General features: G+C 50.5%; 2 pseudogenes; both read left to right on the top strand.

The window, feature by feature from the left end:
* Positions 1-17,166: 17,166 nt before the first annotated feature.
* LOC115643586 lies at positions 17,167-22,193 on the top strand (annotated as a pseudogene).
* A 19,542-nt stretch (positions 22,194-41,735) lies between these two features.
* LOC115643585 lies at positions 41,736-46,763 on the top strand (annotated as a pseudogene).
* The last annotated feature ends 10,485 nt before the right edge of the window (positions 46,764-57,248 follow it).

The following is a 57,248-nucleotide window of genomic DNA, read 5'->3' as shown; positions in this document are numbered from 1 at the left end:
ACAGATGATTGGTCTCCTGCTGCATTCCAGTCACCTCCTGTTGGGCGGTTGCTTGGACCTGGGTACCCTCCTGCTGGGCTGCGGTGGCTTGTATAAGGGCCTTGACCACGTCGTCCATCTTAAGGATGGGAGGGTTTTGCCTAACCCTGGTCTAAGTCCCCAGCGCGCAGATCCCACCCCTGACACCACGTGTGGCAAATTGCCAGTACTGTTATGCTGGGTCTCGCGCTTTCTCTTCTTTGGGGAAGGTTCAGGGCGCCATTGCTTGCCTCTGAACCGATATTTTAATTACCCCACTAATGTCCTTGAGGAGGGGAGTGGAGAGGGAGGGACCTGGGCCCGCCCTCTTCTCCAGGTCCCAATCCAGGGGCCCTGAGGTTTGTGATGAACCACTTGAACTAGCGGTTCCTTCCCCTGGGCTACTTCCCTCTCCTGCCCTTCAGCTTGTGCAGGGGCTTCTAGCCCTCCTTCTACATAAGCCAGGTGCCTCTTACCTAGGGTTTTTTTGGATTTCTCAGCCCACCGCAGCACTCCTCCAAACTTTCCTTTTGGTCTCTCTTCAAAACTGTTCTCTGTTCCAACTCCTTCAAACTACTCTCTGCTCCAACCAAACCTTCCTGCTCCAACTCCCACACTGTCTGGCTGAAGCAGGGGGGTTTTATCACATGACTGACTGCTGATGCTCTAACTGGCTTCAGGTGCTCTAACTGGCTTCAGCTGCTCTAGTTAATCTATAGCAAACCTTCCTCCCCAGCAGGACTGGGGAAAGCTGGGGAGCTCCAGCCTGGAAAGCCCCAGGCTGCAACCTAGCATAAGGCCAAAAGGTCCTGGGGGTTGCAGAGGGCAGCCCAGGGGTAGGCCAAGGCAGCAGGTCCAAACCCAACCTTGCCAGTGCTGAGTGGCTGATACTGCAGTCTGCCCCAGGGCGTGGGGCCTAGACAATGACTGGCAGTAGCTGTATACTGAGGCAAGAGGGGATAGTGGGTGGGGGTTCCCCGGAGAGGAGTGATCCGAAGACTGAGGGGTTATTGCCAGGGGGAAGCGCCCCAGATAACAGGGCACCGTGTCCGGGCAGCGGGATACAGAACTACAGAGGGTGCTCCAATGGCTGGAGAGCTAATTCCCAAAAGAGACCAGCAGGAGGCACCGCATTGCTACGTGGTGCAACTGCTTACTCTTAAGCTGTGTGCAGGGTTGTAGCTGTATTGCGTCTCAGGGTAACTGAGGTAACATCTTGTATTAGACCGACTTCTGGTGGTGGAGAGACAAGCTTTTGAGATACACAGAGCTGCTCTTTTCTCTCACCAGCAGAAGTTGGTCATGAAGCTTGTTACTCTTCAGCTAAAGTTAGTAGAGCAGGTTTGTTTAAGCTGATCTTTGATCCCTCGTCACCTTGAAGAACCAGTTGCCTTGTGACATGTGCCTTCTCGTGCCCATGCCACTTTCTCTAGAGTTGCTGTTCACAGCAAGGGCAGGTTGAATACTAGGATCCATAAGTCTGTTTCCTAAATAAGACTGATTGGTGGGGCAGCATTGGACTAGGCTAATGTGCGTGTCTGGTCTTCAGTCCTAGGACCATCCTGAGGCCCAAATGAGATTCTGAGGGATCCTTCAAACTGGAAGATTCCGCTGATGTGACTGCTGGGGAGACCACGTTTGAACCAAGTATGACTCTGAGCAAGAAGGTACAAATGAGAAATGGGGGAGGCTGGGTGGAATTGATTTCCAGCCACTGGCTGCCGTATCTTGTTCATGGCTAGCAGTGGGCATTAAATCAGGAGAAAATTCCCCAAGACCCTTTCACTGCCTCTGCCTCTTGCTTGGCCCCAACCTTCTGAGCAGCCTGGGGAAATTAGCCTTTTTTGCTCTCAAATAAGCGATTGAGATGTTGGCCCTTTACCTGGCTCTCCTCACCTCACCCTAATTGATTCCTGGTGTCCTTATGCCAGCCAAGTACACTAGATTCTGCTCCCTCCCACCCAGCTTCTCTTTCTGCCCCATTGTTTAAATCTCTGTAGGGTTTGACATAGGGGTATGGAATAGCTTCTGTATGGGGAGAAATTAATAAAACAGACTTTTCAGCTTGGAAAAGAGGTCACTAAGGTGGGGAGGATATTATAGAAGTCTATAAAATCATGAAATGTGTGGAATTTACTCCTTCTCATAACACAAGAGCTAGGGGGTCACCAAATGAAATTAATAGGCAGCAGATTTAAAACAAACCAAAGGAAGTATTTCTTCACACAACATACAGTCAACCTGTGGAACTCTTTGCCAGAGGATGTTGTGAAGGCCAAGACTATAACTGGGTTCAAGAAGGAACTAGATAAGTTCATGGATGACAGGTCCATAAACGGCCATTAGCCAGGATGGGCAGGGTTGGCGTCCCTGGCCTGTTTGCCAGAAGCTGGGAATGGGCCTCAGGGGATGGATCACCAGATGATTCCCTGCTCTGTTCATTCCCTCTGAAGCACCTGGCACTGGCCACTGTTGGAAGAGAGGATACAGGGCTAGATGGACCTTTGGCTGTTCTTATGTTCTCACTTTGGAATGGATACTTACATGCATCTCTTTTGCCACGGAAATTAGACTGGACAAAACAAGAGAGCAGGCTTCCTTATAAGATTCATGGTATGCTTGGGGAAGGAGTGATAACAGCCAATTTCTTGCAGCTTTCCCGAATATCATCATCTTCCACGTGAGCTGAAACCAGGACTTTGAGAGGCTAAAATAAAATAGTTTTTTAAAGAATAAGTTAAACTTGAACTTTAAAAAATTGGGTGGAGTTTTCAGCAAAGGTTCATAGTGGGCCTTTACATTCCATTAATTTAATCAATCCCTGGGCAGAACGTGAACAGCAGTTAGCATAGTTATAGGCCATGTATTTGCAGTGTCACTAAGTATTATTTCTGTCACCTTATGAACCAGGGGTTAAAAAGAAAACGGGGCTGAGCTAGTGGCCTGAAGCAGTGCTTTGCAGAGCTGCTCTGGTGCCCCATATTGAATTGCCAGGTCTCCTCCCTGAAGGCAGCTGTGCCTGTGAAGAAGCACTTTCATCTTTACCATGCAAACCAGGCCAGCGTGAATCAGAGTTCTGACAACAGCCCATTTATCCTATTGTGACATGAGCAGGTAAAGTGAAGTAAACAAAGTAGGTCATGTACTTCACAGCACAACACAATCTACCAGGGAGAGATGAGCGATGCAGCAAATCTTGTTGTGGTGTTTTGTCGCCTTTGCCTGCGGGAGGTCTATCTGTCCCACAGCTTTGGCGTACCCGCTGCCGAATTGCCGCCAAATCTGCGGGACTGGTGGACCTACCGCAGGGGTGCGCCAAGGGCAGCCTGCCTACCGCCCTTGCAGGGACCAGCAGGGCCACCCCACGGCTTGGCGCCCCAGGCAAGCGCTTGCTGCGCTGATGCCTGGAGCCACTGCTAGCTGAAGGGGGGACTAGCAGAGACTATAAATTGTGTGGTTGTTTGTGATAACTAATAATAACTAAGGTATAAGATGAAATCACTGTAGGCTACAGTTCTGCACATTACAGAATATTAAAGAAATGTGCAGATCCAGTCAACCTTTCATGGGTAAGGGCTGTAGAAGGCTCCTGCCTGGCTCTTCCTGTGTTCTGTGGCTGAGGCAAGTAGGCTGGCTAAGGAGTTAAGACTTCACTTTTTCTCTCTTCTCTAAAGAGAGAATTTCCCTCTCAACCCTAGGGTCAAAACCTGTTTTATACGTAGGTGAGCTGTGTGAATCCTGACTCATATAACCAGTTTTAAAGGCCTATGTTTTGCGTAAGTCAGTGACAGGTTTCATTGCACAGAATAGAACAGAAAACAATTCCTAACTTCATGCTGTCATTTTCCTTATCCAGTGCTAAATTGGAGACTTATCAGTCACTTGAGCTGAATTGTGTTTGCATGCCGTGTTGCCAAACCCAAGCTGTCAAAAATCAGATCCCCCCCCAACCAAACAAATCATGAGTCTGGCCTAAAATCATGAGATTTTTTTTAACCCCATATATTTTGGGCTGTTTTTATTCATTGGTTTCTGTGCTGCTACATCACATTTTCAGGTTTTTTGACTGCAATCAGGAAGGCGAGAAACTTGCTTTCTGATAGTCTCATGTAATCACATGAGGCCTCAAACCCCCCCCCCAATATTGCAAGATTCATGAGAAAATTACAAGATTTGGCAATACTGGGTGGGGGGGGGGAGAGCTGGGTGGAGAACGATAATACCATTTCATGGAGGATTTTAAGATTTTAAAGTCTGACTTTATTCCAATTCAAAAAGAAAACCACACATTTCTAAATTCTCTGTGAAACTGAATCACCATTCTCGTCCCCAGCTCTACTGTACTCCATATGTGCCTCACCAGTGCCAAACAGAGGGGAACAATCACTTCCCTCGATCTGCTGGCAATGATCCTACTAATGCAGCCCAATATGCTGTTAGCCTTCTTGGCAACAAGGGCACACTGTTGACTCATATCCAGCTTCTCATCCACTGTAATCCCCAGGTCCTTTCCTGCAGAACTGCCGCTGTCACTCCTCAGCTTGTAGCAGTGCATGGGATTCTTCTGTGCTAAGTGCAGGATTTTGCACTTGTCCTTGTTGAACCTCCTCAGATTTCTTTTAGCCCAATCCTTTAATTTGTCTAAGTCACTCAGGACTCTTTCCCTACCTTCCAGCGTATCTACCTCTCCCCTCCCTTAGCGTTATCTGCAAACTTGCAGAGGGTGCAATCCATCCCATCATCCAGACTAATAAAGATGTTGAACAAAACCGGCCCCAGGACCAACCCCCAGGGCACTCCGCTTGCTGCCAGCTGCCAACTAGACATGGAGCCGTTGATCACTACCGATTGAGCCCGATCTAGCCAGCTTTCTATCCACCTTATAGTCCATTCATCCAATACATACTTCTTTAACTTGCTGGCAAGAATACTGTGGCATGTCCAGTTTTTCTAAATAGTCCTCAACCTGTTCTTTCACCACTGAGGGCTGCTCACCTCCTCTGCATACTGTGCTGCCCAATGCAGCAATCTGGGACCTGACCTTGTCTGTGAAGATAGAGGCAAAAAAAGCATCGAGTACTTCAGCTTTTTCTACATCATCGGTCACTAGGTGGCCTCCCCCATTCAGTAAGGGGCCCACACTTTCACTGACCTTCTTGTTGCTAACATACCTGTAGAAACCCTTCTTGTTACCCTCCACATCCCTTGCTAGCGGCAACTCCAATTGGGCTTTGCCCTTTCTGATTACACCCCTGCATGCTCGAGCAATATTTTTATACTCCTCTCTAGTCATCTGTCCAGGTTTCCACTTCATGTAAGCTTCCGTTTTGTGTTAAGCTTACTGAAGATTTCTCTGTTAAGCCAAGCTGGTCGCCTGCCATATTTGCTATTCTTTCTGCACATCAGGATGGTTTGTTCCTGCAACCTCAATAAGGCTTCTTTAAAATACAGCCAGCTCTCCTGGACTCCTTTGCCCCTCATATTAGCCTCCCAGGTAATCCTGCCCATCTGTCCCCTGAGGGAGTCAAAATCTGCTTTTCTGAAGGCCAGGGTCCGTATTCTGCTGCTCTCCTTCCTTCCTTTTCTTCAGGATTCTGAACTCAACCATCGTATGGTCACTGCTGCCCAAGTTGCCACCCACTTCTGCTTCCCCTACATGAATGCCATTTCTCCATTTAACCCCATCCGCAGTGATGCCACCTAAATAGTATCCACTTGCCTATGTGATGCAGTAACTATTTAACTGTTATTATGCTGGAAGGTCTTAAGTTTGGGATTTGGGTTTCTCCAGTTATTTCCTTCTCTTAAAGTGATGCAGCCCCTGTTTGTCACAATTCTGTTGGGCAGTGTGCAGAGAACTTAAATCTCACTCCAAAACTTCACTAAAGTTGCAGTTGAGCCTTGTTTGACTGGCAGCTGCTGGGGTTACCCATAAAACTTCCCTGAGCAGGCATCTGGCCCTGCTTTTTAAATGGAAGGGTAGCATTTTACTGCCCATGTGTTTCTCAGGATTTTGGATAAAATCCCTTGTACTTCCTCCTTCCTAGAGGACACTTCTGCCATATAGTTTTTCACTCCATCACCCAAACTGTAAATTAAAAGTAAGCAAAGATGACTCTCCTGTCTTCCTAGACTGCTCATTCCAGGAGTTTCTTCTCTCCAGTTTTCTGTCACAGTTCAGGGTGACTGCATCTGCATCTCAGCAAGGGTGTCTGCCTTCAGGCTTCCAGTTGCCCAGCTGTTCCTCCCTCAGGTGGAGATGCGTGTGTCTCACCCTTCTGACCGGGGTATTTCCAGGTTGTACAGTTTCCTGCCTTCATTGTGTATTCCCTAGCCAAGACAGTCTGCTTGAACAGACCTACTTGCTTCCTTCCTCTTGAGAGGCTGATACCAGAATAGTTGCCACACATATGTGACTACACGGGTCTTTAGAAGCAAGCCTACATTATTCTTCAGATAAAAAACAGAGAAATCCTGTTTAAAAACAATCAAAGAGCCTTGATTAGCATCTGCTAATAGGGGCTCTGGTAAGCTTAAGGTCATGCCTACATCACAAATGTATGTTGACTCAAGTCCTATTGGCACACAGCTGCTGCAATTACTACGTGCTTGTGTGCATGCACGCTTGGCTCCTTGTGTCAGTGGTGTGCATGAGCACTCCTGGTACATGTACTGATGCAGAGTGCAGTACTCGATGTGTAGGTATCCTGTTGTACAACTTGCCACCGTCCAGCGCACTCTCTTTTGGGAATATGCATGATGGGTCCGAAACAAGGCTTCCATTGCCCCCAACCTCACCATCAGATACTTTTCCTATGGGAATCTCCGTAGAGCAGGGAAGAAATCTGTTCTTCCCTTCAAACTAGTCTGCTCAGTAAATCCACCCACCCTGACCTTCTCTTGGCTGCTTTGTTTATCCGAGAATAGTGGTATCTTCGGAAAACCTTTATAGTGTGGGGGAGTAAGGTGGAGCAGGAGCTCCAGCAGATTACCCTGAAGAACACCACACTGGCTTTCTGTGGTCAGGCTCAGACTCGCCATCCATTAGGAGGTGAAGACCAGATGGGAGTTGCTGGATTGACCTTGATGTGCCATGTCCTTGTGTAGATGAAGGAACTACATCTCAGAGATGGCCAGAAGCAGATGTAAGACATGTCCAGGAATAGTCTGAACAACCTTCACTGATAGGTAAGTAAAGTCATGGCCACGTGTAGACCCCACAGGAATTGGGAGGGATTGAACCAGGGTCCTTCAGCACCAGCTGCGCTCCCTCAGTGTCATCCAATCCAGCTCCACCCACTAGAGCACGCCCCCTTCCAGAGTCACAGAACCCAGGAGCCCTGATTCTCGGACCCGGGCCTCACATCACAAGGCCAAACATCCTCCTATTATGGGCGCTGGAGAAGGGACTGTCTGCAGAGTCCCCTCAACATTCACCCGTCAGAGACTTCAGCCACGGGTGACCAGTGAATGAGCAGAGATCTCCGCTGTGGGAACCCGAAGGGCTGCGCATTTGGGTTTTCCAGGAAAGGCATCTGGCAGCCACTGACAGAGTGTTCCTGTGAGGAGAGTTTCCGTCTCTAACAAAGGGTTTCTCTTCCCACAGATCGCCGCCGCTCAGCAGAATGCGGGAGAGCCGAGTTCTGACGGGCTAGGGGGGTCCCAGGCGTCACCATGCGGCTGTGCAGCAGGGGCAGTGTCTGCAGTCACCATGGGCCAAACCCTGTGCTCCAGACAACTCAGGCTAAGGCTCCCTGGATTGCGAAGGGGACTTTCACTTGGGGAATCGGTTGCTGGTGCCTGTGTCCCCAACTGGGATGTTTTCCTGAGGCTACTCAATGGTCCATGAAGTGCCATGCAAGCACAGGGAGAATGGACATTAAAGAGCGAGGCTGGAATCTCCACAGAGCTGCTGCAGTCGAGCATCTGTAGCCAGAAGAGCAACAATGGGAAATGCGCTTTGATGGCTGGCAAGAGCAGCAGCAGCAGCAGCAGCTCTCAGAAAGCTCTACTCAGGCTCTAGGCAACAGAGGCAGGACAAAGAGCCACACAGTGAGAGCCTGGGTTGCAATTCGCAAGACGCGGTTTTTCAGTGAATTATGTTGCCCTCACGGTCTATTTCCTGCAATGTGCACATCCAGCCTCCCTGGCTGACCTCAATTGGAGTTAGGTTCTCTGTGTCCACAGGACAGGGCTGGCCTCACTATGAGGCGAACAGAAGTTCCCGCCTCAGGTGCCAGACTGTGCGGAGGCGCCACTAAGACCCAGACTGTAGAAAATTGTGTCTGGTGCCGTTACATAATGTATTCTCTCTGCTCGAGATGCACACAGAGAGGGGGGAGTGCTGTGCTGGAGGAAGGAGGGCTCAAGAGACATAATAGGCTGGCAGGAGAAAAGGTGAGAGGGAATAACAGAAAGCAGTAGGAGCTGCAGGGAGTGAGAGGAGGAGGAGCCTCTTATGTACCTCTCAAGCAACCCCAGGAGCCTGGACTGATTCACATCAGCTTCTCAGAGAGCTTCCTCTTTCCTGCTGCTTTTCTGAACCCACTTGAAGAGAACACTTGAGGCAATCAACTGACATCGTAGGAGCCAGTTAGACCCTTAAAACGCTGAGATCTTCCCTCACACAGACTCTGCTACCAGCCTGCTTATTTGTCCACTTCAACTGAGTGTTGAGAGCCACTCTAGCTGTCACAGAACAGCAGTCATGAGTGAAAGAAGAAAATGCCCCTCTGGGGCAGCATTCAGAAGAATCAGGGAAGAGCGCTGATGTGAGATGAGGGCTGAACGATGAATGGAGCATTTCCCACACTCAGAGCATGTGAAGGGCGTCTCTCCTGTGTGGGTTATCTGATGTGAGATGAGGGTTGAATGATCAATGAAGTGTTTTCCACAGTCGGAGCATCCATATAGTTTTTCACCTGTGTGGATTCTCCTACGTGTGATAAGATTTGAGCTCTTATTGAAGCTTGTCCTGCACTCGGAGCACATGCAGGGTCTCTCTCCTGTGTGGATTATCTGATGTGAGATGAGGGCTGAATGATCCATGAAGCATTTCCCACACTCCGAGGGTTTGTCACCCGTGTGAATTCTCTGAAGTATGCTAAGGGCTGAGCTATAACTGAAGCGTTTCCCACACTCATGGCATGTGTAGCGTGTCTCTTTCAAGTTGATGCTCTCACGGGTAATAAGGTCTGAGTGGCTACTGAAGTTTTCCTCTGGCTTGTGCTTAGTCTCACAGGCTTTTGCTTTTTCTGGGAGTGCACAACTCCTGGAAACATTCCCTTTGGCACTTCCTGATAACATCCCATGTGTTTCTACTTGTTCAGCATCTTCCTGCTGGGGTGTCTCCTCGTTCTCACTCACCGTCCCATCACCTGATGGGAGACAGAGAGAATCCAGACATAGGTCACTCCCTGCACCAGAGAGAAAAGAAATCTCAGAGAGAGGAATGGAAAAAGGATGAACAAACCAAAATATGTACAGGAGAGATCAAACTTATCAGGAGCTGATCTTCCCCAGGGGAGAGAGAGAGGAAGGGATCAGTTCTGGGTTTGCATCTCACCAGAAATCTCAGGGGAAAGTGAGATTGCGGAGGGACCTGCTGCCAACTGTCAGTCAGGACAGGTGGGAAGTCATGAATGACATCTGCCTAATGATTGCACATCTGCAGGGAACAATCCTGAACTTGGAGATCACATCAGGTTTGGAAATTGAAAATCCTGGGAAGGCAAAGAAAACAAGGAAGGTTCTTTTGGAATTTGTGAGATACTTGTAGCAAGGAATATTGCATGGTTTTAACCCCAGTTCATTTTTTAGATGTAACATCCCAAGGCCGGCTTCCTTCGCTCATAGTGGCAGGAGAGTTATGATTATTATAAATCATATTAATGATTTTAGTGCCTAAGAGCCAAAGAACCGTGGGCCCCTGTTGTTCTAGGCATAGTACAAACCCAGAACAGTGGATGGCCCATGCCCTGAAGAATTTACAGTCTAAATAGACAAGACAGACACAGAAGAGGGAAAAGGTGGAACCCACCAGCAGAGTGAACTATGTGAAGGCAGAGCGACAGATCTGATGAATGCAGGTATAGATCTTGAGCCTATTGTATTTAATGCTATGACTAGGGCCAGTGTTTTCTGGAAATTGCTGCTATTACTGCATTTTCCCCTGAAGTTACTCTTCATTTCTGGAATCACCCTTCCTATCCAGAATAGCTGAACAGAGGGTGGGTGGGGATGCAGGGTCACAAACCCCAGATTTCTGCCTGGAGACACAGGGCAGAGGCTGGGGGCTGGCTTCTTTTGAGACTTGCTGCCAATTTCATCCCTCCGCATACAAGCCTGGGCTCAGAAGAAACACGGTGGAGCTTCCTTTGGGATGCTGGGCTCCCTCATTGTGCTGCAGAGCAGATGGCGCTTGTACTTGCTCTGAGCCGGGCACCTCCCCGACCCCATCCCCATCCCCCCGACCCTGAACCCCAGCTCTGAGCCCAGCCCCTCTGAGCCAGAGACCCCCTGACCTACAGCTCCAAGCCCAGCCCCTCTGAGCCAGACACCCCCTAACCCCAGCTCCGAGCCCAGCCCCCCTGAGCTTTCTGCCCCCTGACCCCCGACCCCTGATCCCCAGCTCTGAGCCCAGCCCCTCTGAGCTGGGCACCCACCGACACCATCCCCATCCCCCGACCCCTGATCCCCATCTCCGAGCCCAGCTCCTCTGAGCCGGGCACCTCCCCGACCCCATCCCCATCCCTCCGACCCCTGAACCCCAGCTCTGAGCCCAGCCCTTCTGAGCCAGAGACCCCCTGACCTACAGCTCCAAGCCCAGCCCCTCTGAGCCAGACACCCCCTAACCCCAGCTCCGAGCCCAGTCCCTCTGAGCCATCCACCCTCAACCCCATCCCCCTGACGCCCTGCTCCGAGCCCAGCACCTCTGAGCCAGCCACCCCCCGAACCCATCCCCATCCTCCCCCAGCCCTGACCCCCAGCTCCGAGCCCAGCCCCTCTGAGCCAGGCACCCCCCCGACCCCGACCTCATCCCCATCCTCCCGACCCCCAGCTCTGAGCCCAGCCCCTCTGAACCAGGCACCCCCCAACCCCACCACCCCCACAGCCCTGAGCCCAGCCCCTTTGAGCCGGGCACCTCCCATCCCAGAGCCCAGCTCCCCACCCAACCTTGGGTAACAGCAGCTACCCCCAAGCAGCGACAGGCCATTGGCACCAACCATCACCCAGCAACAGCCCATTATGTAATTGCAAATGTATACATACCAGTAAAGCATTTAGTGTTTTTAAATAATATATTTGGTGTATTTTCAAATTATTACAAGTTAATTTTTGAATGTATTTCCCTAGTTATTTTTTACATTTCCAAATACATGCTACTATAGTATTGCAACTTTTTTTATGGAAGGGGCCCCCAAAATTGCTTTGCCCCAGGCCCCCTGAATCCTCTGGGTGGCCCGGCCCAGGGTGTGTGTGAGGAGCCGGGGAGGGAGGGAAGCGGGGTCCCCTGGAGCCGAGCCTGGGCTGTGGGGGCAGCGAGAGGGGCTCCCGGAGTGTGTGAGGGAGGTGAGCGGCCGGCTGGGCTTGTCGGTGCTGAGCAGGTAGCCCCGCAGCCGGAGATCCTCACCTTCCTGCCCTCCACGGCTGGGCCGGGGCACTGTGAGGCTGAAAAGTAGCAGGTCAGGGGGGCTCTCCAGGTCCTTGGCTGCCAGCATGTTGTGGGTGAGAGCGGTGAGCACGAACTGATCCATCTTGGCCGCCAGCAGCACCGCAAAGCCCAGGGAGGGGGCCGTGTTCTCCGCGCCACCCCGCAGCCGCACCACCACCTGGAAGTACTCCCGCTCCACGCCACCCAGCAGCTCCACCCGCATGGGGACAGAGTCGCAGCTGGGCCAGGGCTCTGTTGTCGTGTGCAGGTAGCGGATCTCGCGTTTGGGGGGAAGCCCAGTGCTGGGGCAGCAGGGGGTGTGGGGGGGGCCACTGGTGGGCAAGGGGGGAGTTCAGGGCTGGGGGGCCAGCCAACATTTTTTTACTTGGGACAGCAAAATACCTAGAGCTGGCCCTGGGCAGAGACAATTGGCTGACCCCCGTCGAGCAGGCCAGAACCCACCGAAGCACATCAAGGAGAGATAGAAGACTGGAAGATAACTTATGCCCATCATGAATATACCATCTGCTGATCAACCTGAGGAATGTTATCCCAATCCCAAATTCAGCATGATGAAGCAACTTCCATCGACATACATCGAGGCAAAGACCTATAAGAACAGGACCAGGGGACTGTGATCTTTGAGTCTGGTTCTGCAACCACCCTCCAGGAGCATCAGCTGTGCATCTAACAACAGCTCGGCTCCAATCTCATGTCCAGGGCACCTGGCCAGTGACTTGGCATGAGCAACTGAAGGCTGGTAACTATAACTGATCATTGCAGAACCTGTGTGAATGTATGCATGTAATAATCATCTGTTTTATTTGCAATTAACGTGGCGTTATACGATCCCGTTGGTATTATTTTATTAGGATAACATTGTGGTCTACTTAAGTCTTCATTTGTTACTGTGCTAATCAAAATATGTACAAAATGAAGAAACAAAAATTGAGGAGTCAGGCATCCGGGAAGACGATTGGCAGAGCAGGAGAAAGCAGGAAGCCAAATCAAGCAGAGAATGAAACAATGCTCAGGGAGTATCTAAGGAAGACTCATAGACTCTAGGACTGGAAGGGACCTCGAGAGGTCATCGAGTCCAGTCCCCTGCCCTCATGGCAGGACCAAATACTGTCTAGACCATCCCTGATAGACATTTATCTAACCTACTCTTAAATATCTCCAGCGATGGAGATTCCACAACTTCCCTAGGCAATCTATTCCAGTGTTTAACTACCCTGACAGTTAGTAACTTTTTCCTAATGTCCAACCTAAATCTCCCTTGCTGCAGTTTAAGCCCATTGCTTCTTGTTCTATCATTGGAGGCTAAGGTGAACAAGTTTTCTCCTTCCTCCTGATGACACCCTTTTAGATACCTGAAAACTGCTATCATGTCCCCTCTCAGTCTTCTCTTTTCCAAACTAAACAAACCCAATTCCTTCAGCCTTCCTTCATAGGTCATGTTCTCAAGACCTTTAATCATTCTTGTTGCTCTTCTCTGGACCCTCTCCAATTTCTCCACATCTTTCTTGAAATGCAGTGCCCAGAACTGGACACAATACTCCAGTTGAGGCCTAACCAGCGCAGAGTAAAGCGGAAGAATGACTTCTCGTGTCTTGTTTACAACACACCTGTTAATGCATCCCAGAATCATGTTTGCTTTTTTTGCAACAGTATCACACTGTTGACTCACATTAAGCTTGTGGTCCACTATGACCCCTAGATCTCTTTCTGCCATACTCCTTCCTAGACAGTCTCCTCCCATTCTGTATGTGTGAAACTGATTGTTCCTTCCTAAGTGGAGCACTTTGCATTTATCTTTATTGAACTTCATCCTGTTTACCTCAGACCATTTCTCCAACTTGTCCAGATCATTTTGAATTTTGACCCTGTCCTCCAAAGCAGTTGCAATCCCTCCCAGTTTGGTATCGTCCGCAAACTTAATAAGCGTACTTTCTATGCCAACATCTAAATCGTTGATGAAGATATTGAACAGAACCGGCCCCAAAACAGACCCCTGCGGAACCCCACTTGTTATACCTTTCTAGCAGGATTGGGAGCCATTAACAACTACTCTCTGAGTACGGTTATCCAGCCAGTTATGCACCCACCTTATAGTAGCCTCATCTAAATTGTACTTTCCTAGCTTATCTGTAAGAATATCATGCGAGACTGTATCAAATGCCTTACTAAAGTCTAGGTATATCACATCCACCGCTTCTCCCTTATCCACAAGGCTCGTTATCCTATCAAAGAACGCTATCAGATTAGTTTGACACGATTTGTTCTTTACAAATCCATGCTGGCTATTCCCTATCACCTTACCACCTTCCAAGTGTTTGCAGATGATTTCTTTGATTACCTGCTCCATTATCTTCCCTGGCACAGAAGTTAAACTAACTGGTCTGTAGTTTCCTGGGCTGTTTTTATTTCCCTTTTGATAGATGGGCACTATATTTGCCCCCTTCCAGTCTTCTGGAATCTCCCCCGTCTCCCATGATTTCCCAAAGATAATAGCTAAAGGCTCAGATACCTCTTCCATTAACTCCTTGAGTATTCTAGGATGCATTTCATCAGGCCCTGGTGACTTGCAGGCATCTAACTTTTCTAAGTGATGTTTTACTTGCTCTTTCCTTATTTTCTCTTCTAAACCTACCCTCTTCCCGTAAGCATTCACTATACTAGACATTCCTTCAGACTTCTCAGTGAAGACCGAAACAAAGAAGTCATTAAGCATCTCTGCCATTTCCAAGTCTCCCGTTACTGTTACCCTCTCCTCACTGAGCAGTGGGCCTACCCTGTCCTTAGTCTTCCTCTTGCTTCTACTATATTGATAAAAAGTCTTCTTGTTTCCCTTTATTCCCATAGCTAGTTTGAGCTCATTTTGTGCCTTTGCTTTTTCTAATCTTGCCTCTGCATTCCTGTGTTATTTGCCTATATTCATCCTTCGTGATCTGACCTAGTTTCCATTTTTTATATGATGCCTTTTTATTTTGTAGGTCACGCAAGATCTCAAGGGTAAGCCAAGGTGGTCTTTTGCCACATTTTCTATCTTTCCTAACCATCGGAATAACTTGCTTTTATGCCTTTAATAGCGTCCCTTTGAAAAACTGCCAACTTTCCTCAGTTGTTTTTCCCCTCAGTCTTAATTCCCATGGGACCTTGCCTATCAGCTCTCTGAGCTTACCAAAATCCGCCTTCCTGAAAGCCATTGTCTCTATTCTGCTGTACTCCCTTCTGCCTTTCCTTAGAATTGCAAATTCTATGATTTCATGATCACTTTCACCCAAGCTTCCTTCTACTTTCAAATTCTCAACAAGTTCCTCCCTATTGGTTAAAATCAAGTCTAGAACAGCTTCCCCCCTAGTAGCTTTTTCAACTTTCTGAAATAAAAAGTTGTCTGCAATGCAGTCCAGGAACTTATTGGATAGTCTGTGCCCCGCGGTGTTATTTTCCCAACATATATCTGGATAGTTGAAGTCCCCCATCACCACCAAATCTTGGGCTTTGGATGATTTTGTTAGTTGTTTGAAAAAAGCCTCATCCACCTCTTCCGCCTGATTAGGTGGCCTGTAGTAGACTCCCAGCACGACATCACCTGTGTTTTTTACCCCTTTTAGACTAACCCAGAGACTCTCCACCCTTCCGTCTCCTATGTCCATCTCCACCTCAGTCCAAGTGTGTACATTTTTAATATATAAGGCAACACCTCCTCCCTTTTTCCCCTGTCTATCCTTCCTGAGCAAACTATACCCATCCACACCAACATTCCAGTCGTGTGTATTATCCCACCAAGTTTCAGTAATGCCAATAATGTCATAGTTGTATTTATTTATTAGCACTTCCAGTTCTTCCTGCTTATTACCCATACTTCTTGCATTTGTATAAAGGCATCTAAGATACTGGTTTGATCTTGCCTCCCAGCTTTGCCCTGACCCTCCTTCCTCTCTGCCATTATAGCCCTTGCTCCCTCCTGTTTCCAACCCATCTCCCAGGTCTTGTTCCCCACTTACCTGTGGGCTTTGCTCACCTGTCCCCGTCGAACCTAGTTTAAAGCCTAGTTTAAAGGAGTTTAAAAGAATAGTGGGGAGAGGCCCCAGCAGAAGGGAAGTAGCAGCAGAAAAGCTTGGGAGCACAGGGCCGGCTTTAGGAACTGCGGGGCCCAATTTGAACATTTTCGGTGGGGCCCTGACAGGGATGACTTGAAAAAAAAGCCTTTCATTTCTGTCATGTATTATTTACTTTCCATAACTATGCGCATGTGTTGGTCCCAGCTGCTCCCTATATTCAGACAGGACAGGGGGTTTGGCAGGGGTTGGCTGTGGGCAAGGGGTGCAGAGCTGGCTGCAGGTGGGGGGGCTGGACTGGTGTGGGCAGGTCAGGGGGTGCAGCAGAGGCAGCTGGAACCCCAGCCCTTTAAATAGCCCCCAAACCCCCTTCTACCCTGCCCCGGACCTTTTAAATAGCGGCGGGAGCGCTGGGGAATGCATGGGGGAGGCGGGGCTCTGGCGGCTATTTAAAGGACCGGGGTGGCAGAGGCAGCTGGAGCCCCGGGCCCTTTAAATAGCCCCTGGAGCCCCTCATTGCCCCAGGGCTCTGGGGGCTATTTAAAGGGCCCAGAGCTCCAGCCGGGGTCGCGGGGCTTGCCGCGCTCTGGCTGGGGCTCCAGACGGGAGAGCGGGGCTTGCCACACTCCGGCCGGAGCGCGGCAAGCCCCACGGCCTCGGTCTCCCGGCCGGAGAGCGGCAAAGCCCCACTGCCCTGCTCTCCCGGCTGGAGTCCTAGCCAGAGTGCGGCAAGCCCCACCGCCTCGGCTGGAGCTCTAGCTGGGAGAGCGGGGCCTTGCCGTGCTCCCACCGGCACTTCGCTCAAAGGAGCGGAACCATGGAAGGCCCCGGAGCAGACCGCAGCCGGGGACCGGGGTAAGTGAAAAAAATTTTTTAAAGGTGCCTAAGGCACGGGGCCCTCTTAGGCGTGGGGCCCAATTCCCCGGAATCAGCCGAATTGGCCTAAAGCCGGCCCTGTGGGAGCAGTAAAACCCCCTTGGAAAAGCATAACCCCTTTTGAATGGTGGCATTTTCCAGCGTACTAGCCCCTGAGTACTTAGGCAGATTTGTATGTACCTGCTCCAGTGATTAAAGGAACAGCAGAGAGGTCTGGAAAAAAATGAAGCAACCCATAGAGGAGCCAGCGGGCCAATGGAAACGGGGAAGCAGGGAGAGCTCCAGGCCTCACAGGAATCCCAGCACAACTATTAAATGGCTCTGATTTGACTTCTTTAGAGAAGCCGCAGCTCCGTCCCACACGGGCACTAGGCTATAGAAATAGCACCTGGGCTTCAATTCCTTGTGGGTGGAGAATAATGGAGGGCTGTTGTCACCCCACCCCCCAATGCTACAGCCCGGCTCTAGAGTTCCTAGCAATGTGGCAGAGGGGTTGAGCTCCTTGGGGTACAGAACAGGGACTGCAAAAACCTCTTCCGGGTCAGCCCCTGCCCCATGGCTGCTGGGTCCCCAGAGGGCAGGAGGAAGCTGCTCACGCAGGTGAGCCCGGCTGGGGCAGGTGTGATGGAGTAGGGACTGTCTGTGTGGGGGATGGGAGAGCCGGGGTGGACTTTAGGTGAGAGACAGGACCTAGGCCTATAACCTGAGCCAGGTAGGGAGGGAGGGGTGTCAGCGCCTTTTGCCCGGGAAGCTGGACAAAGGAGGGACAAAGGAAGGGACCGGCTGAAGGGGAGTTAGTTTTAGTTTCATTTTTGGGCTGGGTGGTTGGAATTCAGGGAATCCTAAGCTGGGATCCGAACACCCTGAATCCCCAGAAGGACTTGATTGGGGGGTCCTGGTTGTGCCTCCAAGCGCTGCTGTAACCTGCATTCCTGTTGTCCAATAAACCTTCTGTTCTACCAGCTGGCTGAGTCACTGTGAGTCCCAGGAAGAGGGGTGCAGGGCCAGACTCCCCCACCCTGCGTTACAGCAGGCAGCAGGCTGTGCTGTCAGAACTGCGCATGCTCAGGCCAAGCTTTGCAATGGACCTTGGCCCCCATCAAACCCCAAGGGATTCACCCAGGGCCGAGCGCACGCGCTTTGTGCCGGTGATGGATGGGCCAGGTGTCCACGTTGATTCCAAAGCCGCGTCCTCGTAGGACTCGGGAGCCCTGGGCTCAGCTCTGTGTCTGGCCTGCTGGGTGCACTTGGGCAAAGTGCGCCTCCCTGCCTCAGTTTCCCCACCTCTACCATGGCAGCCCGGAGCTGGATGGTGAAGCCAGCTGAGGGCGGGGTGGGAACCTAGCCCATCTCCCACGGCTGGGAAGGGGTAGGCTCAGCCCACGCCGGTCCCAGGGCTCTCCCGGTGCTACCGGCCCCTCCTGGGGCAGCGAGGGGGGGCACCGGGGCAGCGTCAGTACAATGTGCAGCCACCAAGGCCAGCTCCTGACGGGCTGGGGGAGGGGAGGCGGGATCCCCCCGTGGGAGGGGCCCGGAGAGCAGCGAGACCAGGCCAGCCTGACACCCGCCCCTGGCTGCTGGGGCTCCGCCCCCTGGTCCCCTGGCACCGCCCCACGAGGAGGGCGCGAGGCTGGGGGCGGAGTAACGGGCGGGAGGAGGCGGGTGAGAGCGGGCGCGGCGGCTCGGGGTTTGCAGTGGGGGAGGGGCCGGAGCTTTCCGCTCGCGCTCCGATTGGTCAGGGCTCTGTCTCCGCTGCCCATTGGCTGTGTCGGGAGCGGCTGGTGTTCCAGGGGCGTCACGTGGCCGCGAGGCGCTCGGGAGGTGGGTGCTGAGCAGCTCGTGGTGCGGCCTGGAGCGCGAGCGGGTAAACTAGGGGGGGACCCTGAGCTGCCCCCACCTGCCTCCAACCATCCCTCCGGCCCCCAATGCCTCCCACCCCCCTTTTACCTCCCCAAATACCACTGCCCCCCAAGTGCCACCACCCGCCCATTGCCTCCAACCCCCGCCCCCAAATATTCCTCCAGCCCCCAATGCCTCCCACCCCCTTTTACCTCCCCAAATACCCCTGACCCCCAATTGCCCCTACCTGCCTTTTACCCCTTCCCCCCATTGCCTCCAACCCCTGCCCCCAAATATCCCTCTAGCCCCCAATGCCTCCCACCCCCCTTTTACCTCCCCAAATACCCCCGACCCCCAAGTTCGCCCCCACGCCTCCAACCCCCGCCCCCAAACATCCCTCTGGCCCCCAATGCCTCCCACCCCCCTTTTACCTCCCCAAATACCCCCGACCCCCAAGTGCCCCCACCTGCCATTTACCCCCACCCCCCCAATGCCTCCAACCCCTGCCCCCAAATATCCCTCCAGCCCCCAATGCCTGCCACTGCCCTTTTACCTCCCCAAATACCCCTGGGCCCCCATTGCCTCCCAACCCCTTCTACCCCTGCCCTCAAATACCCCCGGGCCCCCATTGCCTCCCAACCCCTTCTACCCCTGCCCCCAAATACCCCCCAGGCCCCCATTGCCTCCTAACCCCTTCTACCTCTGCCCCCAAATACCCCCCCTGGCCCCTACTGCCTCCCACCCCCTTCTACGCTGCCCCCAGATACCCCCCTTTCCCCCCAATACTTCCAACCCCCTCCCCCAAATATCCCTCCAGCCAAGAAAAGGTCACTCATGAAGAAAGCATAAATGGAGTGGAGGAGGAGGAGGAGGAAACCAGACTTGTAGAGGATCAAGGAGAGAGTTACAAACTGCAGGCAGGTTAGAAGTAGATGTCAAGTCCAAGAAGACTGGAGACAAATGAGGTAGGTGGGGTCAGGAGAGATCTGAAGACTGGGGGAGACAGTGACATGCCAAAATGCAAAAACAAAGGCAATAGCCAATGTTGAAGTCATTCTAGTAACTGTTATCAGTGCTGCCTGTTCTGTCTGCTTCCACAGTAAAGTGTGGGGGACTGTACCTGATAATGGCTTTCAAGGGTGTCTAGCTTTAAATTTGACTCCAGCACCCTTGTTGCTGATGTCCAGCCCCACTCCTAGGCTGAGGAGACTGGCACCCATTCTCCCCAGTAGTTGCCTCACTGATGTCTTCCAGCTGGTTTCCTCCAAAGTGGAGGAAAGCAAACTTCACAGCAGCCAGGCACAGAGCAAAGCTAACTGTGCAGATGTGCAGAAACTGTTGCTTGAAGAGCGAAACCAGGTGGCAGAGAGAGAGGCTGAGCTCCAAAGTCAGTTGGTGATGCAGGATCAGCAAGCTCAGGAAAAGGTAAAAGCCAGGGGTGGAGGAGCACCAGGATTACCACTGCATGGCTTCCCTGGGGTTAAACAAATGCATTGGAGCTGCTCTGCAGAAAGGTCCCTAGAGGTCTGCCCATGAAGAAGACTTAAGGGCATGATCCTAGAGCCAAGAGAAAAAGGGTTACATGAAAATCAATTTGCAATGTGTCTTAAACAAAAACAAACCCAACCTATTTTCATGAGGCTTCATTGTTCCCTGGCAGGAGACCTGATGTAATTACCCCCTAGGACGTCTCCCCCATCTGTCTTCTGACCTCCATTGCTAACGTTTTAGTGGTGCTAAATGGTCTTGCTGAAGTAAAAACAGACCCATTTTATTCAGCTCCATTCAAAGGCACAAACTTGCTGCAGCTGAACACAAGGTGGTGTTCTCAAGTGGGCCCAGACTACTCTCATGCTGTGGATGGCAAAGAACTAGCTTATTTGTCTCTACAACGTGTCTGCCTACTAGAGATTGCTCACCACCCCATCTCTTCACCTGCCCCCAAACCTCCAGGCCTAATGAGAATGTCAAGACTGCCAGGCATGCCGTAGGGGTTTATCCCTTAAAAGCATGTTTTGTCACTGTCTGCAGCCTTTTCACCTATGCTCTGTTAATTTGCCTATAGGTTCGGTACCTGCTTAGCCAACTGCAGCAGAAAGAAGCAGCAGCGGAGAAGCTGGAGGATTCTCTCATCGAGAACAAGCAACTGCTACTTGAGTGGCTTGAGTTCCAGGTAGATTAGTATTGCAAATTGCTAGGGAAAGAGAGAGTTGGCCAAGCTACTGAAGCAGAGCTTTCCTAGCCTAGCCTAGCTCCGAGATTGTCCCTAAAGGGCAAGGAAGGTGTTAAAAGTTGGGAGATTGTAACATGAGAATAGGAAACTGTTGGCCTGTTTGGCGGGACAGAGGAACTTAATTAACAATGTGGCTTGTATTCCTCCTGACCTCAAAACTGAAGGTCCAGTCTCCTGTTGGAGAATGGTGGAGAGGCTACCTCTGTGGATGTGGAGGTGCAGAGCACTCCTAGGCATTGCACAAGATCTCCTCCTGACTTGAACAATCTGTTGGCAGCACTTTGGAACAGTTTCTACCTATCAGACCCTAAATATCCTACAGATTTCATTCTTTCTTGTGAACAGGATGAAGAGCTTGAGAAAATGAGGGAACTTTGTGAGAAGAACCACAAGCTTCTCCAGGAGAATGAGTCCCTCAAACAGGTAGGGAAGGGTGTGCGCACAGCCATCTGGCGGCTTATTGGTCATAGGGTTTGTTAGGTTTGGCTACTTATGATGCAATGAAATTCATCTTCTTTTCTAACAGAAATTAATACTCCACCAAATTGCCAGCAGATAGAAGCTCCAACACATTCAGCAAATGCCCACTTAGTCCCTAGATTCTCCCTTTGACTATACTCCACCCAAGGTAAACAACTGCATGCGCTCATTGCCACACTTCTCTCTGGCTGATAGGGCTCTGTGTGGATAAAGGTACTGGCTAACAAATTTTTCAAACTTCCCTCTTACACCTGAGTTGCTTTATTGATCTGCTTTGTTCTGAAGACTGGGGTAGATGCATCATCTGCCCTAGGCAGGCGCTAAGGATTCCCCCCATCCTCCTCTTTAGCAAAGAACTAAAATCCTTTGGGAACCGGTTGGCAGTGTTGCTCCTCTTCTGTCTAAAAGAAGCTGTCACACCTTGTATGTTGGTACAGTTTGCCTTATCCCCACCCACTCAAGCAGGCTGCTTCCTCGGCAGCTCTGCCAGCATTTGCTGAGCCAGGGAACAAGAAACCAGAACTGAAGTCTAACCTATGGCCTGCCAGTATGCTAACCACTAGCTATTGGAAGGAATAATGTGGTGATTTAGGATCACTTGCCGTAGTTTTGTAGCATGGGGTAGTGCAAAGTTTTGCAAACTGTTTAAAGATAACAAGCTAAACCAGCTGCTGCTTTGAATGGTTAAAAATTCCTGCCAACCTGATGACTTGGCACCTCCCTGGTCCTGCAGTTCTCTGGCTGTTCAGGTAAGCTGGGTGTGATATGCTGCTAGGACTCGGGAGTAGTTCCAAGTCTGACTCATTCCTTAGGTGGTCTCAAATCATCTCATTTCCATCTGTAGCCAAAGATTCACCATCAGACAACTGCAAAACCCCGTGCACAGACCCCAGAAATGTCTGAATCTGGGTAGACTGGAGGGGAGATGGAAGATGCAGAGTGGGTGCCGATAAAAGCAGCCCAAGGATTCAAGAAAAGCCTGTTGGGTATGATCCAGGTGCCTTTCTCTGCCTCCAACTTGGGTTACTAGCTCTGACTGGGGACCACTTCCATGTGGCATGATGATGCCTGGCACATGCAGAATGAAACACAGCTGAACTGGGGGGTTTGCAGTGGCTTTCTGAAGCAAAAGCCACTTAGCCTAGCAGCACCGGAGGGCATTTAGCTGTGGCCAGTCGTACTTTGGACGGATGGTTTGTCTGCCACCCACCTGAACGCTTTAGATAGCGGCAGAAGTAGCAAGTGCTCCAGGGCATCTGTACTTCCTGCGCATCATACACGCTTGTAACTCTCTGAACCGTTCTGCTCGTGCATGTGGCTGTTCCAGAGAGAAACTGGCTAGGATCGCAAAGTCCCCCTGCAGATGATCCCAGCTGTGGTGTGATGCAAAAGAAGCTGAGTGGTCGGCTTCTGTGTGCACAGGGCTGCTGACCCCGTGGGGAGAAGATGCTTAGTGTTCCAAACCCACTCCCCAGAGAATGGGAAAGGGGGACAGAATGGAAGATGTGTGGGAGATGATAAAGAGGCAAAAATATTGATGACACTGGTACCATGCAGCTTTCTCCATGAACAGTGATGGGTAACCAATGAAAGACATGCACACAGCTAAGGAATGGCGTTTGGGAGGTGGAGAGATGCATTAAACTTTGTGGGAACTTCCCCTTCCTTGCTGGTTCCTGTAGTGACACCTTGTTCAGGCTCCTGCTCTCCACTAAGATTTTTGAGGGAGAGTCAGTGTGGGCGAGGCTTGCATGTGCCGAAGACTTAAGTCAGTAAGAACCAATGAGCCATTCTAAGCTTGCATTTCCCCAAAGCCCTATGAGGGCTGACTGCCTTCTCCCTCAAATCTATTTTACAGGTACACTCGTGTAAAATCTATATTCTGAGATATATGCAAGCTCCATGCAGGCTCCTCAGCTGATCTGAAGGGTGGGGGCATCCGCTGCTTGGCATCAAAGGGAGTTTGTAATTCTGAACTGCTGGGCTCGAATCTCATTTAAAAACTGAGCCGTTTCAGAACCTCCATTGCAGGGGTGAGAATGGCTGATTGTGCTTCACACTTAGAATTTCAGACTGTGCCACAAAGCCCTTCTACCACTGAGCTGGGCTGTGCATTAGCGTTATCTGGGAGAAACTCTAGTTTCATGCACGGAGATCTGTGAGTGAGACTGGCTGTTGCTGGCATGTGTAATGGGGACATGGAGAGGTCTCAAGCTTGAATTTGACCTGGCGAAGTGATGAAAGTTATTGTGATGGTGCTGAAACAGTAATATTGGGAATGAACATCTACCCCAGGAGATGGCTCAGTGGGTCACATGATCACTTGCATCTCTTTTTGGGGCTAGAGTGGCAGGGGGGTGAGGGGCATGGCAATGTATGCAATTTGGTGTCCAGTCCTAGCACTGCTAAGGAGCCTCTGACTGCTGTGGCTCTCTGGGTACAGCCCAGCAGCAGCGGGACTGTTATTACCTTGAACTCTCTTCTCTTAAAAGCGTTCCTGCCATGGCCGATGTGGAAACAGGCAGTGTGGCTACAGGAAGCAGAAGTGAGGCTGTACCGCAGGCTGTCACTGTGATGCAACAAAACGTATCTGCTGGTGAGTACTACTGCATTTGGTGCTCGGACCTTGACGCTGGATGCATCCAACATCTACCCAATAACTTCCGTATAATCTAATTCAGAAAGACGAACATGGGCCTCCACAAACTAGTGGTGCCTACGCACCCAACTTGGCAACGTAAGGTCTATCCCTGTGTTAGAAACGATGGTAAATTTCACTGACTATCCTGGTGCATCTTGCCATGTTAGTAGCTCCATCTGCTTTGCCAGCCTGCAGGGTTAAAGTATATGAATGTGGGAGTCTTCCTACTGGTCTCCAGCCTTTTGGGCTAACTTGCTGCAACCTGGCAGATGCTTCTCAGAGGATAGGTAATGGCAGCCCCTTCTGCCTGGTAGGTGACATGAACATGTGCCTCTGGTCCAAACTGTGCAAAAAATATACTGCACTCCATTTATTCATCGCTTTTTAAAAACATCCGAAGAGGAACTTAGCTGATTTTAACTGCCTCACAGACCATCCTGATCATTTCTGATTCCAAATAGCAGCCTTATCTGCCGTTTTTGCAACTGAGTTTGACTAGCAGTCTGTTACTGGGAGGCCTCTGCTCCAAACCTCCCACCCTGGTAACCTAGAAAGCAAAATTAGCTGATTTTAGATTGAGTTGATACAAAGAATTTCGAACATCATGGGGGGGGGTGAAAAGGGGGAGGAGGGAAGTACATAATGTCAGTGGCTTTGATTGTTAACTACCTACTTTGCTGCTGTTCACAGGATCCTGATGTACGTAGGGATGAGAGGGAGACTAACAAATTTAGCCTCTGCTTTAAAAGAGATGAGAAAATAGTTTTATTATGCGTCATGTCAGTATTAACTTTCTTTGAAAACTATTCACTGTAGCCATTGACAAACGGTTGGACTGTACCATTTCATGCGAAGAGGAGGTAGTATTTCAGATAAATGATCCTCTTTTTCCTGTTCCTGTGTGTAGTAGAGTGGTCACCCTGCTCGTGCTCTGAAGGGCTTCAAACAGCCCTGGGAGAGGGCTGTGGCAGGGAAAGTGGCTACTAGGCTGGAAGCAGCTGCAGCTGGGCCATGTGCCAATCAAGCCTCAGCTGGACCTATATAAGAGGCAATGAGCCAGGAGCTCAGCAGTCTGTCTGTTTGTAGAGGGAGAAGGGCTTGGCTGTGGGGAGCTTGAGACAGGGTACCTGAGTGGAGCAGGACTGGGGAAAGCTGGGGAGCTCCAGCCTGGAAAGCCCCAGGCTGCAACCTAGCATAAGGCCAACAGGTCCTGGGGGTTGCAGAGGGCAGCCCAGGGGTAGGCCAAGGCAGCAGGTCCAAACCCAACCTTGCCAGTGCTGAGTGGCTGATACTGCAGTCTGCCCCAGGGCGTGGGGGCTAGACAATGACTGGCAGTAGCTGTATACTGAGGCAAGAGGGGATAGTGGGTGGGGGTCCCCGGGGAGGAGTGATCCGAAGACTGAGGGGTTATTGCCAGGGGGAAGCGCCCCAGATAACAGGGCACGGTGTCCGGGCAGCGGGATACAGAACTACAGAGGGTGCTCCAATGGCTGGAGAGCTAATTCCCAAAAGAGACCAGCAGGAGGCACCGCATTGCTACGTGGTGCAACTGCTTACTCTTAAGCTGTGTGCAGGGTTGTAGCTGTATTGCGTCTCAGGGTAACTGAGGTAACATCTTGTATTAGACCGACTTCTGGTGGTGGAGAGACAAGCTTTTGAGATACGCAGAGCTGCTCTTTTCTCTCACCAGCAGAAGTTGGTCATGAAGCTTGTTACTCTTCAGCTAAAGTTAGTAGAGCAGGTTTGTTTAAGCTGATCTTTGATCCCTCGTCACCTTGAAGAACCAGTTGCCTTGTGACATGTGCCTTCTCGTGCCCATGCCACTTTCTCTAGAGTTGCTGTTCACAGCAAGGGCAGGTTGAATACTAGGATCCATAAGTCTGTTTCCTAAATAAGACTGATTGGTGGGGCAGCATTGGACTAGGCTAATGTGCGTGTCTGGTCTTCAGTCCTAGGACCATCCTGAGGCCCAAATGAGATTCTGAGGGATCCTTCAAACTGGAAGATTCCGCTGATGTGACTGCTGGGGAGACCACGTTTGAACCAAGTATGACTCTGAGCAAGAAGGTACAAATGAGAAATGGGGGAGGCTGGGTGGAATTGATTTCCAGCCACTGGCTGCCGTATCTTGTTCATGGCTAGCAGTGGGCACTAAATCAGGAGAAAATTCCCCAAGACCCTTTCACTGCCTCTGCCTCTTGCTTGGCCCCAACCTTCTGAGCAGCCTGGGGAAATTAGCCTTTTTTGCTCTCAAATAAGCGATTGAGATGTTGGCCCTTTACCTGGCTCTCCTCACCTCACCCTAATTGATTCCTGGTGTCCTTATGCCAGCCAAGTACACTAGATTCTGCTCCCTCCCACCCAGCTTCTCTTTCTGCCCCATTGTTTAAATCTCTGTAGGGTTTGACATGGGGGTATGGAATAGCTTCTGTATGGGGAGAAATTAATAAAACAGACTTTTCAGCTTGGAAAAGAGGTCACTAAGGTGGGGAGGATATTATAGAAGTCTATAAAATCATGAAATGTGTGGAATTTACTCCTTCTCATAACACAAGAGCTAGGGGGTCACCAAATGAAATTAATAGGCAGCAGATTTAAAACAAACCAAAGGAAGTATTTCTTCACACAACATACAGTCAACCTGTGGAACTCTTTGCCAGAGGATGTTGTGAAGGCCAAGACTATAACTGGGTTCAAGAAGGAACTAGATAAGTTCACGGATGACAGGTCCATAAACGGCCATTAGCCAGGATGGGCAGGGTTGGCGTCCCTGGCCTGTTTGCCAGAAGCTGGGAATGGGCCTCAGGGGATGGATCACTAGATGATTCCCTGCTCTGTTCATTCCCTCTGAAGCACCTGGCACTTGCCACTGTTGGAAGACAGGATACTGGGCTAGATGGACCTTTGGCTGTTCTTATGTTCTCACTTTGGAATGGATACTTACATGCATCTCTTTTGCTACGGAAATTAGACTGGACAAAACAAGAGAGCAGGCTTCCTTATAAGATTCATGGTATGTTTGGGGAAAGAGTGATAACAGCCAATTTTCTTGCAGCTTTCCCGAATATCATCATCTTCCACGTGAGCTGAAACCAGGACTTTGAGAGGCTAAAATAAAATAGTTTTTTAAAGAATAAGTTAAACTTGAACTTTAAACAATTGGGTGGAGTTTTCAGCAAAGGTTCAGAGTGGGCCTTTACATTCCATTAATTTAATCAATCCCTGGGCAGAACGTGAACAGCAGTTAGCATAGTTATAGGCCATGTATTTGCAGTGTCACTAAGTATTATTTCTGTCACCTTATGAACCAGGGGTTAAAAAGAAAACGGGGCTGAGCTAGTGGCCTGAAGCAGTGCTTTGCAGAGCTGCTCTGGTGCCCCATATTGAATTGCCAGGTCTCCTCCCTGAAGGCAGCTGTGCCTGTGAAGAAGCACTTTCATCTTTACCATGCAAACCAGGCCAGCGTGAATCAGAGTTCTGACAACAGCCCATTTATCCTATTGTGACATGAGCAGGTAAAGTGAAGTAAACAAAGTAAGTAGGTCATGTACTTCACAGCACAACACAATCTACCAGGGAGAGATGAGCGATGCAGCAAATCTTGTTGTGGTGTTTTGTCGCCTTTGCCTGCGGGAGGTCTATCTGTCCCACAGCTTTGGCGTACCCGCTGCCGAATTGCCGCCAAATCTGCGGGACTGGTGGACCTACCGCAGGGGTGCGCCAAGGGCAGCCTGCCTACCGCCCTTGCAGGGACCAGCAGGGCCACCCCCACGGCTTGGCGCCCCAGGCAAGCGCTTGCTGCGCTGATGCCTGGAGCCACTGCTAGCTGAAGGGGGGACTAGCAGAGACTATAAATTGTGTGGTTGTTTGTGATAACTAATAATAACTAAGGTATAAGATGAAATCACTGTAGGCTACAGTTCTGCACATTACAGAATATTAAAGAAATGTGCAGATCCAGTCAACCTTTCATGGGTAAGGGCTGTAGAAGGCTCCTGCCTGGCTCTTCCTGTGTTCTGTGGCTGAGGCAAGTAGGCTGGCTAAGGAGTTAAGACTTCACTTTTTCTCTCTTCTCTAAAGAGAGAATTTCCCCTCAACCCTAGGGTCAAAACCTGTTTTATACGTAGGTGAGCTGTGTGAATCCTGACTCATATAACCAGTTTTAAAGGCCTATGTTTTGCGTAAGTCAGTGACAGGTTTCATTGCACAGAATAGAACAGAAAACAATTCCTAACTTCATGCTGTCATTTTCCTTATCCAGTGCTAAATTGGAGACTTATCAGTCACTTGAGCTGAATTGTGTTTGCATGCCGTGTTGCCAAACCCAAGCTGTCAAAAATCAGATCCCCCCCCAACCAAACAAATCATGAGTCTGGCCTAAAATCATGAGATTTTTTTTAACCCCATATATTTTGGGCTGTTTTTATTCATTGGTTTCTGTGCTGCTACATCACATTTTCAGGTTTTTTGACTGCAATCAGGAAGGCGAGAAACTTGCTTTCTGATAGTCTCATGTAATCACATGAGGCCTCAAACCCCCCCCCCCCAATATTGCAAGATTCATGAGAAAATTTCAAGATTTGGCAATACTGGGTGGGGGGGGGGAGAGCTGGGTGGAGAACGATAATACCATTTCATGGAGGATTTTAAGATTTTAAAGTCTGACTTTATTCCAATTCAAAAAGAAAACCACACATTTCTAAATTCTCTGTGAAACTGAATCACCATTCTCGTCCCCAGCTCTACTGTACTCCATTTGTGCCTCACCAGTGCCAAACAGAGGGGAACAATCACTTCCCTCGATCTGCTGGCAATGATCCTACTAATGCAGCCCAATATGCTGTTAGCCTTCTTGGCAACAAGGGCACACTGTTGACTCATATCCAGCTTCTCATCCACTGTAATCCCCAGGTCCTTTTCTGCAGAACTGCCGCTGTCACTCCTCAGCTTGTAGCAGTGCATGGGATTCTTCTGTGCTAAGTGCAGGATTTTGCACTTGTCCTTGTTGAACCTCCTCAGATTTCTTTTAGCCCAATCCTTTAATTTGTCTAAGTCACTCAGGACTCTTTCCCTACCTTCCAGCGTATCTACCTCTCCCCTCCCTTAGCGTTATCTGCAAACTTGCAGAGGGTGCAATCCATCCCATCATCCAGATTAATAAAGATGTTGAACAAAACCGGCCCCAGGACCAACCCCCAGGGCACTCCGCTTGCTGCCAGCTGCCAACTAGACATGGAGCCGTTGATCACTACCGATTGAGCCCGATCTAGCCAGCTTTCTATCCACCTTATAGTCCATTCATCCAATACATACTTCTTTAACTTGCTGGCAAGAATACTGTGGCATGTCCAGTTTTTCTAAATACTCCTCAACCTGTTCTTTCACCACTGAGGGCTGCTCACTTCCTCTGCATACTGTGCTGCCCAATGCAGCAATCTGGGACCTGACCTTGTCTGTGAAGACAGAGGCAAAAAAAGCATCGAGTACTTCAGCTTTTTCTACATCATCGGTCACTAGGTTGCCTCCCCCATTCAGTAAGGGGCCCACACTTTCACTGACCTTCTTGTTGCTAACATACCTGTAGAAACCCTTCTTGTTACCCTCCACATCCCTTGCTAGCTGCAACTCCAATTGGGCTTTGCCCTTTCTGATTACACCCCTGCATGCTCGAGCAATATTTTTATACTCCTCTCTAGTCATCTGTCCAGGTTTCCACTTCATGTAAGCTTCCGTTTTGTGTTAAGCTTACTGAAGATTTCTCTGTTAAGCCAAGCTGGTCGCCTGCCATATTTGCTATTCTTTCTGCACATCAGGATGGTTTGTTCCTGCAACCTCAATAAGGCTTCTTTAAAATACAGCCAGCTCTCCTGGACTCCTTTGCCCCTCATATTAGCCTCCCAGGTAATCCTGCCCATCTGTCCCCTGAGGGAGTCAAAATCTGCTTTTCTGAAGGCCAGGGTCCGTATTCTGCTGCTCTCCTTCCTTCCTTTTCTTCAGGATTCTGAACTCAACCATCGTATGGTCACTGCTGCCCAAGTTGCCACCCACTTCTGCTTCCCCTACATGAATGCCATTTCTCCATTTAACCCCATCCGCAGTGATGCCACCTAAATAGTATCCACTTGCCTATGTGATGCAGTAACTATTTAACTGTTGTTATGCTGGAAGGTCTTAAGTTTGGGATTTGGGTTTCTCCAGTTATTTCCTTCTCTTAAAGTGATGCAGCCCCTGTTTGTCACAATTCTGTTGGGCAGTGTGCAGAGAACTTAAATCTCACTCCAAAACTTCACTAAAGTTGCAGTTGAGCCTTGTTTGACTGGCAGCTGCTGGGGTTACCCATAAAACTTCCCTGAGCAGGCATCTGGCCCTGCTTTTTAAATGGAAGGGTAGCATTTTACTGCCCATGTGTTTCTCAGGATTTTGGATAAAATCCCTTGTACTTCCTCCTTCCTAGAGAACACTTCTGCCATATAGTTTTTCACTCCATCACCCAAACTGTAAATTAAAAGTAAGCCAAGATGACTCTCCTGTCTTCCTAGACTGCTCATTACAGGAGTTTCTTCTCTCCAGTTTTCTGTCACAGTTCAGGGTGACTGCATCTGCATCTCAGCAAGGGTGTCTGCCTTCAGGCTTCCAGTTGCCCAGCTGTTCCTCCCTCAGGTGGAGATGCGTGTGTCTCACCCTTCTGACCGGGGTATTTCCAGGTTGTACAGTTTCCTGCCTTCATTGTGTATTCCCTAGCCAAGACAGTCTGCTTAAACAGACCTACTTGCTTCCTTCCTCTTGAGAGGCTGATACCAGAATAGTTGCCACACATATGTGACTACACGGGTCTTTAGAAGCAAGCCTACATTATTCTTCAGATAAAAAACAGAGAAATCCTATTTAAAAACAATCAAAGAGCCTTGATTAGCATCTGCTTATAGGGGCTCTGGTAAGCTTAAGGTCATGCCTACATCACAAATGTATGTTGACTCAAGTCCTATTGGCACACAGCTGCTGCAATTACTACGTGCTTGTGTGCATGCACGCTTGGCTCCTTGTGTCGGTGGTGTGCATGAGCACTCCTGGTACATGTACTGATGCAGAGTGCAGTACTCGATGGGTAGGTATCCTGTTGTACAACTTGCCACCGTCCAGCGCACTCTCTTTTGGGAATATGCATGATGGGTCCGAAACAAGGCTTCCATTGCCCCCAACCTCACCATCAGATACTTTTCCTATGGGAATCTGCGTAGAGCAGGGAAGAAATCTGTTCTTCCCTTCAAACTAGTCTGCTCAGTAAATCCACCCACCCTGACCTTCTCTTGGCTGCTTTGTTTATCCGAGAATAGTGGTATCTTCGGAAAACCTTTATAGTGTGGGGGAGTAAGGTGGAGCAGGAGCTCCAGCAGATTCCCCTGAAGAACACCACACTGGCTTTCTGTGGTCAGGCTCAGACTCGCCATCCATTAGGAGGTGAAGACCAGATGGGAGTTGCTGGATTGACCTTGATGTGCCATGTCCTTGTGTAGATGAAGGAACTACATCTCAGAGATGGCCAGAAGCAGATGTAAGACATGTCCAGGAATAGTCTGAACAACCTTCACTGATAGGTAAGTAAAGTCATGGCCACGTGTAGACCCCACAGGAATTGGGAGGGATTGAACCAGGGTCCTTCAGCACCAGCTGCGCTCCCTCAGTGTCATCCAATCCAGCTCCACCCACTAGAGCACGCCCCCTTCCAGAGTCACAGAACCCAGGAGCCCTGATTCTCGGACCCGGGCCTCACATCACAAGGCCAAACATCCTCCTATTATGGGCGCTGGAGAAGGGACTGTCTGCAGAGTCCCCTCAACATTCACCCGTCAGAGACTTCAGCCACGGGTGACCAGTGAATGAGCAGAGATCTCCGCTGTGGGAACCCGAAGGGCTGCGCATTTGGGTTTCCCAGGAAAGGCATCTGGCAGCCACTGACAGAGTGTTCCTGTGAGGAGAGTTTCCATCTCTAACAAAGGGTTTCTGTTCCCACAGATCGCCGCCGCTCAGCAGAATGCGGGAGAGCCGAGTTCTGACGGGCTAGGGGGGTCCCAGGCGTCACCCTGCAGCTGTGCAGCAGGGGCAGTGTCTGCAGTCACCATGGGCCAAACCCTGTGCTCCAGACAACTCAGGCTAAGGCTCCCTGGATTGCGAAGGGGACTTTCACTTGGGGAATCGGTTGCTGGTGCCTGTGTCCCCAACTGGGATGTTTTCCTGAGGCTACTCAATGGTCCATGAAGTGCCATGCAAGCACGGGGAGAATGGACATTAAAGAGCGAGGCTGGAATCTCCACAGAGCTGCTGCAGTCGAGCATCTGTAGCCAGAAGAGCAACAATGGGAAATGCGCTTTGATGGCTGGCAAGAGCAGCAGCAGCAGCAGCAGGTCTCAGAAAGCTCTGCTCAGGCTCTAGGCAACAGAGGCAGGACAAAGAGCCACACAGTGAGAGCCTGGGTTGCAATTCGCAAGACGCGGTTTTTCAGTGAATTATGCTGCCCTCACGGTCTATTTCCTGCAATGTGCACATCCAGCCTCCCTGGCTGACCTCAATTGGAGTTAGGTTCTCTGTGTCCACAGGACAGGGCTGGCCTCACTATGAGGTGAACAGAAGTTCCCGCCTCAGGTGCCAGACTGTGCGGAGGCGCCACTAAGACCCAGACTGTAGAAAATTGTGTCTGGTGCTGTTACATAATGTATTCTCTCTGCTCGAGATGCACACAGAGAGGGGGGAGTGCTGTGCTGGAGGAAGGAGGGCTCAAGAGACATAATAGGCTGGCAGGAGAAAAGGTGAGAGGGAATAACAGAAAGCAGTAGGAGCTGCAGGGAGTGAGAGGAGGAGGAGCCTCTTATGTACCTCTCAAGCAACCCCAGGAGCCTGGACTGATTCACATCAGCTTCTCAGAGAGCTTCCTCTTTCCTGCTGCTTTTCTGAACCCACTTGAAGAGAACACTTGAGGCAATCAACTGACATCGTAGGAACCAGTTAGACCCTTAAAACGCTGAGATCTTCCCTCACACAGACTCTGCTACCAGCCTGCTTATTTGTCCACTTCAACTGAGTGTTGAGAGCCACTCTAGCTGTCACAGAACAGCAGTCATGAGTGAAAGAAGAAAATGCCCCTCTGGGGCAGCATTCAGAAGAATCAGGGAAGAGCGCTGATGTGAGATGAGGGCTGAACGATGAATGGAGCATTTCCCACACTCAGAGCATGTGAAGGGCGTCTCTCCTGTGTGGGTTATCTGATGTGAGATGAGGGTTGAATGATCAATGAAGTGTTTTCCACAGTCGGAGCATCCATATAGTTTTTCACCTGTGTGGATTCTCCTACGTGTGATAAGATTTGAGCTCTTATTGAAGCTTGTCCTGCACTCGGAGCACATGCAGGGTCTCTCTCCTGTGTGGATTATCTGATGTGAGATGAGGGCTGAATGATCCATGAAGCATTTCCCACACTCCGAGGGTTTGTCACCCGTGTGAATTCTCTGAAGTATGCTAAGGGCTGAGCTATAACTGAAGCGTTTCCCACACTCATGGCATGTGTAGCGTGTCTCTTTCAAGTTGATGCTCTCACGGGTAATAAGGTCTGAGTGGCTACTGAAGTTTTCCTCTGGCCTGTGCTTAGTCTCACAGGCTTTTGCTTTTTCTGGGAGTGCACAACTCCTGGAAACATTCCCTTTGGCACTTCCTGATAACATCCCATGTGTTTCTACTTGTTCAGCATCTTCCTGCTGGGGTGTCTCCTCGTTCTCACTCACCGTCCCATCACCTGATGGGAGACAGAGAGAATCCAGACATAGGTCACTCCCTGCACCAGAGAGAAAAGAAATCTCAGAGAGAGGAATGGAAAAAGGATGAACAAGCCAAAATATGTACAGGAGAGATCAAACTTATCAGGAGCTGATCTTCCCCAGGGGAGAGAGAGAGGAAGGGATCAGTTCTGGGTTTGCATCTCACCAGAAATCTCAGGGGAAAGTGAGATTGCGGAGGGACCTGCTGCCAACTGTCAGTCAGGACAGGTGGGAAGTCATGAATGACATCTGCCTAATGATTGCACATCTGCAGGGAACAATCCTGAACTTGGAGATCACATCAGGTTTGGAAATTGAAAATCCTGGGAAGGCAAAGAAAACAAGGAAGGTCCTTTTGGAATTTGTGAGATACTTGTAGCAAGGAATATTGCATGGTTTTAACCCCAGTTCATTTTTTAGATGTAACATCCCAAGGCCGGCTTCCTTCGCTCATAGTGGCAGGAGAGTTATGATTATTATAAATCATATTAATGATTTTAGTGCCTAAGAGCCAAAGAACCGTGGGCCCCTGTTGTTCTAGGCATAGTACAAACCCAGAACAGTGGATGGCCCATGCCCTGAAGAATTTACAGTCTAAATAGACAAGACAGACACAGAAGAGGGAAAAGGTGGAACCCACCAGCAGAGTGAACTATGTGAAGGCAGAGCGACAGATCTGATGAGTGCAGGTATAGATCTTGAGCCTATTGTATTTAATGCTATGACTAGGGCCAGTGTTTTCTGGAAATTGCTGCTATTACTGCATTTTCCCCTGAAGTTACTCTTCATTTCTGGAATCACCCTTCCTATCCAGAATAGCTGAACAGAGGGTGGGTGGGGATGCAGGGTCACAAACCCCAGATTTCTGCCTGGAGACACAGGGCAGAGGCTGGGGGCTGGCTTCTTTTGAGACTTGCTGCCAATTTCATCCCTCCGCATACAAGCCTGGGCTCAGAAGAAACACGGTGGAGCTTCCTTTGGGATGCTGGGCTCCCTCATTGTGCTGCAGAGCAGATGGCGCTTGTACTTGCTCTGAGCCGGGCACCTCCCCGACCCCATCCCCATCCCCCCGACCCTGAACCCCAGCTCTGAGCCCAGCCCCTCTGAGCCAGAGACCCCCTGACCTACAGCTCCAAGCCCAGCCCCTCTGAGCCAGACACCCCCTAACCCCAGCTCCGAGCCCAGCCCCCCTGAGCTTTCTGCCCCCTGACCCCCGACCCCTGATCCCCAGCTCTGAGCCCAGCCCCTCTGAGCTGGGCACCCACCGACACCATCCCCATCCCCCGACCCCTGATCCCCATCTCCGAGCCCAGCTCCTCTGAGCCGGGCACCTCCCCGACCCCATCCCCATCCCTCCGACCCCTGAACCCCAGCTCTGAGCCCAGCCCTTCTGAGCCAGAGACCCCCTGACCTACAGCTCCAAGCCCAGCCCCTCTGAGCCAGACACCCCCTAACCCCAGCTCCGAGCCCAGTCCCTCTGAGCCATCCACCCTCAACCCCATCCCCCTGACGCCCTGCTCCGAGCCCAGCACCTCTGAGCCAGCCACCCCCCGAACCCATCCCCATCCTCCCCCAGCCCTGACCCCCAGCTCCGAGCCCAGCCCCTCTGAGCCAGGCACCCCCCCGACCCCGACCTCATCCCCATCCTCCCGACCCCCAGCTCTGAGCCCAGCCCCTCTGAACCAGGCACCCCCCAACCCCACCACCCCCACAGCCCTGAGCCCAGCCCCTTTGAGCCGGGCACCTCCCATCCCAGAGCCCAGCTCCCCACCCAACCTTGGGTAACAGCAGCTACCCCCAAGCAGCGACAGGCCATTGGCACCAACCATCACCCAGCAACAGCCCATTATGTAATTGCAAATGTATACATACCAGTAAAGCATTTAGTGTTTTTAAATAATATATTTGGTGTATTTTCAAATTATTACAAGTTAATTTTTGAATGTATTTCCCTAGTTATTTTTTACATTTCCAAATACATGCTACTATAGTATTGCAACTTTTTTTATGGAAGGGGCCCCCAAAATTGCTTTGCCCCAGGCCCCCTGAATCCTCTGGGTGGCCCGGCCCAGGGTGTGTGTGAGGAGCCGGGGAGGGAGGGAAGCGGGGTCCCCTGGAGCCGAGCCTGGGCTGTGGGGGCAGCGAGAGGGGCTCCCGGAGTGTGTGAGGGAGGTGAGCGGCCGGCTGGGCTTGTCGGTGCTGAGCAGGTAGCCCCGCAGCCGGAGATCCTCGCCTTCCTGCCCTCCACGGCTGGGCCGGGGCACTGTGAGGCTGAAAAGTAGCAGGTCAGGGGGGCTCTCCAGGTCCTTGGCTGCCAGCATGTTGTGGGTGAGGGCGGTGAGCACGAACTGATCCATCTTGGCCGCCAGCAGCACCGCAAAGCCCAGGGAGGGGGCCGTGTTCTCCGCGCCACCCCGCAGCCGCACCACCACCTGGAAGTACTCCCGCTCCACGCCACCCAGCAGCTCCACCCGCATGGGGACAGAGTCGCAGCTGGGCCAGGGCTCTGTTGTCGTGTGCAGGTAGCGGATCTCGCGTTTGGGGGGAAGCCCAGTGCTGGGGCAGCAGGGGGTGTGGGGGGGGCCACTGGTGGGCAAGGGGGGAGTTCAGGGCTGGGGGGCCAGCCAACATTTTTTTACTTGGGACAGCAAAATACCTAGAGCTGGCCCTGGGCAGAGACAATTGGCTGACCCCCGTCGAGCAGGCCAGAACCCACCGAAGCACATCAAGGAGAGATAGAAGACTGGAAGATAACTTATGCCCATCATGAATGTACCATCTGCTGATCAACCTGAGGAATGTTATCCCAATCCCAAATTCAGCATGATGAAGCAACTTCCATCGACATACATCGAGGCAAAGACCTATAAGAACAGGACCAGGGGACTGTGATCTTTGATTCTGGTTCTGCAACCACCCTCCAGGAGCATCAGCTGTGCATCTAACAACAGCTCGGCTCCAATCTCATGTCCAGGGCACCTGGCCAGTGACTTGGCATGAGCAACTGAAGGCTGGTAACTATAACTGATCATTGCAGAACCTGTGTGAATGTATGCATGTAATAATCATCTGTTTTATTTGCAATTAACGTGGCGTTATACGATCCCGTTGGTATTATTTTATTAGGATAACATTGTGGTCTACTTAAGTCTTCATTTGTTACTGTGCTAATCAAAATATGTACAAAATGAAGAAACAAAAATTGAGGAGTTAGGCATCCGGGAAGACGATTGGCAGAGCAGGAGAAAGCAGGAAGCCAAATCAAGCAGAGAATGAAACAATGCTCAGGGAGTATCTAAGGAAGACTCATAGACTCTAGGACTGGAAGGGACCTCGAGAGGTCATCGAGTCCAGTCCCCTGCCCTCATGGCAGGACCAAATACTGTCTAGACCATCCCTGATAGACATTTATCTAACCTACTCTTAAATATCTCCAGCGATGGAGATTCCACAACTTCCCTAGGCAATCTATTCCAGTGTTTAACTACCCTGACAGTTAGTAACTTTTTCCTAATGTCCAACCTAAATCTCCCTTGCTGCAGTTTAAGCCCATTGCTTCTTGTTCTATCATTGGAGGCTAAGGTGAACAAGTTTTCTCCTTCCTCCTGATGACACCCTTTTAGATACCTGAAAACTGCTATCATGTCCCCTCTCAGTCTTCTCTTTTCCAAACTAAACAAACCCAATTCCTTCAGCCTTCCTTCATAGGTCATGTTCTCAAGACCTTTAATCATTCTTGTTGCTCTTCTCTGGACCCTCTCCAATTTCTCCACATCTTTCTTGAAATGCAGTGCCCAGAACTGGACACAATACTCCAGTTGAGGCCTAACCAGCGCAGAGTAAAGCGGAAGAATGACTTCTCGTGTCTTGTTTACAACACACCTGTTAATGCATCCCAGAATCATGTTTGCTTTTTTTGCAACAGTATCACACTGTTGACTCACATTAAGCTTGTGGTCCACTATGACCCCTAGATCTCTTTCTGCCATACTCCTTCCTAGACAGTCTCCTCCCATTCTGTATGTGTGAAACTGATTGTTCCTTCCTAAGTGGAGCACTTTGCATTTATCTTTATTGAACTTCATCCTGTTTACCTCAGACCATTTCTCCAACTTGTCCAGATCATTTTGAATTTTGACCCTGTCCTCCAAAGCAGTTGCAATCCCTCCCAGTTTGGTATCGTCCGCAAACTTAATAAGCGTACTTTCTATGCCAACATCTAAATCGTTGATGAAGATATTGAACAGAACCGGCCCCAAAACAGACCCCTGCGGAACCCCACTTGTTATACCTTTCTAGCAGGATTGGGAGCCATTAACAACTACTCTCTGAGTACGGTTATCCAGCCAGTTATGCACCCACCTTATAGTAGCCTCATCTAAATTGTACTTTCCTAGCTTATCTGTAAGAATATCATGCGAGACTGTATCAAATGCCTTACTAAAGTCTAGGTATATCACATCCACCGCTTCTCCCTTATCCACAAGGCTCGTTATCCTATCAAAGAACGCTATCAGATTAGTTTGACACGATTTGTTCTTTACAAATCCATGCTGGCTATTCCCTATCACCTTACCACCTTCCAAGTGTTTGCAGATGATTTCTTTGATTACCTGCTCCATTATCTTCCCTGGCACAGAAGTTAAACTAACTGGTCTGTAGTTTCCTGGGCTGTTTTTATTTCCCTTTTGATAGATGGGCACTATATTTGCCCCCTTCCAGTCTTCTGGAATCTCCCCCGTCTCCCATGATTTCCCAAAGATAATAGCTAAAGGCTCAGATACCTCTTCCATTAACTCCTTGAGTATTCTAGGATGCATTTCATCAGGCCCTGGTGACTTGCAGGCATCTAACTTTTCTAAGTGATGTTTTACTTGCTCTTTCCTTATTTTCTCTTCTAAACCTACCCTCTTCCCGTAAGCATTCACTATACTAGACATTCCTTCAGACTTCTCAGTGAAGACCGAAACAAAGAAGTCATTAAGCATCTCTGCCATTTCCAAGTCTCCCGTTACTGTTACCCTCTCCTCACTGAGCAGTGGGCCTACCCTGTCCTTAGTCTTCCTCTTGCTTCTACTATATTGATAAAAAGTCTTCTTGTTTCCCTTTATTCCCATAGCTAGTTTGAGCTCATTTTGTGCCTTTGCTTTTTCTAATCTTGCCTCTGCATTCCTGTGTTATTTGCCTATATTCATCCTTCGTGATCTGACCTAGTTTCCATTTTTTATATGATGCCTTTTTATTTTGTAGGTCACGCAAGATCTCAAGGGTAAGCCAAGGTGGTCTTTTGCCACATTTTCTATCTTTCCTAACCATCGGAATAACTTGCTTTTATGCCTTTAATAGCGTCCCTTTGAAAAACTGCCAACTTTCCTCAGTTGTTTTTCCCCTCAGTCTTAATTCCCATGGGACCTTGCCTATCAGCTCTCTGAGCTTACCAAAATCCGCCTTCCTGAAAGCCATTGTCTCTATTCTGCTGTACTCCCTTCTGCCTTTCCTTAGAATTGCAAATTCTATGATTTCATGATCACTTTCACCCAAGCTTCCTTCTACTTTCAAATTCTCAACAAGTTCCTCCCTATTGGTTAAAATCAAGTCTAGAACAGCTTCCCCCCTAGTAGCTTTTTCAACTTTCTGAAATAAAAAGTTGTCTGCAATGCAGTCCAGGAACTTATTGGATAGTCTGTGCCCCGCGGTGTTATTTTCCCAACATATATCTGGATAGTTGAAGTCCCCCATCACCACCAAATCTTGGGCTTTGGATGATTTTGTTAGTTGTTTGAAAAAAGCCTCATCCACCTCTTCCGCCTGATTAGGTGGCCTGTAGTAGACTCCCAGCACGACATCACCTGTGTTTTTTACCCCTTTTAGACTAACCCAGAGACTCTCCACCCTTCCGTCTCCTATGTCCATCTCCACCTCAGTCCAAGTGTGTACATTTTTAATATATAAGGCAACACCTCCTCCCTTTTTCCCCTGTCTATCCTTCCTGAGCAAACTATACCCATCCACACCAACATTCCAGTCGTGTGTATTATCCCACCAAGTTTCAGTAATGCCAATAATGTCATAGTTGTATTTATTTATTAGCACTTCCAGTTCTTCCTGCTTATTACCCATACTTCTTGCATTTGTATAAAGGCATCTAAGATACTGGTTTGATCTTGCCTCCCAGCTTTGCCCTGACCCTCCTTCCTCTCTGCCATTATAGCCCGTGCTCCCTCCTGTTTCCAACCCATCTCCCAGGTCTTGTTCCCCACTTACCTGTGGGCTTTGCTCACCTGTCCCCGTCGAACCTAGTTTAAAGCCTAGTTTAAAGGAGTTTAAAAGAATAGTGGGGAGAGGCCCCAGCAGAAGGGAAGTAGCAGCAGAAAAGCTTGGGAGCACAGGGCCGGCTTTAGGAACTGCGGGGCCCAATTTGAACATTTTCGGTGGGGCCCTGACAGGGATGACTTGAAAAAAAAGCCTTTCATTTCTGTCATGTATTATTTACTTTCCATAACTATGCGCATGTGTTGGTCCCAGCTGCTCCCTGCCCCCCTCATTGAAGCAGGTGTGCAGGGTTACTGCCCTGGAAACTGCATGGCAGCAGTGGACATGGGGCTGGCTGGAGGCAGGGCAGGGGCTGACTGGAGGTAGGGTCTGACTGCAGGCAGGGCAAGGGGTGTGGAGCTGGTTGGAGACAGGGGGTGTGGGGCGGGCTAGCTTCAGGCAGGGCTGCAGGGGGGTGCAGCAGGGGTTTGCAGGGCTGAAGACAGAGGAGTGCGGGACTGGCTGGCTTCAGGCAGTGGGGTGCAGCAGGGGCTGACTGGAGACAGGGCAGGGGGTGCAGGCTGGGCAGGGTGTGCAGGGCTGGTGCGGGCAGCAGTGTGTGTGGGGCTGGCTTTGGGCAGGGCTTCAGGGGTGTGTGGCAGGAGACAGGACAGGGGGTTTGGCAGGGGTTGGCTGTGGGCAAGGGGTGCAGAGCTGGCTGCAGGTGGGGGGGGCTGGACTGGTGTGGGCAGGTCAGGGGGTGCAGCAGAGGCAGCTGGAACCCCAGCCCTTTAAATAGCCCCCAAACCTCCTTCTACCCTGGCCCGGACCTTTTAAATAGCGGCGGGAGCGCTGGGGAATGCATGGGGGAGGCGGGGCTCTGGCGGCTATTTAAAGGACCGGGGTGGCAGAGGCAGCTGGAGCCCCGGGCCCTTTAAATAGCCCCTGGAGCCCCTCATTGCCCCAGGGCTCTGGGGGCTATTTAAAGGGCCCAGAGCTCCAGCCGGGGTCGCGGGGCTTGCCGCGCTCTGGCTGGGGCTCCAGACGGGAGAGCGGGGCTTGCCACACTCCGGCCGGAGCGCGGCAAGCCCCACGGCCTCGGTCTCCCGGCCGGAGAGCGGCAAAGCCCCACTGCCCTGCTCTCCCGGCTGGAGTCCTAGCCAGAGTGCGGCAAGCCCCACCGCCTCGGCTGGAGCTCTAGCTGGGAGAGCGGGGCCTTGCCGTGCTCCCACCGGCACTTCGCTCAAAGGAGCGGAACCATGGAAGGCCCCGGAGCAGACCGCAGCCGGGGACCGGGGTAAGTGAAAAAAATTTTTTAAAGGTGCCTAAGGCACGGGGCCCTCTTAGGCGTGGGGCCCAATTCCCCGGAATCAGCCGAATTGGCCTAAAGCCGGCCCTGTGGGAGCAGTAAAACCCCCTTGGAAAAGCATAACCCCTTTTGAATGGTGGCATTTTCCAGCGTACTAGCCCCTGAGTACTTAGGCAGATTTGTATGTACCTGCTCCAGTGATTAAAGGAACAGCAGAGAGGTCTGGAAAAAAATGAAGCAACCCATAGAGGAGCCAGCGGGCCAATGGAAACGGGGAAGCAGGGAGAGCTCCAGGCCTCACAGGAATCCCAGCACAACTATTAAATGGCTCTGATTTGACTTCTTTAGAGAAGCCGCAGCTCCGTCCCACACGGGCACTAGGCTATAGAAATAGCACCTGGGCTTCAATTCCTTGTGGGTGGAGAATAATGGAGGGCTGTTGTCACCCCACCCCCCAATGCTACAGCCCGGCTCTAGAGTTCCTAGCAATGTGGCAGAGAGGTTGAGCTCCTTGGGGTACAGAACAGGGACTGCAAAAACCTCTTCCGGGTCAGCCCCTGCCCCATGGCTGCTGGGTCCCCAGAGGGCAGGAGGAAGCTGCTCACGCAGGTGAGCCCGGCTGGGGCAGGTGTGATGGAGTAGGGACTGTCTGTGTGGGGGATGGGAGAGCCGGGGTGGACTTTAGGTGAGAGACAGGACCTAGGCCTATAACCTGAGCCAGGTAGGGAGGGAGGGGTGTCAGCGCCTTTTGCCCGGGAAGCTGGACAAAGGAGGGACAAAGGAAGGGACCGGCTGAAGGGGAGTTAGTTTTAGTTTCATTTTTGGGCTGGGTGGTTGGAATTCAGGGAATCCTAAGCTGGGATCCGAACACCCTGAATCCCCAGAAGGACTTGATTGGGGGGTCCTGGTTGTGCCTCCAAGCGCTGCTGTAACCTGCATTCCTGTTGTCCAATAAACCTTCTGTTCTACCAGCTGGCTGAGTCACTGTGAGTCCCAGGAAGAGGGGTGCAGGGCCAGACTCCCCCACCCTGCGTTACAGCAGGCAGCAGGCTGTGCTGTCAGAACTGCGCATGCTCAGGCCAAGCTTTGCAATGGACCTTGGCCCCCATCAAACCCCAAGGGATTCACCCAGGGCCGAGCGCACGCGCTTTGTGCCGGTGATGGATGGGCCAGGTGTCCACGTTGATTCCAAAGCCGCGTCCTCGTAGGACTCGGGAGCCCTGGGCTCAGCTCTGTGTCTGGCCTGCTGGGTGCACTTGGGCAAAGTGCGCCTCCCTGCCTCAGTTTCCCCACCTCTACCATGGCAGCCCGGAGCTGGATGGTGAAGCCAGCTGAGGGCGGGGTGGGAACCTAGCCCATCTCCCACGGCTGGGAAGGGGTAGGCTCAGCCCACGCCGGTCCCAGGGCTCTCCCGGTGCTACCGGCCCCTCTTGGGGCAGCGAGGGGGGGCACCGGGGCAGCGTCAGTACAATGTGCAGCCACCAAGGCCGGCTCCTGACGGGCTGGGGGAGGGGAGGCGGGATCCCCCCGTGGGAGGGGCCCGGAGAGCAGCGAGACCAGGCCAGCCTGACACCCGCCCCTGGCTGCTGGGGCTCCGCCCCCTGGTCCCCTGGCACCGCCCCACGAGGAGGGCGCGAGGCTGGGGGCGGAGTAACGGGCGGGAGGAGGCGGGTGAGAGCGGGCGCGGCGGCTCGGGGTTTGCAGTGGGGGAGGGGCCGGAGCTTTCCGCTCGCGCTCCGATTGGTCAGGGCTCTGTCTCCGCTGCCCATTGGCTGTGTCGGGAGCGGCTGGTGTTCCAGGGGCGTCACGTGGCCGCGAGGCGCTCGGGAGGTGGGTGCTGAGCAGCTCGTGGTGCGGCCTGGAGCGCGAGCGGGTAAACTAGGGGGGGACCCTGAGCTGCCCCCACCTGCCTCCAACCATCCCTCCGGCCCCCAATGCCTCCCACCCCCCTTTTACCTCCCCAAATACCACTGCCCCCCAAGTGCCACCACCCGCCCATTGCCTCCAACCCCCGCCCCCAAATATTCCTCCAGCCCCCAATGCCTCCCACCCCCTTTTACCTCCCCAAATACCCCTGACCCCCAATTGCCCCTACCTGCCTTTTACCCCTTCCCCCCATTGCCTCCAACCCCTGCCCCCAAATATCCCTCTAGCCCCCAATGCCTCCCACCCCCCTTTTACCTCCCCAAATACCCCCGACCCCCAAGTTCGCCCCCACGCCTCCAACCCCCGCCCCCAAACATCCCTCTGGCCCCCAATGCCTCCCACCCCCCTTTTACCTCCCCAAATACCCCCGACCCCCAAGTGCCCCCACCTGCCATTTACCCCCACCCCCCCAATGCCTCCAACCCCTGCCCCCAAATATCCCTCCAGCCCCCAATGCCTGCCACTGCCCTTTTACCTCCCCAAATACCCCTGGGCCCCCATTGCCTCCCAACCCCTTCTACCCCTGCCCTCAAATACCCCCGGGCCCCCATTGCCTCCCAACCCCTTCTACCCCTGCCCCCAAATACCCCCCAGGCCCCCATTGCCTCCTAACCCCTTCTACCTCTGCCCCCAAATACCCCCCCTGGCCCCTACTGCCTCCCACCCCCTTCTACGCTGCCCCCAGATACCCCCCTTTCCCCCCAATACTTCCAACCCCCTCCCCCAAATATCCCTCCAGCCAAGAAAAGGTCACTCATGAAGAAAGCATAAATGGAGTGGAGGAGGAGGAGGAGGAAACCAGACTTGTAGAGGATCAAGGAGAGAGTTACAAACTGCAGGCAGGTTAGAAGTAGATGTCAAGTCCAAGAAGACTGGAGACAAATGAGGTAGGTGGGGTCAGGAGAGATCTGAAGACTGGGGGAGACAGTGACATGCCAAAATGCAAAAACAAAGGCAATAGCCAATGTTGAAGTCATTCTAGTAACTGTTATCAGTGCTGCCTGTTCTGTCTGCTTCCACAGTAAAGTGTGGGGGACTGTACCTGATAATGGCTTTCAAGGGTGTCTAGCTTTAAATTTGACTCCAGCACCCTTGTTGCTGATGTCCAGCCCCACTCCTAGGCTGAGGAGACTGGCACCCATTCTCCCCAGTAGTTGCCTCACTGATGTCTTCCAGCTGGTTTCCTCCAAAGTGGAGGAAAGCAAACTTCACAGCAGCCAGGCACAGAGCAAAGCTAACTGTGCAGATGTGCAGAAACTGTTGCTTGAAGAGCGAAACCAGGTGGCAGAGAGAGAGGCTGAGCTCCAAAGTCAGTTGGTGATGCAGGATCAGCAAGCTCAGGAAAAGGTAAAAGCCAGGGGTGGAGGAGCACCAGGATTACCACTGCATGGCTTCCCTGGGGTTAAACAAATGCATTGGAGCTGCTCTGCAGAAAGGTCCCTAGAGGTCTGCCCATGAAGAAGACTTATAGGGCATGATCCTAGAGCCAAGAGAAAAAGGGTTACATGAAAATCAATTTGCAATGTGTCTTAAACAAAAACAAACCCAACCTATTTTCATGAGGCTTCATTGTTCCCTGGCAGGAGACCTGATGTAAATACCCCCTAGGACGTCTCCCCCATCTGTCTTCTGACCTCCATTGCTAACGTTTTAGTGGTGCTAAATGGTCTTGCTGAAGTAAAAACAGACCCATTTTATTCAGCTCCATTCAAAGGCACAAACTTGCTGCAGCTGAACACAAGGTGGTGTTCTCAAGTGGGCCCAGACTACTCTCATGCTGTGGATGGCAAAGAACTAGCTTATTTGTCTCTACAACGTGTCTGCCTACTAGAGATTGCTCACCACCCCATCTCTTCACCTGCCCCCAAACCTCCAGGCCTAATGAGAATGTCAAGACTGCCAGGCATGCCGTAGGGGTTTATCCCTTAAAAGCATGTTTTGTCACTGTCTGCAGCCTTTTCACCTATGCTCTGTTAATTTGCCTGTAGGTTCGGTACCTGCTTAGCCAACTGCAGCAGAAAGAAGCAGCAGCGGAGAAGCTGGAGGATTCTCTCATCGAGAACAAGCAACTGCTACTTGAGTGGCTTGAGTTCCAGGTAGATTAGTATTGCAAATTGCTAGGGAAAGAGAGAGTTGGCCAAGCTACTGAAGCAGAGCTTTCCTAGCCTAGCCTAGCTCCGAGATTGTCCCTAAAGGGCAAGGAAGGTGTTAAAAGTTGGGAGATTGTAACATGAGAATAGGAAACTGTTGGCCTGTTTGGCGGGACAGAGGAACTTAATTAACAATGTGGCTTGTATTCCTCCTGACCTCAAAACTGAAGGTCCAGTCTCCTGTTGGAGAATGGTGGAGAGGCTACCTCTGTGGATGTGGAGGTGCAGAGCACTCCTAGGCATTGCACAAGATCTCCTCCTGACTTGAACAATCTGTTGGCAGCACTTTGGAACAGTTTCTACCTATCAGACCCTAAATATCCTACAGATTTCATTCTTTCTTGTGAACAGGATGAAGAGCTTGAGAAAATGAGGGAACTTTGTGAGAAGAACCACAAGCTTCTCCAGGAGAATGAGTCCCTCAAACAGGTAGGGAAGGGTGTGCGCACAGCCATCTGGCGGCTTATTGGTCATAGGGTTTGTTAGGTTTGGCTACTTATGATGCAATGAAATTCATCTTCTTTTCTAACAGAAATTAATACTCCACCAAATTGCCAGCAGATAGAAGCTCCAACACATTCAGCAAATGCCCACTTAGTCCCTAGATTCTCCCTTTGACTATACTCCACCCAAGGTAAACAACTGCATGCGCTCATTGCCACACTTCTCTCTGGCTGATAGGGCTCTGTGTGGATAAAGGTACTGGCTAACAAATTTTTCAAACTTCCCTCTTACACCTGAGTTGCTTTATTGATCTGCTTTGTTCTGAAGACTGGGGTAGATGCATCATCTGCCCTAGGCAGGCGCTAAGGATTCCCCCCATCCTCCTCTTTAGCAAAGAACTAAAATCCTTTGGGAACCGGTTGGCAGTGTTGCTCCTCTTCTGTCTAAAAGAAGCTGTCACACCTTGTATGTTGGTACAGTTTGCCTTATCCCCACCCACTCAAGCAGGCTGCTTCCTCGGCAGCTCTGCCAGCATTTGCTGAGCCAGGGAACAAGAAACCAGAACTGAAGTCTAACCTATGGCCTGCCAGTATGCTAACCACTAGCTATTGGAAGGAATAATGTGGTGATTTAGGATCACTTGCCGTAGTTTTGTAGCATGGGGTAGTGCAAAGTTTTGCAAACTGTTTAAAGATAACAAGCTAAACCAGCTGCTGCTTTGAATGGTTAAAAATTCCTGCCAACCTGATGACTTGGCACCTCCCTGGTCCTGCAGTTCTCTGGCTGTTCAGGTAAGCTGGGTGTGATATGCTGCTAGGACTCGGGAGTAGTTCCAAGTCTGACTCATTCCTTAGGTGGTCTCAAATCATCTCATTTCCATCTGTAGCCAAAGATTCACCATCAGACAACTGCAAAACCCCGTGCACAGACCCCAGAAATGTCTGAATCTGGGTAGACTGGAGGGGAGATGGAAGATGCAGAGTGGGTGCCGATAAAAGCAGCCCAAGGATTCAAGAAAAGCCTGTTGGGTATGATCCAGGTGCCTTTCTCTGCCTCCAACTTGGGTTACTAGCTCTGACTGGGGACCACTTCCATGTGGCATGATGATGCCTGGCACATGCAGAATGAAACACAGCTGAACTGGGGGGGTTGCAGTGGCTTTCTGAAGCAAAAGCCACTTAGCCTAGCAGCACCGGAGGGCATTTAGCTGTGGCCAGTCGTACTTTGGATGGATGGTTTGTCTGCCACCCACCTGAACACTTTAGATAGCGGCAGAAGTAGCAAGTGCTCCAGGGCATCTGTACTTCCTGCGCATCAAACACGCTTGTAACTCTCTGAACCGTTCTGCTCGTGCATGTGGCTGTTCCAGAGAGAAACTGGCTAGGATCGCAAAGTCCCCCTGCAGATGATCCCAGCTGTGGTGTGATGCAAAAGAAGCTGAGTGGTCGGCTTCTGTGTGCACAGGGCTGCTGACCCCGTGGGGAGAAGATGCTTAGTGTTCCAAACCCACTCCCCAGAGAATGGGAAAGGGGGACAGAATGGAAGATGAGTGGGAGATGATAAAGAGGCAAAAATATTGATGACACTGGTACCATGCAGCTTTCTCCATGAACAGTGATGGGTAACCAATGAAAGACATGCACACAGCTAAGGAATGGCGTTTGGGAGGTGGAGAGATGCATTAAACTTTGTGGGAACTTCCCCTTCCTTGCTGGTTCCTGTAGTGACACCTTGTTCAGGCTCCTGCTCTCCACTAAGATTTTTGAGGGAGAGTCAGTGTGGGCGAGGCTTGCATGTGCCGAAGACTTAAGTCAGTAAGAACCAATGAGCCATTCTAAGCTTGCATTTCCCCAAAGCCCTATGAGGGCTGACTGCCTTCTCCCTCAAATCTATTTTACAGGTACACTCGTGTAAAATCTATATTCTGAGATATATGCAAGCTCCATGCAGGCTCCTCAGCTGATCTGAAGGGTGGGGGCATCCGCTGCTTGGCATCAAAGGGAGTTTGTAATTCTGAACTGCTGGGCTCGAATCTCATTTAAAAACTGAGCCGTTTCAGAACCTCCATTGCAGGGGTGAGAATGGCTGATTGTGCTTCACACTTAGAATTTCAGACTGTGCCACAAAGCCCTTCTACCACTGAGCTGGGCTGTGCATTAGCGTTATCTGGGAGAAACTCTAGTTTCATGCACGGAGATCTGTGAGTGAGACTGGCTGTTGCTGGCATGTGTAATGGGGACATGGAGAGGTCTCAAGCTTGAATTTGACCTGGCGAAGTGATGAAAGTTATTGTGATGGTGCTGAAACAGTAATATTGGGAATGAACATCTACCCCAGGAGATGGCTCAGTGGGTCACATGATCACTTGCATCTCTTTTTGGGGCTAGAGTGGCAGGGGGGTGAGGGGCATGGCAATGTATGCAATTTGGTGTCCAGTCCTAGCACTGCTAAGGAGCCTCTGACTGCTGTGGCTCTCTGGGTACAGCCCAGCAGCAGCGGGACTGTTATTACCTTGAACTCTCTTCTCTTAAAAGCGTTCCTGCCATGGCCGATGTGGAAACAGGCAGTGTGGCTACAGGAAGCAGAAGTGAGGCTGTACCGCAGGCTGTCACTGTGATGCAACAAAACGTATCTGCTGGTGAGTACTACTGCATTTGGTGCTCGGACCTTGACGCTGGATGCATCCAACATCTACCCAATAACTTCCGTATAATCTAATTCAGAAAGACGAACATGGGCCTCCACAAACTAGTGGTGCCTACGCACCCAACTTGGCAATGTAAGGTCTATCCCTGTGTTAGAAACGATGGTAAATTTCACTGACTATCCTGGTGCATCTTGCCATGTTAGTAGCTCCATCTGCTTTGCCAGCCTGCAGGGTTAAAGTATATGAATGTGGGAGTCTTCCTACTGGTCTCCAGCCTTTTGGGCTAACTTGCTGCAACCTGGCAAATGCTTCTCAGAGGATAGGTAATGGCAGCCCCTTCTGCCTGGTAGCTGACATGAACATGTGCCTCTGGTCCAAACTGTGCAAAAAATATACTGCACTCCATTTATTCATCGCTTTTTAAAAACATCCGAAGAGGAACTTAGCTGATTTTAACTGCCTCACAGACCATCCTGATCATTTCTGATTCCAAATAGCAGCCTTATCTGCCGTTTTTGCAACTGAGTTTGACTAGCAGTCTGTTACTGGGAGGCCTCTGCTCCAAACCTCCCACCCTGGTAACCTAGAAAGCAAAATTAGCTGATTTTAGATTGAGTTGATACAAAGAATTTCGAACATCATGGGGGGGGGGTGAAAAGGGGGAGGAGGGAAGTACATAATGTCAGTGGCTTTGATTGTTAACTACCTACTTTGCTGCTGTTCACAGGATCCTGATGTACGTAGGGATGAGAGGGAGACTAACAAATTTAGCCTCTGCTTTAAAAGAGATGAGAAAATAGTTTTATTATGCGTCATGTCAGTATTAACTTTCTTTGAAAACTATTCACTGTAGCCATTGACAAACGGTTGGACTGTACCATTTCATGCGAAGAGGAGGTAGTATTTCAGATAAATGATCCTCTTTTTCCTGTTCCTGTGTGTAGTAGAGTGGTCACCCTGCTCGTGCTCTGAAGGGCTTCAAACAGCCCTGGGAGAGGGCTGTGGCAGGGAAAGTGGCTACTAGGCTGGAAGCAGCTGCAGCTGGGCCATGTGCCAATCAAGCCTCAGCTGGACCTATATAAGAGGCAATGAGCCAGGAGCTCAGCAGTCTGTCTGTTTGTAGAGGGAGAAGGGCTTGGCTGTGGGGAGCTTGAGACAGGGTACCTGAGTGGAGCAGGACTGGGGAAAGCTGGGGAGCTCCAGCCTGGAAAGCCCCAGGCTGCAACCTAGCATAAGGTCAACAGGTCCTGGGGGTTGCAGAGGGCAGCCCAGGGGTAGGCCAAGGCAGCAGGTCCAAACCCAACCTTGCCAGTGCTGAGTGGCTGATACTGCAGTCTGCCCCAGGGCGTGGGGGCTAGACAATGACTGGCAGTAGCTGTATACTGAGGCAAGAGGGGATAGTGGGTGGGGGTTCCCCGGGGAGGAGTGATCCGAAGACTGAGGGGTTATTGCCAGGGGGAAGCGCCCCAGATAACAGGGCATGGTGTCCGGGCAGCGGGATACAGAACTACAGAGGGTGCTCCAATGGCTGGAGAGCTAATTCCCAAAAGAGACCAGCAGGAGGCATCACATTGCTACGTGGTGCAACTGCTTACTCTTAAGCTGTGTGCAGGGTTGTAGCTGTATTGCGTCTCAGGGTAACTGAGGTAACATCTTGTATTAGACCGACTTCTGGTGGTGGAGAGACAAGCTTTTGAGATACACAGAGCTGCTCTTTTCTCTCACCAGCAGAAGTTGGTCATGAAGCTTGTTACTCTTCAGCTAAAGTTAGTAGAGCAGGTTTGTTTAAGCTGATCTTTGATCCCTCGTCACCTTGAAGAACCAGTTGCCTTGTGACATGTGCCTTCTCGTGCCCATGCCACTTTCTCTAGAGTTGCTGTTCACAGCAAGGGCAGGTTGAATACTAGGATCCATAAGTCTGTTTCCTAAATAAGACTGATTGGTGGGGCAGCATTGGACTAGGCTAATGTGCGTGTCTGGTCTTCAGTCCTAGGACCATCCTGAGGCCCAAATGAGATTCTGAGGGATCCTTCAAACTGGAAGATTCCGCTGATGTGACTGCTGGGGAGACCACGTTTGAACCAAGTATGACTCTGAGCAAGAAGGTACAAATGAGAAATGGGGGAGGCTGGGTGGAATTGATTTCCAGCCACTGGCTGCCGTATCTTGTTCATGGCTAGCAGTGGGCACTAAATCAGGAGAAAATTCCCCAAGACCCTTTCACTGCCTCTGCCTCTTGCTTGGCCCCAACCTTCTGAGCAGCCTGGGGAAATTAGCCTTTTTTGCTCTCAAATAAGCGATTGAGATGTTGGCCCTTTACCTGGCTCTCCTCACCTCACCCTAATTGATTCCTGGTGTCCTTATGCCAGCCAAGTACACTAGATTCTGCTCCCTCCCACCCAGCTTCTCTTTCTGCCCCATTGTTTAAATCTCTGTAGGGTTTGACATGGGGGTATGGAATAGCTTCTGTATGGGGAGAAATTAATAAAACAGACTTTTCAGCTTGGAAAAGAGGTCACTAAGGTGGGGAGGATATTATAGAAGTCTATAAAATCATGAAATGTGTGGAATTTACTCCTTCTCATAACACAAGAGCTAGGGGGTCACCAAATGAAATTAATAGGCAGCAGATTTAAAACAAACCAAAGGAAGTATTTCTTCACACAACATACAGTCAACCTGTGGAACTCTTTGCCAGAGGATGTTGTGAAGGCCAAGACTATAACTGGGTTCAAGAAGGAACTAGATAAGTTCACGGATGACAGGTCCATAAATGGCCATTAGCCAGGATGGGCAGGGTTGGCGTCCCTGGCCTGTTTGCCAGAAGCTGGGAATGGGCCTCAGGGGATGGATCACTAGATGATTCCCTGCTCTGTTCATTCCCTCTGAAGCACCTGGCACTTGCCACTGTTGGAAGACAGGATACTGGGCTAGATGGACCTTTGGCTGTTCTTATGTTCTCACTTTGGAATGGATACTTACATGCATCTCTTTTGCTACGGAAATTAGACTGGACAAAACAAGAGAGCAGGCTTCCTTATAAGATTCATGGTATGTTTGGGGAAAGAGTGATAACAGCCAATTTTCTTGCAGCTTTCCCGAATATCATCATCTTCCACGTGGGCTGAAACCAGGACTTTGAGAGGCTAAAATAAAATAGTTTTTTAAAGAATAAGTTAAACTTGAACTTTAAACAATTGGGTGGAGTTTTCAGCAAAGGTTCAGAGTGGGCCTTTACATTCCATTAATTTAATCAATCCCTGGGCAGAACGTGAACAGCAGTTAGCATAGTTGTAGGCCATGTATTTGCAGTGTCACTAAGTATTATTTCTGTCACCTTATGAACCAGGGGTTAAAAAGAAAACGGGGCTGAGCTAGTGGCCTGAAGCAGTGCTTTGCAGAGCTGCTCTGGTGCCCCATATTGAATTGCCAGGTCTCCTCCCTGAAGGCAGCTGTGCCTGTGAAGAAGCACTTTCATCTTTACCATGCAAACCAGGCCAGCGTGAATCAGAGTTCTGACAACAGCCCATTTATCCTATTGTGACATGAGCAGGTAAAGTGAAGTAAACAAAGTAGGTCATGTACTTCACAGCACAACACAATCTACCAGGGAGAGATGAGCGATGCAGCAAATCTTGTTGTGGTGTTTTGTCGCCTTTGCCTGCGGGAGGTCTATCTGTCCCACAGCTTTGGCGTACCCGCTGCCGAATTGCCGCCAAATCTGCGGGACTGGTGGACCTACCGCAGGGGTGCGCCAAGGGCAGCCTGCCTACCGCCCTTGCAGGGACCAGCAGGGCCACCCCCACGGCTTGGCGCCCCAGGCAAGCGCTTGCTGCGCTGATGTCTGGAGCCACTGCTAGCTGAAGGGGGGACTAGCAGAGACTATAAATTGTGTGGTTGTTTGTGATAACTAATAATAACTAAGGTATAAGATGAAATCACTGTAGGCTACAGTTCTGCACATTACAGAATATTAAAGAAATGTGCAGATCCAGTCAACCTTTCATGGGTAAGGGCTGTAGAAGGCTCCTGCCTGGCTCTTCCTGTGTTCTGTGGCTGAGGCAAGTAGGCTGGCTAAGGAGTTAAGACTTCACTTTTTCTCTCTTCTCTAAAGAGAGAATTTCCCCTCAACCCTAGGGTCAAAACCTGTTTTATACGTAGGTGAGCTGTGTGAATCCTGACTCATATAACCAGTTTTAAAGGCCTATGTTTTGCGTAAGTCAGTGACAGGTTTCATTGCACAGAATAGAACAGAAAACAATTCCTAACTTCATGCTGTCATTTTCCTTATCCAGTGCTAAATTGGAGACTTATCAGTCACTTGAGCTGAATTGTGTTTGCATGCCGTGTTGCCAAACCCAAGCTGTCAAAAATCAGATCCCCCCCCAACCAAACAAATCATGAGTCTGGCCTAAAATCATGAGATTTTTTTTAACCCCATATATTTTGGGCTGTTTTTATTCATTGGTTTCTGTGCTGCTACATCACATTTTCAGGTTTTTTGACTGCAATCAGGAAGGCGAGAAACTTGCTTTCTGATAGTCTCATGTAATCACATGAGGCCTCAACCCCCCCCCCCCAATATTGCAAGATTCATGAGAAAATTTCAAGATTTGGCAATACTGGGTGGGGGGGGGGAGAGCTGGGTGGAGAACGATAATACCATTTCATGGAGGATTTTAAGATTTTAAAGTCTGACTTTATTCCAATTCAAAAAGAAAACCACACATTTCTAAATTCTCTGTGAAACTGAATCACCATTCTCGTCCCCAGCTCTACTGTACTCCATATGTGCCTCACCAGTGCCAAACAGAGGGGAACAATCACTTCCCTCGATCTGCTGGCAATGATCCTACTAATGCAGCCCAATATGCTGTTAGCCTTCTTGGCAACAAGGGCACACTGTTGACTCATATCCAGCTTCTCATCCACTGTAATCCCCAGGTCCTTTTCTGCAGAACTGCCGCTGTCACTCCTCAGCTTGTAGCAGTGCATGGGATTCTTCTGTGCTAAGTGCAGGATTTTGCACTTGTCCTTGTTGAACCTCCTCAGATTTCTTTTAGCCCAATCCTTTAATTTGTCTAAGTCACTCAGGACTCTTTCCCTACCTTCCAGCGTATCTACCTTTCCCCTCCCTTAGCGTTATCTGCAAACTTGCAGAGGGTGCAATCCATCCCATCATCCAGATTAATAAAGATGTTGAACAAAACCGGCCCCAGGACCAACCCCCAGGGCACTCCGCTTGCTGCCAGCTGCCAACTAGACATGGAGCCGTTGATCACTACCGATTGAGCCCGATCTAGCCAGCTTTCTATCCACCTTATAGTCCATTCATCCAATACATACTTCTTTAACTTGCTGGCAAGAATACTGTGGCATGTCCAGTTTTTCTAAATAGTCCTCAACCTGTTCTTTCACCACTGAGGGCTGCTCACCTCCTCTGCATACTGTGCTGCCCAATGCAGCAATCTGGGACCTGACCTTGTCTGTGAAGACAGAGGCAAAAAAAGCATCGAGTACTTCAGCTTTTTCTACATCATCGGTCACTAGGTTGCCTCCCCCATTCAGTAAGGGGCCCACACTTTCACTGACCTTCTTGTTGCTAACATACCTGTAGAAACCCTTCTTGTTACCCTCCACATCCCTTGCTAGCTGCAACTCCAATTGGGCTTTGCCCTTTCTGATTACACCCCTGCATGCTCGAGCAATATTTTTATACTCCTCTCTAGTCATCTGTCCAGGTTTCCACTTCATGTAAGCTTCCGTTTTGTGTTAAGCTTACTGAAGATTTCTCTGTTAAGCCAAGCTGGTCGCCTGCCATATTTGCTATTCTTTCTGCACATCAGGATGGTTTGTTCCTGCAACCTCAATAAGGCTTCTTTAAAATACAGCCAGCTCTCCTGGACTCCTTTGCCCCTCATATTAGCCTCCCAGGTAATCCTGCCCATCTGTCCCCTGAGGGAGTCAAAATCTGCTTTTCTGAAGGCCAGGGTCCGTATTCTGCTGCTCTCCTTCCTTCCTTTTCTTCAGGATTCTGAACTCAACCATCGTATGGTCACTGCTGCCCAAGTTGTCACCCACTTCTGCTTCCCCTACATGAATGCCATTTCTCCATTTAACCCCATCCGCAGTGATGCCACCTAAATAGTATCCACTTGCCTATGTGATGCAGTAACTATTTAACTGTTATTATGCTGGAAGGTCTTAAGTTTGGGATTTGGGTTTCTCCAGTTATTTCCTTCTCTTAAAGTGATGCAGCCCCTGTTTGTCACAATTCTGTTGGGCAGTGTGCAGAGAACTTAAATCTCACTCCAAAACTTCACTAAAGTTGCAGTTGAGCCTTGTTTGACTGGCAGCTGCTGGGGTTACCCATAAAACTTCCCTGAGCAGGCATCTGGCCCTGCTTTTTAAATGGAAGGGTAGCATTTTACTGCCCATGTGTTTCTCAGGATTTTGGATAAAATCCCTTGTACTTCCTCCTTCCTAGAGGACACTTCTGCCATATAGTTTTTCACTCCATCACCCAAACTGTAAATTAAAAGTAAGCCAAGATGACTCTCCTGTCTTCCTAGACTGCTCATTACAGGAGTTTCTTCTCTCCAGTTTTCTGTCACAGTTCAGGGTGACTGCATCTGCATCTCAGCAAGGGTGTCTGCCTTCAGGCTTCCAGTTGCCCAGCTGTTCCTCCCTCAGGTGGAGATGCGTGTGTCTCACCCTTCTGACCGGGGTATTTCCAGGTTGTACAGTTTCCTGCCTTCATTGTGTATTCCCTAGCCAAGACAGTCTGCTTAAACAGACCTACTTGCTTCCTTCCTCTTGAGAGGCTGATACCAGAATAGTTGCCACACATATGTGACTACACGGGTCTTTAGAAGCAAGCCTACATTATTCTTCAGATAAAAAACAGAGAAATCCTATTTAAAAACAATCAAAGAGCCTTGATTAGCATCTGCTAATAGGGGCTCTGGTAAGCTTAAGGTCATGCCTACATCACAAATTTATGTTGACTCAAGTCCTATTGGCACACAGCTGCTGCAATTACTACGTGCTTGTGTGCATGCACACTTGGCTCCTTGTGTCGGTGGTGTGCATGAGCACTCCTGGTACGTGTACTGATGCAGAGTGCAGTACTCGATGGGTAGGTATCCTGTTGTACAACTTGCCACCGTCCAGCGCACTCTCTTTTGGGAATATGCATGATGGGTCCGAAACAAGGCTTCCATTGCCCCCAACCTCACCATCAGATACTTTTCCTATGGGAATCTCCGTAGAGCAGGGAAGAAATCTGTTCTTCCCTTCAAACTAGTCTGCTCAGTAAATCCACCCACCCTGACCTTCTCTTGGCTGCTTTGTTTATCCGAGAATAGTGGTATCTTCGGAAAACCTTTATAGTGTGGGGGAGTAAGGTGGAGCAGGAGCGCCAGCAGATTCCCCTGAAGAAAACCACACTGGCTTTCTGTGGTCAGGCTCAGACTCGCCATCCATTAGGAGGTGAAGACCAGATGGGAGTTGCTGGATTGACCTTGATGTGCCATGTCCTTGTGTAGATGAAGGAACTGCATCTCAGAGATGGCCAGAAGCAGATGTAAGACATGTCCAGGAATAGTCTGAACAACCTTCACTGATAGGTAAGTAAAGTCATGGCCACGTGTAGACCCCACAGGAATTGGGAGGGATTGAACCAGGGTCCTTCAGCACCAGCTGCGCTCCCTCAGTGTCATCCAATCCAGCTCCACCCACTAGAGCACGCCCCCTTCCAGAGTCACAGAACCCAGGAGCCCTGATTCTCGGACCCGGGCCTCACATCACAAGGCCAAACATCCTCCTATTATGGGTGCTGGAGAAGGGACTGTCTGCAGAGTCCCCTCAACATTCACCCGTCAGAGACTTCAGCCACGGGTGACCAGTGAATGAGCAGAGATCTCCGCTGTGGGAACCCGAAGGGCTGCGCATTTGGGTTTTCCAGGAAAGGCATCTGGCAGCCACTGACAGAGTGTTCCTGTGAGGAGAATTTCTGTCTCTAACAAAGGGTTTCTGTTCCCACAGATCGCCGCCGCTCAGCAGAATGCGGGAGAGCCGAGTTCTGACGGGCTAGGGGGGTCCCAGGCCTCACCATGCGGCTGTGCAGGAGGGGCAGTGTCTGCAGTCACCATGGGCCAAACCCTGTGCTCCAGACAACTCAGGCTAAGGCTCCCTGGATTGCGAAGGGGACTTTCACTTGGGGAATCGGTTGCTGGTGCCTGTGTCCCCAACTGGGATGTTTTCCTGAGGCTACTCAATGGTCCATGAAGTGCCATGCAAGCACGGGGAGAATGGACATTAAAGAGCGAGGCTGGGATCTCCGCAGAGCTGCTTCAGTCGAGCATCTGTAGCCAGAAGAGCAACAATGGGAAATGCGCTTTGATGGCTGGCAAGAGCAGCAGCAGCAGCAGCAGCTCTCAGAAAGCTCTGCTCAGGCTCTAGGCAACAGAGGCAGGACAAAGAGCCACACAGTGAGAACCTGGGTTGCAATTAGCAAGACGCGGTTTTTCAGTGAATTATGCTGCCCTCACGGTCTATTTCCTGCAATGTGCACATCCAGCCTCCCTGGCTGACCTCAATTGGAGTTAGGTTCTCTGTGTCCACAGGACAGGGCTGGCCTCACTATGAGGTGAACAGAAGTTCCCGCCTCAGGTGCCAGACTGTGCGGGGGCGCCACTAAGACCCAGACTGTAGAAAATTGTGTCTGGTGCTGTTACATAATGTATTCTCTCTGCTCGAGATGCACAGAGAGGGTGGAGTGCTGTGCTGGAGGAAGGAGGGCTCAAGAGACATAATAGGCTAGCAGGAGAAAAGGTGAGAGGGAATAACAGAAAGCAGTAGGAGCTGCAGGGAGTGAGAGGAGGAGGAGCCTCTTATGTACCTCTCAAG

The sequence above is a fragment of the Gopherus evgoodei genome, unplaced genomic scaffold, assembly GCF_007399415.2.
Source record: "Gopherus evgoodei ecotype Sinaloan lineage unplaced genomic scaffold, rGopEvg1_v1.p scaffold_63_arrow_ctg1, whole genome shotgun sequence".
NCBI classification, from domain to species: Eukaryota; Metazoa; Chordata; order Testudines; family Testudinidae; genus Gopherus; species Gopherus evgoodei.
The sequence above is the reverse complement of the archived record's forward strand: the minus strand, read 5'-3'. Positions and strand labels throughout refer to the sequence as shown.